This window comes from Maylandia zebra, linkage group LG2 (assembly GCF_041146795.1).
Source record: "Maylandia zebra isolate NMK-2024a linkage group LG2, Mzebra_GT3a, whole genome shotgun sequence".
Taxonomy (NCBI): Eukaryota; Metazoa; Chordata; class Actinopteri; order Cichliformes; family Cichlidae; genus Maylandia; species Maylandia zebra.
Window position 1 is genome coordinate 37,485,819 of NC_135168.1, and position 72,089 is coordinate 37,557,907.

General features: G+C 41.6%; 3 protein-coding genes across 3 annotated transcripts; 1 reads left to right on the forward strand and 2 right to left on the reverse strand.

The window, feature by feature from the left end:
• Positions 1-288: 288 nt before the first annotated feature.
• On the reverse strand, positions 289-24,414 carry abcb7 (ATP-binding cassette, sub-family B (MDR/TAP), member 7). The gene is made up of 16 exons (XM_014412091.3): positions 24,265-24,414; positions 22,898-22,981; positions 22,732-22,809; positions 21,447-21,566; positions 17,660-17,792; positions 15,603-15,871; positions 14,909-14,997; positions 13,602-13,689; positions 11,319-11,493; positions 10,623-10,780; positions 8,392-8,555; positions 8,089-8,218; positions 7,453-7,624; positions 3,923-4,026; positions 3,110-3,217; positions 289-1,793 (listed from the first exon to the last, which is right to left on the reverse strand). Exons 1-16 carry the CDS (start codon positions 24,412-24,414, stop codon positions 1,575-1,577), a joined length of 2,241 nt encoding a protein of 746 aa, XP_014267577.1. The 3' UTR covers positions 289-1,574.
• A 328-nt stretch (positions 24,415-24,742) lies between these two features.
• uprt (uracil phosphoribosyltransferase (FUR1) homolog (S. cerevisiae)) lies at positions 24,743-33,693 on the forward strand. The gene is made up of 7 exons (XM_014412092.4): positions 24,743-24,969; positions 29,022-29,064; positions 29,147-29,216; positions 29,410-29,472; positions 30,389-30,550; positions 31,248-31,346; positions 33,306-33,693. Exons 1-7 carry the CDS (start codon positions 24,743-24,745, stop codon positions 33,410-33,412), a joined length of 771 nt encoding a protein of 256 aa, XP_014267578.1. The 3' UTR covers positions 33,413-33,693.
• zdhhc15b (zDHHC palmitoyltransferase 15b) lies at positions 33,616-39,793 on the reverse strand. Its single transcript, XM_004540961.5, has 11 exons — positions 39,636-39,793; positions 39,205-39,231; positions 38,996-39,090; positions 38,790-38,910; positions 38,379-38,448; positions 38,066-38,098; positions 37,857-37,977; positions 37,568-37,700; positions 37,294-37,420; positions 36,613-36,731; positions 33,616-35,597 (listed from the first exon to the last, which is right to left on the reverse strand). The coding sequence occupies exons 1-11, from the start codon at positions 39,751-39,753 to the stop codon at positions 35,554-35,556; spliced, it is 1,008 nt and encodes a 335-aa protein (XP_004541018.3). The 5' UTR covers positions 39,754-39,793; the 3' UTR covers positions 33,616-35,553.
• Positions 39,794-72,089: the final 32,296 nt, after the last annotated feature.

Here is a 72,089-nt window from a genome sequence, read left to right on the forward strand (position 1 = left end):
TTTTGTACTAATTAGACAAGACATGCTAATTTGCTGTAGCTTTAAACCACATATGATTTTAAACGTCTCTTCTAAACCTTTTGGGAAACAGGCACATTTCACAACTATTCCTTTAAAAAAGTAAAAATCAATGACTAAGAAATGTGCACTGCTCTGAGTGTCATCTTGTGATCGCTCTTAGACGTGTCAACCCCGATACCATGATAGAAAAAATAAATGCCTATAATCTTGTTTTATACATCGTCATAGCTCTGAAATTAAAAACAGAACAAGCATATGGAGCCGACATCATTGTTATTTAGAGAAAAGCCAACATTTATTAATCTGAATTGTACCAACACACCAACATAGTCCAAAGCACTATGAAGCAGAGTGTGAAAGACACCCAGTGATAAATTTCTTCATTTTTAGATAAATTATAGCAATGGTCCAAACAAAAAAATGCTTCGTAACTAAAGCAACCCTCAGAAAGAGAGGGTGTGTGTGCACTGTCCGTCTTTCCAAATCTACACGTAACCTTCACACGGAAAGAGTCTTTACTTTGGTCATACACTCAAAAAATATCAATCTTCCCAAATAACTGCATCAGAAGAGGCTTGTCAACCAAGGCTAAGGGATATGATGGTTAAAAAAATGCTTTTAAGATGTTACCTGTAAATGAAGCTCAAATTGTAGTGAGACCCGTCCATGATTTATTAGAGTTCCTTCCTCTTAGTCTCAGTGTTATGCTTACATGAAAGTGACCGTGACATACGAGCAGTTCACGGGGGAGCTGTTCAGTGTTTTTTTGAGTGCCGCCATCTAAATGATGTACAAAGGCCTTGACGTTCCACAAGTCAGTTTTATCGTATAATTGTGTGAACAGGATAATGAACTTGTTTGCACAAAATAACTCGTGCAAACAAGATAAAAAATATACATATATCACCTTCTACTGGGATCAGATCATCTGCACATCTTCACATTTTCAGAATAAATGTCGAGAACAACGTGACGGGCAAACATACTGCAGCACAGCCTGCTGCACGTATACACCCTTTATATATAAAAACCAAACCTAAGTTTCATTCCTTTTGTAAAGAATTGTTTTTAAAAATCATATCAATACAAACTGCATCATTATCAAGGCATATGAAAGTCATTACATGTACGCTCATCTGTTTCCAGAGCAGAGGAAGATGTCAATAAACCTGATGTCAAAAAAAAAAAATGAGGAGGAGGGGGCAACCATGTTGACTAACAGATGTCTTGCACGCACGTATGTGATATACAAGGTCTCTTATGCTTTGCTTCAGCTGAGACAACTGGCATATAAGCTCTCTCTCTCTCTCTCTGGACATCAGCCAGTGCTAAACACTCTTGCTCCCTGTTCCTGCTCCTCCTCCTCCATTTTGGCGAGCGCTGGCCTTTATTTCCATGGAGAGGAGGAGAGATAGTCATAATAACAGGGTTTTGGCTGGAGTGGGTAGTGGGGTAGTGGGGGATGTACCCGCCTGCCCAATAGCACGCAGACCAGGGATTCCAGTGTAGGCCATCTGTGAGGGATGAACAAACATGGTGGGTGGCAGCTTCTCTCAACAGGAGCAGTTCCCACAGCCTTTCACACTGTTGAGGATCTCCTCCTGCAATTTCTTCCTCTCCTCCTCCTTCTGGGACAGCCGCTCGGCCCGCGGCTCGGCCGAGTTCTTGCTGCTGTTCAGGATTCTGCTGTTCTGAGCGTTCCAGAGGTTTCCGTATAGGCTGCCAGCGGTGCTGAGCAGAGCCTGGTGGGTGCCTCGCTCCGCCACTTTACCCTAAGCAGAGAAAAGGAAACCAAATTATATGGAAAAAATAAAGTCTAAATGGTGGGGTGGGGGGTTTCACAGGACAATAAAAAGGGCTGTTAACACAGAATCATAGCTAGCATCTCTTCACGGCCACTCTCTCTGCAGACACCCCCCCCCCCCTCCAATAAGAATCCCTGCCGCCTCCCCAACAACTGTTGCATTCCTCTTGCAAAACACGCAGACACGCATGCAAATCCACACACATGCCACACAGCCCTCCCACACAGTCACACACAAATGAAAGCACCCCCCTCCCCCCACCGCCCATGAGCATGCAGAGGTGTTGGCATCATCTTTAGTGCACCCAGGATGAACATGTGACTGCTTCCGCTCGTTATTTTAATGAGCACCCCAGGCAGTCCTCTGCTGGTGACACTAGCAAACGCCGTGGCGACATCACACGCAAACATGCCTCCTCGCCACGACCCTCTGATCCCCGCCATCTGACTCGGGAAACACGAACGGCACAGGCTCAACTCGCCGCAGTTCAAAGAGAGCCTCTTCTCATTTTATCCCATCTGACTCGAGCGCTGGCGGAAAATGTCACTTCACCTGTGTTACATTTTATTTGAACTCTTTCTTTCCAGATAATAACTGACTTCACTGTGTTGTGCTCTGCAACGTCTCCGAGCCCAAGCAGCTGGGACAGCTCTGTAATGCAGCACACAATAGCAAAGCACACCAAGTATCGCTGCTCACCTCCACCCTGACTTAAACGCATCTGACCGAAAAACCGCATAAAGCCATTTGTATGGCGAGCGCCGCGGAAAGACATGTTTAGTCGTGGATAGGGCCTCATCAGTGTCTGGGAAGCTGGCCCATACATTATTAGTCACCGAGACAAACAAGACACGCCATCTGACCAAAACACCCAGTTGAGTCTGACTGGTTTAATGAGCCCTTATGGAGAAAATAATACATTCACTTCTACCAACAGTGTCCTGTTGTTGTTGAAATTAATGAGAGAAGCTAAACAAAGCATGTTTTTATCACGTACATTCAAGAAAGGTAAATAAATGAGTGCCAAAAAAAAAAAAAGAAAAAGGAGAGAGACAGACGACTTGCTAACTTATTTCTAGTTGCTGGCACAAGCGGTGCACTGGGGGTCACGCAGTGCGGGTCATCATCCTTCAATGTAAAATCGTCTAATTGGACTGGCAATTAACACACTGTGTGTTTATACTTGGGCACACTCAGCAGTCGTATGAAATTGCATTACACCTGAAGATGTTAATCAGGGCAGAATGAGATCAAGTAAAAAAAATAAATGGCTGAGTTCTCACCTCATTGAGCACTATAATCTCATCTGCGTCTACGATGGTGGAAAGCCTGTGGGCGATAAACACAGACGTCCTGTCCTTCACCATCTCCTTCATTGAAGTCAGGATGTTCTGGATGCACACAAGGACAAATAACATTACTACACTGTTAAGCTTTACAAGAGTACCCCCGTAATCCAAAGGAAAATATTTCCAAGTTTGCAATAACAAAGGTCTGAAAAGAAAGGGAGGAGGGGGGGAAAAAGAGAGCATGAATGACAGGAAATATATGAAATGTACTCGCAAACTTTGATTTGAAAGAGAAGCTAAGTCAACACAATGTTGCTCAGCAACATCCACCTCCATATGCTTTTTTCTTTGCAGTGTTTACATATGATAATTTAAAAACACCATCATGACGAGAAGCAAGAGAGAGAGGAAATAAAAAACTCAATTAACAACCACGTCTACTGCCCCACTCTTTTCCCTGAAGTTCAGTGAGGGCGTGCTGAACTTTCTCATTAAATGTAACATTTACAAAGACTGTGTGGTTTAAGCTGAGCTGGAGATTAAGTAGGAGAAAACAGTGGCAGGTGGCAAGGGAGAACATGGGGGTGGTATGCGTGCGTGTGTGTGTGTGTGTGCAGCGGGTGTATGTCGCAGCAGGTATGTGACGCAGGAATGAGCTGAATTATTGTGTACCTACAGCAGGTGACTGAGTGGGTGTTTGTTCTGTTAAATGTGTATGCAGACATGCTAATGTGTGCGTGCAGCCGGGAGCGGGCATTTGTGGGTATATTAGAAATTGGTGCTAGTGTCTGTCACTGTCAGACTGACCTCTTCAGTGATGGAGTCCAGGGAGGAGGTTGCTTCGTCATACAGGAGGATGGGCGGATTCTTTAGTATCGCCCGTGCGATTGCGACCCGTTGCTTCTCCCCTCCTGGAACAAACCAGACGTCATAAATAGCAAGGCGAATGCCAAAACCTTTGAAATACGCGTTACTGCAAGTCTCTGTCTGACCCTTCTCGCTAGATAATTACCTCAAACTGAGGGCCAACACCTAGACTATACCAATGCTACACGTTTCAGTCTGGTAAGAAAAGGAAGAAGAAAAAAAAAAAGAAAGGAAAAAAAACCAGACCTGATTTAATTGTGAAGAAAAATCAGCAGGACGCAAAGATTTCTCCCGCTGTGCCTGACTTTGCCTTTATTACATATGAGCCGTGTGCGGCCACTTGAAAGCGAGCGGTGTTCGGGGAGAGTAAATACTGCTGGCAGTGGAGAACAGAAATGAAGAAAGTTAGGAGTCTGAGAGCCCAGACTGCCTCCTTCCTCGTCCCCCCACCCCACCCCCACCCCCCACTCCCTTCCTCCTCTCGCAAACTCACAGGCAGCTGTCACGTACAGCCGCAGTGAAATTAATGAGAAGTTAGTCACGTCTTTATTTTGTCCATTCTCTCACTCACTCTGTCACTCCACATAAAGAAATCTGTGCTGCCAGTAATTGCATCTTGAATGCTGAGTGAAAATGCTCACACTATGTGTGTTTACGTGGGCTAAATGAGTTGCACAGTGATGCTAGGAACCTAATACTACACAGTCATGTGTAGATCAAATGAGGGTGACTAACTGTAAGGCAACATGCCATTAAACAAGTTCAGACTCTAAATTGAAGAAAATGTTGAAGTAATGACAGTACAGCGAGAGATTAATCACAGTTAAAACTATTTCAAAAAGCCATGCTCAGAGGCGACATGTCAGGAAAGTCAGCTCAGCAGCTATATGATACAATGCTCCTGGTTCATTCATGGTACTTTCATATAAACATACTATGCTGAAACTAATGTTTCTAACAATGTGCTCATTTCATTGAATTTGATAACAAAGACAACAGAATTTATTTGAAAGAAAAGCTACAACATGTGCAACTCTTAAATAACAATGAGAACTTATTGCTTCATCTCTTTATTCTGCCCTACTTCACGGTCAAGATGACCTGCTGAAGTTCAAACTGAGCAGCCGTTACAGTGAACGTGGCATGGCTGTTGGTGTCAAATGGGCTGGTCACAAATTGCTGATATATTGAGAATTTTCCCACATAACCATCTGTACGGTTTATAGAGAATGATCTTAAAAAAGAAAGAGCGAGAGAGAATATCCTGTGTTCTCTGGATGAAAATGTTGATGCCAGAGATAAGAGGGGAATAGTCAGACTGCTCTGAGTTGATAGGAAGGCAACGAAGAGAAGAGCAGCACAATCCTGACTCGTATCAACAGTTCAGGCTAGTGATGGGGTGAAATGGTGGCAGATTTTGGGCCTGCTAATACCAACACAGCATGGTTTAAAGCCACCAGTCTACCTGAGTACTGTTGCTGACTAGGGATGGGTACCGGTATCCGGTGCCATCTGACATAAACGGTAACCAGACCGAAAAGCAGCGCACATTTCGGTGCTTTATTTCGGTGCTTTTTTTTCCTGAGCTGTGATACACTTTAGATTCTAGCCAATCATTTTACGTTTCTGAGGCTAGTAGGCGGGGCCAGGTACGTACGTTCTTTTAGAGCAGAGCTACAGATTAAAAATGACCACGGCAAAGCGGTCAAAAGTCTGGCTGTACTTCACAGCAAAATATGCAAACTCAGCAGCCTGTAACAAGTGCTTTAAGCTGATACTATGATACTGTCAAAGGAGGTAACACCTCGAATCCGATGAAACACCTGGCGACGCATAGCGTTTTTTTTAAAAGCCGAGAAATGCGCCGTATTTGATAGCTTGCTGTGAGACCTCACACCGAGCTGCGGGTGTGGTGCCTGTTATCGGACCCGGAGTTAGCAACATCCCCCAAAAACACGAAGAGGAGAGTCCTGGCCCCTAGCCCTGCCAGTGTAGCAGAAATGATGACAGATGATGATGGCAGCAGCAGCAGCCGTTCTTCTCTGCGTGAGTAGCTTAATGTTGTTCGTGTGTAATTTACGTTGAGTAGGCTAACCACGTTATTACATTAATGCATGTAAGGTGAACTAGCAAACATCATCATAGCTACATGCGGCTGTCTTCTTGTTTGATGGCAGATACTCCCTTCACCCTGGCCAAAAAGGCTAAAATGACCAAAGAAAAAGTGGAAAACAGTTAAACATGAGCGGTTTTTGGATAAAGTTTGCGTTTTTTCCATTGTTTAAGCACTGCTTCCAGCCAAGAGTGATACCATATATGCCCCATAGCTGCAGAAAAGGCTAACATTGTTATCTTTTTACAAAAAAACAGCTGAACATGAGAGGTTTTTGGACCGATTTTGTGCTCTCCATTCTTTAAGCACCGGTTTAAGCACCATTTAAGCACCGGCACCGTTTCAAAAGTACCGGTTTGGCACCGGTATTGGATAAAACCTAAACGATACCCATCCCTATTGTATCCGTATTGTATCCATCCTATGATGGCTGCTTGCAGCAGGATAACATGTGCCATGTCACAAAGCTCAAATCATCCCAGACTGGTTTCTTGAACGCGACAGTGATTCCACTGCACTTAAACAGCCTTCGCAGTCACCAGATCTCAATGCAACAGAGCACCATTGAGATGTGGTAGAGCGAGAGATTCCAATCATGAATGCACAGCTGAAAAATCTTTAGCAGCTGTGAGATCTTTTCATGTCAATATGGACCAAAATAATGTTTCCAGCATGTTTCTGAATCCATCCCATGAAGAAATGAGGCAGTTCTGAGACCAAAAAAAGAGGTCAAAGCTAGTACTAGCAAGGCGTGCCTAATGATGTGGCTTCTAAGTGTATATAGTCAGTTAAACTGTGTTACGTTTATATTTTCATCTTAGAAAAAAAATCTATTTTTCGCTATTAATTAAACATTTATAAAGTTATACAATTTACAATCCAGTGAAATAACATAAACAAAAAGTAGTTGATAACTGATTAAGCAAAATAGGGCTCAAAACATGTATTGTTATAACATTTTCCAACAAATGGTTTCAACAATGGTTTTGATTTTGGACTTTTAGCTGTTTGAACATAAATAACTAAATAAGAAGCCCATTTTTTTTCTTCTTAGAAAATTCCATTTGTCATGAATCATTCTTTTTTTGTGTGATTTTAAAATAAATGAATGGAACCAGTGGATACTCCTCAGTGAAAATAATAAAAAGCAAACAAACAAGAGAAACAGCCAGTCTTAGATTTCTGTATAACTACTATATTATAATGTGGAACTATTAGCGCGCAAATTATTAAGAGAATGGGTGTGATTTTCTTTTTTCCAGTGTAGTATACCATCCAGAAAAAAGCAAAACAAGGCTTTTCCGTGGCTTGCATGGAAAGAGCGTACTTAAACAGCAGGCATAATGATGCAGCTAACCTGACAGCTTGAGGCCCCGCTCCCCAACCTGGGTGTCATAGCCATTGGGCATCCTGAGGATAGCGTCATGGAGGCCTGCTAGACGAGCTACTTGATAGACCTCCTCTGGCGTGGCGTTGATTTTCCCATAATGCAGGTTGTAGAAGATGGTGTTGTGGAACAGAACGGCATCCTGACAGAAACACAGTTAAGAAAAAAATAAGGCTTCAGAGATTATTTTTTTTGGTTTTTTTTAATTGCAGCAGTGAAAGAAACAGAAGACTGCAGTTACAAAGAAGGAGAACGTGAAGGAAGCAAATGACAAAAATATGTGCATGTACCATCTGTTCAGATCAGCCTCTGAGCTCACTGCAGTGAAAACCAAACTGAATTCAGCTCATTTCTGAATGCTATTGTTAATGGTTAATGTTACATTGTTCTTTGCTGCCCCCTTGTTGTGCTTAATCACTAACAATATATTATTACCTTTACCACTTAGAGACAAAAGGTCCATGTGCTTCTTCTGAGGAGGAGAAGGTTCAGACCCCACCACCCCACCCCCGCCAAAAACACAAAATAAAATAAATAAAAATCTCTGTGTGGCTGATAAAAACACTTTTTCATTTCTGTTTATTTCTGTGATGGATTTTCTCATACCTGAGGAACAACCCCCAAAAGCTTCCTCAGGCTGTCAAGGCTGACGTCTCGGATATTCTGCCCCGCTATGTAGATGTTCCCCCGCTGGGGCTCGTAGAAGCGGAACAAAAGCCGCACAATGGTGCTCTTCCTGCAACCAGACATGGAACCAATCGTCAGCATCCTTCTGTCTGTGAGCTGGGGGAGCTACACCCCCCACTCTACTGATGATATGTGATAAGACTGTCTAAGACATGCAAATAAGATGACACGGGCTGGGTTAAAGGTTTAACGTACAGCGCAGATCTCGGAAAGGTTACCTACCCCGACCCGCTGCCGCCAACTATAGCCACCTTCTTCCCAGCAGGTACTTCGAAGGACACTCCGTTTAGGACTTTCTGGCCCTCCAGGTATTCAAAATAGACATCCTCAAAGCGGATGGTGGCCTCCTGTGGTGTGATGGTTAATGGTGGGGCGAGATCCTTCTCCTAGAGCGCACCATCAGAGGGTTAAGACAGGCAAAATGGAAAAAGAAGGAAGGATCCAGAACAGCCACTGGCAGAGAAGGCTTAACATGATGCAACATTACTCCAACACCTTGTAAAGAGGCATACTGCTGGAGCACGGACCCTACATGGACTGCATAAAGCGAGACATTCACAGCAAATTTGAGAGGTCGTTTCAAAAAGGCCGTATGAATCTTCACACGCTGCCCTTCACAGTGATTGAAGGATCAATAGGCGTGAAAACTTTCGGTACATACTGAGCTCAGTCACAGTGCGGCGATGCAGCCAAGGTCAGCAGTGAATAAAACGCTGTCCTTAGCTTCAGAGTAAAAGCATGTTCTGCTCAATGTCTATACCACCTAATAGCAACATAATCACACACTATCCACCTCAGTCAATTAATACAAATAACTCTCAGTCCATTAGTATAAACAGATGATAATTTCACACCCTGCGACATGGGAAAAAAGCCAAAATAATTTGTCTTTTATTTAGTGTTGCAGCTTCAAGAGAGGGAGACTTTTAAATTTTTTTTACATCTACATAATTGGCCAGTGTGTTACCAAAAAAAGACCCCAACAAAACCCCCACATACTCAGACAGTAATGGCCTGCTGGGCAGCGCCATTCCACTGGGAATTACAATGGAGAGGAATATTACTGATGAGAGAAAAGTAACTGGACAGATTCATTTCTCTGACTGTAATTACAGGCTGCAGATGAGAATGGCCTTTGTATTGTTAGGAAGGAGGTGCCCATTTGCACTTAAGTGCACTCTTCTGATGCAACATAGGCTGTCTAAAACAAAGAAAGGAAAACGATCCATACAATGAAACATCCCATGAAATAAGAAAATCAAATAAATATGAGGTTTGCAGATTAGAAATTGTACAAATGTTGGGCATTTTATAATTTAAAGAGCAGGATCTGTCTAAACGTTCCTAATTTCTATAGGATGAAATTGTGCACTGGTGGTAGATTAATCCCACAATTATTTCATTATTTTAGTCATTTTTCAGGAAGTACTGATAGAATTGTTATTTGCACCCTCAGCTGGCAGGGGAACAATAAAGGAGACACTGAGAAAGCTGCACTGCAGGCAGAAGTGGCTTTTGTTAACAACAAAAAAAACATTAACAAGGCAAAAAATTTACTTTAAGAGGCTGCTAGCTTCTTCAACCTCTCCTGTAACCACAGGATGAGACAGACCAATACCGTGCTTTGAAAGCGCACTCAGTAATCACTAATGACCAAAATTATATGAGTGTAGCAATTTTAACAGAAAGCCATTCACTTAAGTGCAGTTTGACCTTTCATTTCTCCCCACTGACACTCCTTTGTTTCTGTCTGTTTTGCTACCACTAGTCATAATCAATAATTGCGCTGGAACACAACACAAATATTAGGCAAGTTAACAAGTTTATCATTTGTATAGTCCAACAGATAATTGCAACACAACAAATTAACTGAAACACTGGAGTGAAATTAACTATAAAAACAAGGCAAACAAGGCCTAGTTTTTTTGGAGGGGGTTTAAAGAAAGCTTTTAATATACTACAAAACTCAGACTAAATTATGGATGCTCTAATTAAAAAAAACACTGAATAAATCACTAAGTAAGCAGCCGATAGATCCACAAGAAATTCCCATGATATCCCCAAACTGATCGCATTAATGCAGCGAGCAATGTCATGCACTACAAGTGGCAATAGACGAGGAAGCACCTGAGTCACATGAAGCACGTAATTACTATGTTTGACTGCAACCTATCATTTTTTTTACAACACGTGCATAGGTTAGTCATGCAGCAATAAGAGAAACTCAGTCTGCTGTTAAAATCTTTTACCGCTCGCTTCTTTTTTAAAAATCTGCTGGAGAAAATGGATGGGTAACAGGCTTCATCACATTTTGGACTTGCCTTTATCTTCAATTTTTAAGATTCAACTCTGTGGAGATTCATTTATTCTGCTCTGATTCACCTATTCCGTTCTCTACCGTCAGGAGGAGAAAAAATAAATGTGAAGAAGCGCGTGACAGGCCGATAAGTTACCTTTATCTTGGTGTCGACGTTGAGCAGAGTGAAAAGAGTGTTCATGTCTATAAGGGCCTGTCTGGTCTCTCTGTACACTGTACCCAGGAAGTTTAAAGGGAGGGAGAGCTGAAAGAGCAGCCCGTTCACCATGACCAGGTCTCCCACCGTCATCGTACCTATAGAAAAGCAACAGAACAGCTTACAGCGATGCACATGCTCTCGCTCTACTGTATCATGTATGCGTCTTTGGATGCAAGATCCAAAAAAATAAATAACAGCCAAACCTTTTTTTCCTCCTTCTCTTTCTTTCAAGCTGAGAAAGTAGACAAACCATCTCCACCCCCTGTGATTTCAATTTCTGCATCAAAGCTATTTTATATCCTATTCATGCCACTTTTTCATGCTTGCTGTGTTTTGTTCTCATTTAGTTTCTATTATGCAGTTCAGGCAGAGTTTACTTTTCTTTTCCAGTTTCATCGGTCCATTTGATTTTGTTTTGAGATGTTTAAACTTATTTATGTCTAAACCCTATTTCCATTGTGTTCTTACCACAAATCATTGGCATGAAGAGTTATATTCAGCTCAAGTCAGTCTAGCAAGTTTTTTGGGTTTTTTTTTACCTTTACACATGGATCCAATTCAATTTATGGCTCAAAAGAAATCGGAAGCCCACAACAGACATTTACGTATCACCTTTCCAAGCTCCACACTCACCTGCTGCAATGCCCTTGCTAGCGAGCAGCATGATGGCGGTGAGGCCGACGCTGAAGATGGCACTCTGACCAAAGTTGAGCATGGCGAGTGTGGACGTGGTTTTTAAAGAGGATGACTCATAGATCTTCAGGAATCCATCATACCTTTCAGCTTCGTACTTTTCATTATTGAAATACTGCAGCAGAGATGAGAAGTATTAAGACACAGAGCACAGGCCACGGAGACAATGAGAACATTCACAAAAGGAATGAAAGAGTAAGTCGAGAGTGAAAGAGGGAGAGACTCAAATATGGTAATGGTTAAAGGTTAAGGAAGCATGGAGAGCCGTGTCGGCCAGATAGACACTTTTGCGCAGCCTGCCTCGAGGCTGCATTTGTTCTCTGTGACCGCTCTGGGCATAGTCTGGGTCTCAGTTGGCCTCTAAAGCACTTTTTCATGTCTCTGTCTCTTAATCTGCTCCCGTTAGATTTTAAAGGATGTGGAAAGCAATACAGCTGCCTTATCTTTGCATGGTGAAGATTTGGCAGTAAAACAGTAATAGCAGAATCACAACAAATGTTACAACTATTCGACAACTGGAACAAGAAAAAAAAGAGAGAGAAAAGCCTAAACATCCCGTGCAAGTTAAACAAGAATTGCTGCAGATTTTTCATCACCGACATTGTCATCATCCTCTGTGTTTACATCTGTAGCAGCTTACACAGACACCTAGATTACTAACGGAGTGCACATAGCTCTTTTAAGTGTTACACCACACAAGCAGCACTAATTCTGATTAAGACATACAGCTATCGTTTAAAGGGGGGGGAAAAAGAAAGCGCCTCAGCCACCAGCACTCTCCTGCACATCTCTTAAATTCGGCACATAAAACAACAATATAATCATAACAATCCTCCTCAACTCTGCTGCCAATTACCTAATATTGTTGCTGCACGGCTGTTTGTTTAGCTTGCATCATTGTTTCTCTGCTCTGGTTAAGTGGGCGATTTGCTTCTCTAGCTAACGGCAGTGGTGCTGTGCGGACACAGACCTGCCACTGATTTGCATATAAGGAAATGCACCAAATAAGCGAGACTAGAAAGTAGCGCATGGAGGACAAACCGAAGCAGTGCAAGGAGCCGTATTCAGGTTCTCATCCAGCCCTTTGTGAAAGTGGAACGGATTTCTGAGTGGGCGGAGATCTAATTACATATGCACACTCACAGCTCAGAGTGATGCTAAATCCGGCCGCATTGACACAGATGACACAAAATAACACAGAACAAAACGTTAAGAAAAACAGGACGCAAAATAATACGGCAAAGAAAATAACATGGTATCCAAAATATATCTGCAACAGCCAACGAAGCAATGAAACGCGACACTGATTATGTTTGTGTTTGTGCTGTGTACTAAAAGATTGCCTAAAAAGAGATTTAAAACTGAACGAGATAGAGTTTTAAGGTAATGTGACCTTGAGAAAAGTTTACAGTAATCTTTACTGATCACATCAGGCAGGTGAGACTCTTTCTCACTCATAAACCACCCAGGACTTCAGATGACATTTCTATTATATTTTTAAAGCCCCCAGTGGCAGATACCTTTCAGTCCAAAACTATAATTGGGACACAATTTGGGCCATTGACTAAACCGTGAAAATAGTCCTGAGTGTCCGGTGATAAATGTCTCATTGTTTGTAGCTACTGAAGTGACATTTACAGAAATGGTGGACAATTTCATACTGAGAAGAAGAGTGCCGCAGAGAATTAAGAGGAAGAAATGAAGACAAAGAAATATGAGAAAAGTAAAAACACAGGAAATTATGCTTTTATAATGTGTTAGAGCTGAAAAGAAAATAGCTGATCGAATAACCAACAGAGAATTAATCAAATATTTTGATATATTCAAGTAGAAATGCAAAAGAATTCCAAGTCTATGAATTGGGATAATTTGAGGTTTTTGTGACAGATAAAAATGATTCTGAAATAATTAATCCATGTTTTACAAACATTCTGACCTTATACATATATACAAAAGCATGCTTTAAATCATTTTCCTGAAATTTCGTCTAACATAATAACAACCATTCTCCAAGCCAAGGTTTGAGTGCTTTTGCAGCGTTTTTCTTATTGCTGGTGTTTGGCCTCTCAGGGCCACTGTATTATAGACCTCAAATAGATAATATAAATATTTAGATGGTGACATACACATTTGTTAATATCGATGTGCCTGGTCAAAGTCACCTCAAGGAGCAGATTTGGTAGGTGTGTACAGGTGCGTGTGTGTGGGGCATTTAAAACTCACCTTAACAGTCTCGTAGTTGAGCAGCGAGTCAATAGCTGCATTGCCTGCTTCGTTGTCTGCTTTGTTCATTTCTATTCTGAAACGAGTCCTGTGTGCACAGACACATGAACAACATGGCAGTCACTTGCATCAGTACAAAAACCCGGGTCATGGGCCTTTCCGGACTGTGACACTGGCAGTTGGAGCTCCATTGAAGTAAATATTTGAAATTTATTTGGTTAAGTAATTTACATGCAACAGTATCAATTAAATGTTCACAGGAGTTCTTTCTTAATAGAGTAGAGTCTTGCTGACTCTCTTCCCTGGGAGAAATCTTCCTACTTTGAAATAATAGCTTCAGTGTGACTGGTAATTCCAGTCCTTAATGTGAGTAATGCACAGCTTGTAAATTTGGTCTACTCATTATTGCCACGATGAAGTTGCTTTTGAAAATGAAATGCTATTACATGCATTTCATTATCGACAAACTGAAAATCAAAACAGTGACTGGATTTTTTTTTTTCCTATCAAAAATGATAGAAAACGGGAGTTTGGTGCAAATTCTGGCGAATCCTTATGTGTAATGGGTTGGTGTTGCCACAGATCAGGCTTGTTTTAATACATCTTATGAGCATTCGAACAGACTGGGCTCTGAGAAGTTTTAAAAAGAGGCTCTTTGTCATGTTCTAGCAGTTAATGAGCAGTTTATCCAACATGGGTGGACAATGTGAGGCCGTTACTATCAGACAGAGGTGCTGACAAGGAGGCTGTACTTGGCTGGTGGCAAAATTTAGGCAATTTGGGAAACCATCGACTATCGTTTGATGGCTTAGCCTCTTGGAGCAAAGAGCTAATATTTCATAGCTTTCAGTGTAGCCACAAAATATTCCAGTTGTGTGCTCTGGTCTTTGATTACCACTTTGTAGTCAGAGTCCTTTTAACCAACTGAATTTGTGCAGACTTTGTTTGCAAATAGATAAACATTGTCTGACAAACTGGTTGTAATTGGAAATCAAAAAGTTTCTGGTACCAAGAAACATTTTTTAACATATTCATCCAATTTCAAAAACATTCTGTAAGTGGTTGAGACTTTTCTAAGAAACAACCACATCGATGCTAGGACCCAAGGTCTCACAGCAGAACACTGCATTGTAATCAATCTTATGTAATTTGTCGATGGCTTTAATCGTGGCTGATTTGTGGATTTCAAAGTGAGCATTTTTACAATGCAGAGAGCCACAGAAATGTTAACCGAATCTCTTTGAAGCGATTACAAATCTGAACAACAGGCAGACACAGAAAAAAAGCAGAAAAAACATCAATCCTACCTCCACTGTGTGACGAGAATTGTGAAAATGGTATACGCTGATAAGGTACCCAAGGCCACTGCTGCAAACTGTCCGCCACACTTGTAATACTGCAGAGGAGAAAAGCACAGGCAGGAAGAAGCATCTTTTACATGCTGTAATTCAACAGCACTGTGATAAAAGTCAAGAGACCACATCAGACCAATCTATTAGCGTCACACGGTACTTTCAGAGGGTATTGTTTTTGATCATTCCACTGTGAAAGCAATGGTTACAAATGAATAGGAAAAGACAAGAAGTACTCATGATGACGCTTTAGCTATTTGGCCAGTGGAGTCTGCACTTGTTACAGGCAATCTGATCATCCACAGTGGAGTAATAGCACGAACTAAAAGATGAGCCCATCTTTCAGTGGAAGAAGGGGCATCTGTTTAGGGCACACTCCACAGGAGGACATTAAGATGCAAGAAAGCTTTAGGTTTCATCATTAGCACTAATGGGCCCACCAAAAGTTCACAGGGATTCATATTCCATTTAAAATGTAAATGAGATAGTATCTGTGAAATTAATTTCCGGGAAATCGGCTATGAGGAGTGGCAAGGTGATGTTAACATCAATCACTGAAACAGCAACACCAATAAGAAGTAAAAGCTGAAAAAGAATGCATAAGCACGCTGTGTGGTAGTTTGTGTCTTCATTTACACCTATAACTCACCAAAATGGCACTGACGAGGGCCATCTCAAAGACCGTGGGACCGAGATTGAAGACAAGTGCGCTCAAGACAAAAGAGATCCCCCGCGTGCCGCGGTCGATGGCCTTGGACAGCGCCCCTGTCTGTCGGCTGAGATGGAAACCCAGATCCAGATTGTGCAAGTGCAGGAAGACGTTCTTTGCTATGCGTCGGATGGAGCTCTGGGCCACCTTGCCGAACACGGTGTTCCTCAGCTCGTTGAAGAAGGCTGCACAAGCCCGTGAGGCACCATCTGGGATAGCGGAGGAGATGGAGAGTTTAGGACACCTGCTGTGAAAAGCAGGGAGGTTTAAACTGCAGAAAGTGAGAAACTATTGCCATCCTGAGCACGGGAGACTGTTAAAAGGCAGCAAAACAAGAATATGACCCACACTTGTCTTGTCCTATTAAACAGAACGCAGCACATTGAGGCACTTAAGACTAGACAGGTTTTAGGCTCATTGACTACTCTGAGGAGACGGATCGTATGAGGTGGCAAGACAAGTCTTTCGCATCATCTCTGGTCTGCAAGCCCTGCAATGCTACAGCAGCAGTCTCCCCTCTGTAATTACAAAGCAGAATGCTGTCTGAAGCCTCACTACTATAGCGGGCCAGCTCACTGCAGACTGAAGGGAGGGAGGGTATCCGAGTGTTCAGCAAGGCATTGAGCGTGTATACCGACAGAACAGAGCAACAGAGACAAGGTTTTATAAGAATGAAATGTTAAGGTGTGATCAAGTTGTCAATAAACAGGCTTAATTTGAATGCAGCGTCTAGACTTTCAGTGAAGGAGAGAAGTGGAAGCAAGCATGTCTTTATGTTAAAGAAATTATCCAATAATAAGATTTTTTTTTTCAAAGGATCATTAATATACAGCAAGAAAACTGAGCTGTTCAGTCCGATAGCAACTCCAATTAAATACTAAAAAGAAAAGTCAGTTCATCTGAGCTCTCACACTGCTCATAAATTGTTTTACAAGCAGATGGCTAGCATGACTGTCACAAATTGATATTAGTCTGTGTTTGAATGACATGTGGTCTTCCTGTGGTGATTTCACTGAGTTGTGTGAATACATGGCACATCTGCTGAGACCAAAGTCAGGGCAATAATCGCTCTGTCTGCCGCTCTTCGTGGGGCTGTAATGTGGCGTTAAATAGAAATGCTCATCTAATGAACAATGTGTCCACATCTGACAAGGTAGGATGAGCACGATGCACCCTTTTCAGCCAAATTACACCAGACACTGCAACCTACAAGCACTGTGTCCTCTGTGTCACAAAGAAGAATCTTAAAAAAATGAAATCTCCCTTTTGTAACAGCATCCTCATTTTCTTTCCTCATTCATTTTTCTTTGTCACCCCAATTCATCTCATCTTGAGCCCCCGTCATGTGCTTCAACTGTAGTATTAGTGTATAAGACCTAAGTGGGCTTATTAGAACAAGTGGCTACAGGGCTAGCATACAGAGCTTACAAGCTGATCTTAGTGAAGGCCACAGTGACTTACAGTGGTTGTTAGTATTGTCATGTTTATTCATTTTATACTGCTTTCCAGCAGCAGTTCCCAGAAATCCTACGCTAATCAGGAAGGCACGTCACATTCACATCTCACTCCTGACTTTTTTCTTGTACTCACAGAAGCATTTAGACAAAGAGAAGAAAAAGGTGACCCCAAAAAAAGAAGTGAAAGAAGCAACCCTGGCCTCGCCACAGCACGAAAAAAATAACTACCTAACCACTTTCAAAGGACATTGCAATTTCTTCTCCACTGCTTTATAAATCTATTCACCTCTGTTTGCCTTGAGAGCTCACAGGTATCATACATGATCGTCCTCAGCACTCACGAGAGGGTCGTGAGGATTAAAAGGAACTCAAGACACAGAACGAAGCTCATAATGTAAATAATGTGAGCGAGTAGCAGAGGTTGTGCCGTGGCATTGATATGAATGTGATGAGAAAGGTCAGCCTGTAGATAATAGGCAGTCCCACAGTCCCATCTGATGAGCGCGGCACCTGCCAGTGCAATACAAGTCTGGGACTTACAGCCAATCAGCACGGCCGTTGCCATGGTAGCCACAGTGCTTGGCGCGTCATTTAGGTTCAGCATGTGTCCCGACATCTGGTTAAGCTCGTCCACTGCATACTTAAACATGAAGGGCACCATCACATTGGTGATCTGGGAAGGGAGAGAGAGAGGGACAAAACACTCAGAGGAGGAAACAGTTTCAAATAGCCTATTAAACTGACATATGTGTCCAGAGTCTTCTTTTTCTGGCTTTCTGTGGTGTCTCTGTGTGTGCAAACCTCACAGGTCTAGAAAGTAAAACTCCACTGTTACAAAGTAAAAACCAAGATTACCATTCAGGTGCATTCAGTTATGTGTATGCATGGTATGGTATGCTGGGTAGTGTGCATGCATGCATATGTTTTCATTGTGACTGGCTGTGCTGGAGAGGAGGCTGGTGCTTCCTGCTAATGGAATTGAAATGGTTATTAGGGCTAATTAAAAGCACAGGGACAGCTGTGTGACTCAGGCTGGGCGGTCCGCTGCGCATTAGGACAGACAGAAAACACGGCATCACAGAGCAAAGCATTTTCATTTTTAAAAACCATTTCATTTGAACATCTCAACCTCTAACACGGGGGTTACTTTATGTTCCTTTACCCCATCGAATTCTGTGGGGTATAAATTTAATAAAATATGACCAGCATATGTGAAATAAACCTGTGCCACCTCTGATGTATGAAGGACACCTAATAATGGCCCATTTAAAGTGCAAAAGCTACATCTCTAGGGTTCCTGCTTAATACTCTTGGGTATTATGCTCAGACAATAGAAGTCCTCTGAGTCCCTCAAGGAAAAACAATATCTGCCACTTTGCTACCAAGACAACAGAACATGACACAAAAATAGCCTGAGCCTATTATCACAGGGCCAAAACATGTCCTCAATTTTACCACTAATACATGATAAGGTTGGATGCGCTCTTCAAATCCATTAACGAGCAATGCTGGAGATTAAATTGACACTATGTCAATCTGTACCTCGCAGTATGTCATCCCATAATAGAGATGCTGTGTCAAGTAGCGGAGAAAGGCTTCGGGCTACAAAGAATTAGCTTAAGCTTATAGCAAGGCATGCAGACAGAGAAGGCTTTCTTTGAGGGCAACAAAAACAAGAGCTAGTATATAATCATTTATTTGAAATGAAAATGTCACCGATAATGTCCCTTGCAGAGGTGTGATGCACTTTAACCGCATAATTATTCTGCTGATTTAAAAATTGCATCCACACTGCTGGTGCTTTTAGTTCAAACAGACATACTGCAGAAATCAAGGTTAACTCCAGCCAAGCAGGAAAAAGGGAGGAGAAGATTGGATTGCATGTATGAGCTCTCTCCTCTTTAGCACACACTAGAGGGAGCCATGCTGAGTGGCAGCAGGACACGGTTATTGAGGAGCTGTGAATTTCTGATTGTTTTCCAGGGTGTAAATTAGAGACCATCAACAAATGAAGAGGGAATGCATCACGCGATGATTGGTGCATGCCATTAATTATTTCATAAGACGCTGTTTTAAATGCATGACTGTTTTAGTTTCACATGGGATCTTTACCAAAAGGTGATCACCCATCGTGAGTACTCATGATGTTTAAACACAGGGTGGTCAGAGCTGAGAGGTTAATTGATTAAGCAAGAACATTTTTTTTTCTTAAAATAAATAAATATATATATGTCAAAAAGATTAGCGTTTTAATATGCTTAATTTGTGTTTCAGTAGCGCTACCTGCTGTGGCGACCCCTTGTGAGTAGCTGAAAGTAGCTTTTAGTACACAACTACAGAGTCACTTGTATCTCGTAACACAGCATCACTGTAGTAAATTCTCAAAAAGTTAAGAAAACAAGCTGATCAAAGCAAAACTTCATCCTAAAAAACTACCAGTACAGCTGTTTGTGTGCCAAAAATGATACAATTTTTTTGAAATCCTAACACTCATTAATTGAATTGCTTCCTGGATGACAGAAAACCAAAAGCAATAAGATATATAAACAGTGACGATACATCAAATTTACACAAAAAAGCATAATTTCCTGCAATAAACTGAGGACCTGTTCAGTGTGTACCCTGCCCCTTGTCGCACGACATCTGCGATAGGCTGTACAGGCTCGACCCGATGACCCTGAACTGGATAAGCAGTTAAGCAAATGAATGGATGTGCAAAATCACTGTATACAAAAGTGAAGCTACAGGTCAACTTTCTGCAAAGTAATGACATGCTGGTATAATTAATGACTAATTGACGCCACCCTTGCAAGAATTACATGTTGTAAATGTTTATTTGTTGGGGTTTGTTTTCATTAAAAATGAATGAAGCAGGTCCTGAATGCAATACTGAACGCCCCAATTTCATCTGTTGGGCTTCAGAGCACTTCACATCCACATTATCAGGCTTTTCACTTCAGTCTCATCCTACAACAACAGTGCCAAAAAAAAAAAGCTGGTGGCAAATAATAAAACCAAGCATTTCCTAACACAGAGTTTGTTAGACCTATTCAAATGACTTGGCTTGACACTGGCATTTTTTCATGACACTTGCTTCACAGATCTTACATTTTTGCACGTACTGAATTTCAAAAATTCAATTTTTCTGGAAATCTGTGAACGTTTTTTAGTTTAATGACAGCATAACTTTTCAAAAAGAAAGTGTGGATATGGCACGTTTACCCTTGTGCCCTCTCTTAAGCCTGAAATCAGCAGGAAATCTACAGTGTAACTGGTAACCCCTCTTAACCTGATGCCATAACGCTCCAGGCCAATCAGAATGTTCAAGCATTGCTGTAACACCAATAACATTGGTTTAAAAACAAAGGGCTTTTCAACACTGGTTTTGCACACAGATTTCCCCAGGTTCTGTTAATATTTTAATATCAAATATTTTGGATTTTATATATTGAGAAAAAACATTTTTTTTTAAACTTCTTGCTTGAACTGCTGTCAAAAAGCCAAATTAGTATTTGTGTGAATTATTTTTAGCATTCATTCAAGTTTTTGCCCATGTTTTTATACATTATATTGAAAAAAGACACATGCATGCATAACAAAACAAACACAATTTCTCACTTTTTAAAACTGATTTCTTGTCTTTAGCATTTTTAATTAAACAGAGCTGAAATTATTTGCAAATTCGATTAATCTTTTTTTTTTTGGTAAAATATAATACACATTTTTATGATGACTGTTATAACTAATAATGGTGGATTTAACTGAAGCCAGTGGTAACCTTGGATTATAACCTCTCTTCGTCACTGTGTTTCACTGTGAAAAGCCACGTACATGATTTACCGAATTGTTTCTTAACATACTGATGATGTCCTTGCCTAAAACATCTACCAGGGGAGAAATTAATAATCCTCATTTCCAATTACCAATTCTCTAAAATGCATCTCTTTTGAAAACAGTAACAAATTAAAATGAGCAGCAACATGCAAGAATGACTCTGAAGCTGTGGGAATATATGATGAGTGAAGACTGCAGGGGTTTTGTGCTAGTTAACAACTCTGTCTACAATCAGCTGAATTTATTTTGTCAAAGTATCTTGCTTTCATCTAAGAATATCTGGCTCCTAATGTCACAAGGGAGGGCATTAGCTGTTAGCTAACCTTCTTCTTCAGGGTGGAACAAATCCACAAAGCATAAAGCAGAAGTAATGTGATAAAAATATCAGTTGTTGTTAGGTAAGTCCAAGTAATGTGGCTAATCACCAGTCAAACTAATTAAATTCTCTTTATATGATATGTATAAAAATAAATAAAAGAGAAATTAAGCTTACCTTGGATCCAGCGAGCAGGCCCAGAGAGAGTGCAACACGGGCTCGCAGGTCGGGTCTATCCTTCGGCCACACGTAAGACAGCATCGCAGACAGGATTTGAGCTGAATTCACCTCCTTCAGCTGTGTAAAAGACACAGCAGCAAACTTTATTTATTCAATAGAACACCTTGTAAAATATGTGGGATAACTGCTATGTTAACAGTCTAATGTGCCTCACTGGGCAATACTGGCAAACACCATACATTTAGCATTCAGTGTTGACAATCCCAGTAACCTAAAGATGGCTCTCTGGGCACGCACGTAGAACATCAAATGTCAACAGGAGTCCCCAAGGAGATATGGCAGCCACGATGACAGCAGAGTCTCCAGGTGGACTTGGGGATCCAGTCTGACACTACAAGTCCCACGAGATACCTGGGCTGTCATCCCAGCTGAGGCCGAGAGCCCACTGGTGCCAGCATAGCTGTTTACCCACGCTCCAACACACATCTGCCACAGGGACTCTCCACAGGCCGGAGAATATGCAGTAATTCCTCTAATCCACTCAATATGGTGGCACCATGTTACGACGCTGCTGTATGGCAGCACCTCCTAACAAATTACAGTGAAAGTGCGCCCAGCACCTGCTTTTAATCAAATACAATCAGCAATGTGTGACACTGCTGAGGGAGGATTAAAATGAACAGTTTAATGCACTACTGAAGTTTCTGTAAGGCCCAACTTCGTTACAGTTACTCGTTTTATCTGGAAATATTAAATGTAACTCAGCTTTCAGTTAAACTCTTCAATGTGGAGTTAATATTAATACCTAACCCAAGTTCTTGTAAAACGAATGTCTCTTTTATTCAAGTCACATAACATATGTGAAATTCTCAGGAGTCTTATTTTAGCGTTTCGCCCATTAGGCAATGAAGCCATTAAGAGTTTAAGAGTTCAGCCCCCTAACCCAATTTGACAGAGAAAACTCATTTGACCAGCAATAAGACAGTCTGTGTCAACGCAACATGCGGTTACATTTCCAGGTAGGTGTACATTAGATTACGGCATAAGGTTTCAGAGGGATTTGCAATTATGATGTAACTACAGCGTAGATTCAATGCAGCAGTTTAAATCAGCTTTAAGGCTGCGTAACACCAAACTGATTCACAGATATGACACTGTTTAGTTTTGTCATCTTAAGAATAACAATGGTCAGCATTTTCAAACAAAAAAAATTAAAGGTTTCATGTCATCCAAGCATGAAAAGTTTCACTAAGTAATCATTAAAACACGGTACCGTACTCACCACATTTTTTGGGTCTGCGCTTAGTCCCCCGCCTGCATTTCCGTGCCAACATGTCCGTTTGTCTGTCACCTGTAAGTGCTGTGGAAGGGGAATTCACTGTTACCCTATATTAATTAATTTGAATAACAGGACGCCAATATGTGATTATTTCTTAATACACACTTACTTTTGCAGCTTCCAAAATCTGACGACTTTTTTCGCTCCTGTTGGTGCTCCATGTTGCCGTTCGTAGGTGTGGAGGTGAACTTGACTGAAACACACAAGAGCACTGATTTTACCAATGTTCCTAAATGTTTCAATAATCATGTTTACCACACAGAGAGAAAGTGTAAAGCAGTAAATAAAAGCAAGTAAAATTTAATAACCCAAAATTCACATCATGTAAAACAAAGAGCAGCTGTGCATGTTTGATTTGTCACAGTTTTTACTCCGGATGCACTTCCCTTCTATATTCGATTCCTCCCAGAATCAAATGGAGGATTTTTTACCTCTTTAGGCAAATGGGTAAACCACTACGCTCACATCATTTAAACAAATAAGTACTAAATATTTAATTCATTGTGTGATTTCAGCAAATTTTTTAAGCATTCATAGTCGGAGTTCAAAGGTTATGCAAACCAAACAAACAGAAGAGAAGTTGCCTAAACTGGTTTTTAAATAAAGGTTTGGTAAACGTTTTGAAACACCGAGAACAGGATATACCACACTGAAGCACAGTAATGGATCAAGCAGGACCTGAGTGCTTAAAAACACAGCATCTGTATGGTTCATTTAAGATCAAACTGAGCGTAAACCTACCCTGTAATAAGACTCCAGTGACTATGAGTGAAATAGGTTAACATGTTTGATACTTTCATTTCCTATAAGACACAGCACGACTGTAAACATCCCTCTTATCTGTGTTGACCTGCCATGTGAAGATGACAGATGAACGGCATACTTAACATGAGGTGAGAGTGAACCGTTCTAGTGTCAGACACATTAAATGGGAATGTGACAACTTGGAAGAGTTGGAGCTAAGAATGAATAACTTCTAAAAACAGTAAATGTGCCAAATAATTTATGACAGCGCGTTTACGTGACATGACAGTTACCCTAGGTTTGACAGGGTGGGACGGTCTTATCTAAGTTTTCAGTAAAGACCAATAACACGTGACTGGGACCTTTGACAGGCGTCAGACTTTGCACGCGCACACACACACACATATTGAACTGTATTTTTAAGAAGCCTGTTTGACTTTGACGTGCTTTCCGTTCAGCTGACATACATTCAAAACTAATAACGACGTTATGACATAACATGAGTAACCTAAGTCGTTAAGTTAATGCAGGGTTAGCTACTTAGCCAGCTACTTAAAGCAAACCCAAACGGCTCTTTTAACAGATGACAACCGCCTGTTTCTCTAACAAACCAGAAAACAAATCATCTATCTAGGTATCATTCCTGAAAGTTACTTAGAAAGACTTTTTCTCTGCCCTTGCCTGGTGGCTAAAAGCACCGTGTCCTCTCTGACCAGCCCCGTCCTCACTCACCGGATATGTGCTTTGGCGTGCATGGCCAGCCCCCGGCTCATTACGACTTTTATTCCATACATGATACGAGCTCGTCTGCCGAATGAGAAGCGCTAGTTTTCGTTTTTGAAAGTGAATGCCGCATTTCAGCGGTGCCAACATCAGCGCCATGTTGTATGAGGAAGGAGGGCAGTTAGTTAACACGCCGGGTACGTCATATCCGGCCTTCTTTAACGTCGTGTCAAAGCTAGCAGGCAAGCAGGTTTTCTAATCGCTGCGTTTTGGCAAGAAATTGTTTTTAACACGACCTGTTTCGGTGTCTGTACATCTGCGAGTGAAGTCCTAACGCGGGTGTCTGTGCAGTAGCTACTCGAAGTTTAAGAGTTGAAGCTAACGGCAGAGCACGTTGTGTTCCTTGTGACACACCGTTAGTACGTGTGTGGCGCGGCGGAAAGAAGCTAGCTGACTTTAGCATAGATATCTCTTGCTTTTACTCAGGATGCCATGCCACAATCAGCAGCTGAACAATGTGAGCAGTGGCCAGGAGCACCCAATGAAGCAAGTTCGGTTTGCAAACAGTAACAGCAGCGTGCCTGCAGTAGTATCCAACTCCGAACCAAGTGATGCCACAACACAGCCTGACAGCCAGGACAACCTGGGACCCCAGCTTAAGCTGCTTCCTCTGAATGACCAGATCCGTGAATTACAGACAATAATCAGAGACAAGTGAGTCCCCCGCTCTTGTTTACTGACACACAGGCCATATGCATAGTGGTTGTGGTACAAAAGCAAGTAACGAGCCTTATATAAAATATAGACTTGTGTTTATGGTCTCTGTAGAAAACTATAATTAGTAAATGGAAAAACGTAGCTGTTCTTCATTTCACTGAACTGGAACTATAATAGAAAACCAGGAAGGTATGCCAAAAAAGGCAGCTTACCAAAAATTTTATGGAATGTAAATTTCCAGGGGAAGTCAAAGAGTTTGCAGTGATATTAGATAGGTCAGGCAAACGTATAGCACATCTCAGATCTTGATGTAATATTAGAAAAACAAAGCGTGAGGTTTAAATAACTCACTCTTTAAACATATGTCAAATGACCAAATGGTAAATGGCCTGTATTTATACAGCGCTTTACTAGTCCCTAAGGACCCAAAAGCGCTTTACATATCCAGTCATCCACCCATTCACACACACATTCACACACTGGTGATGGCAGCTACATTGTAGCCACAGCCACCCTGGGGCGCACAGAGAAATGCTTTCAGCCTGACCATCTCCAATTTCCTTTCAAATGTTAGAAGGGGGGGGGGGCACGCTTCTTATTAAAGAAACTGCAACATTTTACCTCTATATTGTTATAAGTTTACTCATAAAGTAGATATTTTTTCATATAAATATTTTTTATTTTTTAAATGTGTGTATATATATATATATATATAGATAGATAGATAGATAGATAGATATATATAGATATATATATTTATATATATAGATAGATAGATAGATAGATAGATATTTTGTGTCTATCTATCTAAGTTGGGGGCATTTTCAACCAGCTATATCTACAGAGCTACTTAAATTATGTAAATCATATTTTTTTGGCCAAATATCTCCGACCTTCACTTTATGTAGCAAATTTGAGTTCATGATCACCCTGGGAATTTTTCAGGCTGGGATTTTTTTCCAGATTTAGTCAGTTGATATGAAATGACCCATATAGCTTCAATGATGACTCAACATGGTGAAAGAAACTACAGTATGTGCAATATTGTCCATGCCTGTGACTAGGGCTGGGCCATATTATACCGTTCACGGTAATACCAGTATAATGTTAGGCAACGATAGGAAAATGAAATATCGCGATAGAATATGAGTAAAACGCGCATGCGCAGTGGCTTTGTTTTCATACGCACATGGCCGATTGTTGAGTGAAACAAATGAACCAGAATTGGTTTGTAAAAATGGTGCAACTTCAGTGATGTGGAACTGGTTTGGTGTTTGTCCGTCAGATACACGACAAAGCACATTTTTTTGCAGAACATGCAAGCGGCCGTCGTTATTGTCGGACTAAGATGCTCTTAAATCTGGGAGTAATCTGGGTCCTAAACTCCATAACCTTCAGGTCAAACGAACACTGCAGCATCACTGAGAGTTAAAAACTGTCTAAATTCTTTCATCTTTAATAAAACGATCAGCATTGCTGCTTTACCAGGTGTAACTATGAAGTTTAACTTCCAGGCATCCATGAAAACAAAATTTATTACATTTAACGGAGTTAGAAGTTAGCAGGAAGCTAGCGGAAGCTAGCTCGCTAGTTTCGCTAGCATGTTCTGACTGAGAGACTGAGAGATTTCTGAAAAAAATCAAACGTACAGCTCTGCTATCACTTCCAACATAAATGAAGACAGGAAACTAAACAGCAGTGACGTTTATAGGGTTACTGAAGTTGGGCTAGCTGGTATTTAATGATGTGCTACGTGATCGCTAGCAACACAGCTATGTTAGCATAATATAAACAGTGAAGCTGGAGGACAAACACTAACACTTTTCCACTTAAAAAAGTTAACGTTAAGGTTTCTGATAGTTAGAGACAAATGCAATCGCATGGCAGGATGCTGTAAACGGACCAAACTTCAGTCAGAAGAACAACTGAGATAATCCATCCACAATACGAGGTTAGTCATTAATATACTGCAACAACATGGGAACAGAGCAGCTGTGATAGAATACAGCATTAATGAATCAATGGTACAGAAGTGGAGGAAGCAAGAAGAATGAGTTTAATAAAGTTTGATTTATCTGACTGCTTTGTTTCGCTTAATGTGCCTTATAATCCCGTGCACCTTATGGTCCGAAAAATGCGTACTGCACACTGCAGTTTAATGTTGCAAAGCACCTCTTTTTAACTTCAGTGGATATTATACATGGTTATGCTCAGGATATGTCAGCCCATTTCTACTGGAAATGCCTTTTGGTTAAACTTTCAGCAAGGCATTTGCATTTGCACTGTTACATTTTTATAAAGCTTTAATGTACATAAAAACCAGCTTCTTGTTTAAGTGAAAATAAATGGAAGGTTGTCTTTTTGCGCTAGTAATGTTGTGGAGTTGTATTTTGTCTCGCATCAATTATATCGTCAGTTATATCGTTATCGCAAATTTTCAAATATATATCGTGATAAATATTTTTGGCCATATCGCCCTGCTCTACCTGTGACTAAAACAAGTGATGCTTCTTCAAGGAAACGTCATAGTAACTATCATAACAGGTTCAGCTACAACATTTTTTAAGCCTTTCAAGGAGAGAATAATTTATTGTATCAAAAGAACCAACATATCTTACAGTTGTTAAGATGTCTTGTGTAGTTATAACCTTGTATTACTTTACCTGATACAAACAGGAATAGTTGTCGTCTGTTCACACAAAAAGAGATGAAATTGAAGCAGTAATAAGATTATTTGAATCAGAGCAGTGCTGAGTATCAACCAGCTCAGAGACGCATGTATCTTAAAAAATAGATCATTAGGAACTATAAATGCAACAAAAATGATATTATTGTAATGAAAACGAAAAGTTAAAATACTAATTATGAATAGCCCACTTTAAAGTAGTCACATGTAGTAAAAGATTTGCATTTTTACTGTTATTGGTATTTTGATGGGCAAACATCCAAATAATAGTTGGTGCCTTCTTCATTAACACATGATAAGAATTAAAAAATGACATGCATACAGTCATGTAAAAAAGAGTTTCCACAGGACTATGCAGTGCTGATAGTTTGATCATCATCAACTGTCAGGATCTTTGTAAAAGCAGACATTTTGGCAATTTGCTGGTCTGGAGCATTCAGGTGTGTGTTAACAACCATGCAATGCTCAGATAATCTGTAAAAACTCCCAAGAGCTGCATCTCAGACTCTACAGGCCTCAGTTAGTATGATAAAACTCATGACAGTACAATCAGAAAAAGACTGAACAAGTCTGGTTTGCTTGGAAGGGTTGCCAGGAGAATACATCTTCTCTTTAAAAATAACCTAGCAGAGGGGGTTGTTTCAAAGTTGATCTGAACAAACCACAAAATGTTGGGCCAGGGTTCACATTTCCGAAAAACAAAACACAGCACATCAGCACAAATACCTCATACCAGCTGTAAAGCATGGTGGAGAAGGGGTGATGATTTAAGCTTATTTTGCAGCTATATACCTAAGCATATTGCAGTCACTTAGTCGACCATATGCCAAAGTATTTTACAGTGAAATGTCAGGCCATGGGCTAAAGCTTGATGTCACACAACAGGACAATGATCTCCAACAGAATGACTGAAAAAGAGAAGAATAAAGATGTTGCAGCAGTCCAGTCAAAGTCCAGACCTCAGCCTTAATTAAATTCTGTGGCAGGACCTTAAAAATATTGTGCATATATGAATGCCTGCAAACCTCAATGAACAAATAGCACTGTAAGTGCGCCACAAGTGAGCGACAATTCCTCCACAATGATGTGAGAGACTTAAAACGCCATACAGAAAACAATTACTGCTAAATAATAAACTATTGAATCATGGGGTATCCTTTAAGTTTTCAAAGAAGTACATATTGTCATGGGGAAACTTACTTTTTCACATGACTGTATAACAAATGGCTTAAATAAATAGCCATTGCAAATATCAGATGTTCTTTACAGGTTAAGAATTGCTTGAAAATGACCCTTTTCATAGTAAAAGTTTGCCAACCCCTGATCTAAAATGATCTAATCAAACTCATATTTACATTTTCAGGACAACCAGCAGAGGAGATTTTGTGTTTTGTGCAGACCGACTGGTAAGATCATGACTTTAATACAGTATGCTGTAAGAGTGTGAAGATTTTATAAATAAAGTCTGTTTGTGTTGTAAAAAACCAGATCAGGCTTGTAGTTGAAGAGGGCTTGAACCAGCTCCCCTACTCTGAGTGCACAGTGACCACACCGACAGGTGAGGAGGATCTCTCTGTAATAACAAAGTCGTTATTCAGGTGTAAAGACTAGGTTAGACAAAAATAGAGTTCTGAATTCTGACCAGTGGGCTCCAGTGTTTGAGTGTTTTAACTCCCAGCATTATATGACTGTGTGGGCTTTTTCTGAACAGCTACATTTTGTGACTGTTTCTGCTTCATTTTTTCCCTCAGGGTACAAGTATGAGGGTGTCAAGTTTGAAAGAGGCAACTGTGGAGTCAGCATTATGAGGAGTGGTAAGTTAAACCTTCTCTAGCACACCTATCAAAACAAATTTGTGTCTTTCCTAGGTACACATAAGTCTTCCATGAAACCGTGTACTCATACTGTGCATCTGTTTTGCTCTTGCTCGGTTATCGTTTGCGCTGGATCATAGACTAACTACTCTCTTGTTTGAATACTACGTTGTGTAAACGTTATGTTAGGCATTTGAGACAGCTATTTGTCTTTAGTTTTGTAGAGAGCACAGTCTCTGAAGGCTTCGCTGTCAGCAGACCACACAACCAGAAGTGACACTTGTTATCTATCCTTTTGGTTTAATGAGACTGTTACCATAGCTGTCTGCAAAGCCTGTTTTGCCTTTTTGACAGTCATGCTAGAATAAAACACAGGTAGTATAAAACTCAAACACTGTACCTTAAAGGTAACACATCAGCTAAGTCAAAACACCGGTTCTATTGTTTTCCATACCACAGTCATGTCTTGACATCCTCGTGGGTTGACTTTGAGCATGTCATGGTAGAGCGCTGTAATGTAATGAAGACTGAATGCTTTACAGTGTGACCAGTGTGTGAACTTTTCTATGTGGTTGTGGAGGAAAGCGGGCAATTCTGCATTTATATATAGCATTGTTTGTTTGCTTGTTTTTTAAATGGCACCAGCCATGTCTTTATATTTCTTTAATATTTTTAGGTGACTTTGGGTTTAGGAAAATCCGGAATGTATTTTTATGATTAGCGCTGCTGATAATTATTCTTGTAATTTCAAACAAACCGATATGGCGTGAGCGTGTCTTACTGGAGAAATGAGACGCAACACACATGTAGGTGCAGGTCTGCTGGAAATCCCCGCTGATGAAGACAAAACTAACCCTAAGCAACAAATATATTTCAACCTTTCAACCACAGTTGCATTTCACGTGCTTTCTCACAGGTGAGGCCATGGAGCAGGGTCTCCGTGATTGCTGCCGCTCTATCCGCATTGGCAAGATCCTCATACAGAGTGACGAAGAGACACAGAAAGCCAAGGTCTACTATGCCAAGTTCCCCCCAGATGTGTATAGAAGAAAAGTGCTGCTCATGTACCCTATTCTCAGTAAGTAACAAGATGGCTGAGCTCGTTTTTTCTTGCTGGTGACTCCAGTTTGTCACCTTCAGTAGCACGTAAATGTCAAGAGATGTTCAATTCTGTGCAAGTGTAAAAAGTAAAAAAGTTTTTTGTATTTATTCATTTTGGAAAATCTCCCTTGAGTTGACCTTCACCACCAAGTCTGCATTTCCACATCACGCCGGCCCATTCACACTGCTCTGATAATTATAGTTCTCATGGGGCTAATTATACATTGCCTGGGAGATAGCCACCAGGCTGCTGAATAACATAATGAGTGCCAACAAAAATAGTATCTTAATAGCCCCGGTTTCCCTGTGTCACAAAGCAGCATTTTTCTGTTCTCAGCTTTAAAAAAAAAAGTGACCAAGCTAGGCTCAAGGTATATTTTATAATGTCAGAATGATGGAACATATGGTTTCATTGATGCATGCTAACTGGATGTGAAATTAAAGCCTGTCAATTGTCCAGACTCATGGGCACATCAATCAGCACACAATCACTTTCCTTTCCTTTTAAGATGCTCATAATGCATGAGTTGGATATATTTGAATTGGGAAAAATGCAATTATCTAGTTTGTCTTGGGAATCTGTTACGACTTGTCACATATTCTTAAGATGAGTCAGCAAATTTGTCATTATAAGCAGGAATGTGAAGCAAACCTTATTTGTTCTGTGTCTGCAGGTACAGGGAACACCGTGATTGAGGCTGTGAGGGTGCTGAAAGAGCACAGGGTCCAACCCAAACATATTATCCTACTCAGCCTCTTCTCCACACCTCATGGTAAGCCAGACAGCTCAACACAAGTGCAGTCGCCACCAGCTCGGTTTTGTTTACCTCCCAGATCACACACTTTGTCCTCTATTGCTCCTCCACTCATGTTTCTGCTGCATCAGTGTCTATATAAAAAATACTGTTGCCAACAACAATGAGGTTCTGTGGCGCTGCTGATCTGAAGTCTTGCTCAGCAGTCATCAGTAAACTATGGTAACTTCTGCACGTTTATAGTTTTCTCTACTTTAGCTTGGGCCAGATTGTTTTGATGTTTAATGGATTTATTCCACTTAAATATATGAAACGTTGATATATTAAGCACATGTTGCCATTAAAATATAAAAAGCTATTTAATCCTCTGAAGGGGATGAAGCCTTTTTAAAGACATTTCCTTTTACCAGGTAATCAAACCCTGGTCTACACTATATACAGAAGTGGTCGCTTTATTAGGTACAGGTGCTCAACTCACAGGCACGAGTATGTAATCAGCTAATCACGTCACCAACCCAATGCATGTAGACATGTCAAGTTGGGCAAGAAAGGTGATGTAAGTGAACATTCCATGGTTGCTGGTGTCAAGGAGGTTGGTCTAAGTGTTTTAGAAATTGCTGATCTATTGGGATTTTCCACACGATCATCTCTAGAGTTTCAGAGAATGTTCTAAAAAGGTAATAAATCCAGTCAGCAGGCGTTCTATGGGTTAAAATGCCTTGTTGATGTCAAAAGTCAGACTGCTTTAAGCTGAGAGGAAGGAACCACCAACTCAAAAAAAAAGACATTTTAGAACCAAGGTATGCAGAAGAGCATCTTTGAATGTGCAACACATCAAAACTTGTAGCAGATAGGCTACAGCAGCAGAAGACCACACTGGGTGCCACTCCTGTCTGCTAAGGACAGAAAACAGAGGCTACAGTTCACACAAGTTCACAAAAAATGGATAATAGAAGTCTGAGAAAAACATCACCTGGTCTAATGTCTCTATTTTTGCAGCGACATTTGGATGGTAGTGTCAGCATTTTCCATCCATTTATAAGCGCAGTGTGCACATGTTCTGGTGGCTGCTTCCAGCAGGATAACACAGCAGGAGCTCAAAGCTCAAGTCATCTCAAGCTGGTTAGAGACAGTGATAGTGAGTTAGCTGTACTCCAATCTCTGATGAATTTTTCCAGCACCTTATGCAAAAGCGGCTCCAACTTAATACTAGCAAAATGTACCTAATAATAAAGTAGATGATTCAAGTGATTCCTGGACACCAATGTTGGTAATCTTATTGTCATGTGGAATGAGACCATTGTGTGTTACCATTACATTATTTTTAATAATCTATAATTAGTATTTTTTATACTAACAGTGTATCTGACAGTGCTAAAGGAGTTGTAATGAACTGACAGGATCCCCTGCAGCTCTGCTTAGTCAGTACTTTATAGTGAGTTTCAGTTCATTGTTTAGTGTTTGTTCATTCTCAATCCATTTGCAGCTACAGCAGACAACTGCCTTTAATAAAAAAGCACTTAAAAGCCACAGTAGGTAGCAAGTGGAGTAGCTGATGAACATAGTGGACTTAAAGGTAGATTATTCCCCTCGGGGGTTGGTAGAAACAAAAACAGTGCCAAATGCCAGATAAATAATAATTTTGTTTTGGAACAGGTGAACATGTAAATATGCATCTACTTTTTAATGTTTGCTGTATAAACCTAAAAAGTGAGAATATGTCAGTGTTGTTGCTTCTTAAGCTTTAGGCCCCTTTATCAGCTTACCTGAGCTGTGCTTAACCTCACCACAGTACAGCTGAAGATGGTGGGAAATAAGATGGTTGCTTTTTTCCATCCTGGTCATGAACTGGCATTGCATAGCAGTCTTACCTCAGAAAAGCTTCAGGTTTTGGCTGCTAGTTGCTTTTGTTTATTCAGCACATCAGTGGCTTAGATTTCAGACAGAAAGTGAACCAACTGTACATTTTTCTTCTAGGAGCAAAATCTATAATCCAGGAGTTCCCAGATATCACAATTCTGACCACAGAAGTCCACCCGGTGGCTCCAACACATTTCGGACAGAGGTACTTTGGCACCGACTAAATGGAGGACAACCCGAGGAACATGATCTGCAAATAGTTTTGGTTTTTAATATATTTTGCAATGTATTTGTCATGTTCTCCTCATTGTGCGAAGTACTGCTTCTCATTTACAAAGTTCAAAAACTGATATCAAATTAATCAAATGTATATATTATTCTATGCTGTGTATAGTCATACTATAAAAAGACTACACAGAACCATGTAAAGAGTTCAACTTGGATCATTTTATTCTGCATGTTACAACATCTGCTGGATCAATAAAGAATATTTGTTTACAAAGAACAGCAAATGAAACTATTGGTAGTTTTGACGTGATGGAAAAAGGGAAGCACCACAATCACATACTCCAAAGACGGGTTAAAGAGGGGACCACATGTGCTCTAGCAACATTGAACTCCTGCCTTCTCAAGTTGTAAATGTTCTGTTTGATTAAAGTATGTTACTTCAATAGTTCACTTACCGGTAATAGAACAAAATATACAGACACTGCCTGCAGCAGGTATGGTTCAAACTCGATACACGAGAGAAAAAAAAAGGCAGACTTTTATAACAATAAATAGACAAAAGACTAAATGATACACTCAACAGCCATATCCTTAATGTTTTCATACAAGCTTTCACATATCCCTGATAAATAACCTACAGTTTCAGTAGAATGAACAGAAGCCTTTCTCAGATATGAGCAGCATTTAGTTTAGGTCACTCAACTTGGGAAAAAACTGATCTGACCAAAAGTTTAAGCTTCAACATACAACTGTACACACATCTGGTGAAAACCCAACTTCTTATGCATGACTGAATAAATGGGTTTACTTTGTTAAAGAAGTGGTTTCCTGCCAGGTGCGCTGTCTAAATACACAAAAGCAGTCTGAATAAGATTAGCTTTCATTGGTATTAAAATACATAAACACAGGTAAAAAAAAAAAAAAATCAGAACATTATATTGCAGAAGATCACTGCCCTCTACCAACCTGTTGATGAGGATCAGTTAATATGTACAGTGTATTTATCTAAAAAGATCAAAAACAGACATAGAAGACCCTATGCCCTCTCATATGCATGTTTGTGTCTATAACAAAAGCAACTTTTAATCCCCTGCATCCAAAGTGTTATCTTCCCAGGGATAGCTAATGATAAAAAAAAGACTGATTAGATTTAAAAAAAAAAAAGTCTCAGTAAATCTCATGCTCAGACCCCAGACATAAATCTAACCAATCACTGCATCCTTCTTAATCAATGTAGCAAACAGCTTTTAAGCCATGATATACAGTCTATTCAGAATATGACTCCACTGATAGATAGACATATCAAGTTTGCCATAATACTCAGATGTAACATGTAATCAGGTCTAACTATGACCAAATTTATGCTTGTCTTATTGTTACAGTCACCATTGTGATTAGACACTGAGCTAATGACATTCGAACTGCAACAGGGAGGATAAAACACTCCATAATGGGGGAAGAAGTGCCCAAGATGTTGGTGCAAAGTACTCAAAAGGATGATGAGGAGCAGGAGGATACATTCCGAGGAGATACTGACTCCAAAAGCAGGAATACTTGTTAGTAAGGCTCAGGTTAAGTTAGCTTTTTAATAATATGTTTAAGTCAAATCTTATGTTTAAATGCTGTAAACCTCAAACTTGTAGACAACTCAGTCACTATGAGACTTCTGGAGCCTGACAAGTGCGAGTTCCCTTCCCGTCCCCCACCAAAGAAACCATAAGGTGCAACACTGTAAGCTTAACTCTCAAACAGAAACCTGTAAAATTGCACACTGCCAGACAGAAGCTGTAAAGGTTTAGTGCTCTGTCAAGAATAACAAATACAGGCAAAATATTTTCTCTGTAATTAAAAAAAAGAAATCAGTTGCTTTTCTGTAAAACAGGAAACACTTGACTTGCCCCGAAAATAAAATTTTATGATGACATGAGAGGCGATGCTTCCACTGGTCATCCAATGAGTTCCTTTTTTCATCAGTATGTGAAGCATCGGGGTAGAGTTGGCAACGACAGTCCAAACGCAGGTCTTAATCCTCTTGTTTGGGCCCCTTCGGTGTGTCTGAACGTCCTTGTGATTTGGAATGATTTACCTCTCAATACACAGTGTGTGCGATACAAGTCCAGGTCTCCACCAGTGTAAATTATTCCTCCATCTCTATGGTAACAGAGGGGTCCACATCCTCTGCTGGAATGATTAAAAATAAAAAATAAAAAAAAAATCAGCATGTAAAGTAATTTTTTCTGTGGTTTTGTTGTAAACGATGCATCTGGTAGTGAACAGTGTGGTTCATGTGACCAGCAGGTGGTAGCAAAATATAAACACAGCAGCAGTTTATAGTGAAGCCTTCAGGTCATTTCAACTGAACAAATATTGAACTAATCTGCCGTTGCATGGTGTCGTTACTGTGTCCCATCCCCTCCGCCGTTAGCCCAAGGTTACAAACCTTGCCCATCTTATTGCTCCTACTGTGTGACCTCCAACAACGTTTGTTTTTGGATGTTTCAGTGCAGGGATTCCATATTTGGAAAGTCAAGTTACGGAAAAGTCGGGGTCTCTGAATGGATATTTTCTCTGTCACTACACTCGAGCAATAAATATGACTTTCATAGGAATAAAAAACATAAATAAGAGACAGGCACAAATAACTTATAAAGCACAAGTAGTCACTGGACACTATTACTTGTTTTTGTAAGACCTGAAGGTGATAGAGTAGGTAAAATATTTGTTTAGAAAATACAGTAAAAGTCACCGGATGCCTGCAAGCATTTGCCTGTGACTCGCATGACTCACCCTTTATTTTTGTTTTTAAATTTCACAGTGCAAAGCAACTACAAAGGTCAAAATGACACAAAGGATAACTGTAATTAGATACTAACAGATTCTGGAAAAAACTCAAGCATTAAGTCTCTTAAGAGGTTTTTAATGGATTAAAAAAATGCAAAAGTATTAGAGCCAATTATTTTTGGAAGGAAGCTACTTGTGTCTTTAGCACCAGCAATCTCATCTAGAGTAAATAGAAGCCAAGAGCCATATATTTCATGGATCAGGTGCTACTGTGAAGATATGTTGACCAGCAGGTCATGACAGCTGTCCTGGATGATATAAGTTGAATAGGATATACAGTATATTGGGCATTAATGAGAAAAAGGCGTTTTCAGCTCTGTGTATTTTAAATATGACAGAATTTAAATAAACTCACCCAAGCTTCCCTCCTCAGACCCATCATCAGACTCTTCCCACATGTCCTCGTTAGCTAATAAGGGGTTCTGGGATTCAGAGCTCCGGTTCTTCAAAGCAAAGTAGTGGCCATTCCCTTGGCTGACATATAAGAGGTACAGAAACAGATGGAAGCTTGTTAAAGATCCAGTTAACTATTAAATAAGTTCCAACCATTGATCAAATTCTTCACTATGCATGTTATTCATTAGCTCCACTGCAGCTTGATGTAACTACTCTGTATTCTGAAGTCAATGTCATATTGTTCCCCATCAATTATTCATATCCCTTATACTTCAAATATTCAGTCTACTACTTAAATCATTATACTGATCTCTAACTCTTCCTCCACCATGGCAGTAAGCTGAGGTACAGACACTTGCTCAGCCTCTTTGTCCACAACATTATGCAAGAACTAACAGGCCAAATTCCATGAACCTGGTGGAGAAGTGGTGGTGAACAGAGGAAGTATCCATTAGCTTTTGGTGAGGATCCAGATCATGTTCTGTGAGTACTGGCTTTGGCACACGTTGCACTCTGAATTAATTCTGTGTATTTCAACACTCTGTTGCAAACTATAGGGCCAAGACTTCAGTGTAAAGATGCCAAAATGCCATCACCTCATTATAGAAATCAACGAGTTGCCTCCTGACAACAAACTCACCTCGTAAAGACGGGGATGAACCACAATCTCAGATTCTCTCCAAATACCTGCTCCAGATTTCTGCGCGTGCCGACGTTAAAGCCGTTTTTGTCTGGTCCGTTGGCAAAAACCGGAGCTGAGAAGGCCTCTAAAAAACAGATATGAAACTAGTTAGGTTTCCCCTGTCAACCTTTCAATTCTCCATACCATATTTAATGTGTGCTTAATGTATTAAATAAATGAGATCAATTTCTTAAGGAGGAGGGTTTAATCAGTAAATGCGTCAAATTCTCACCTAATGTGGATCTGTTCTTGGCCACAAGCCAACAGTGGTAGCCAAAGAGGAACATGAGACTGACAAAGAACATGAGAGCCACAAACATGAGGAAGAGGACGTGGAACTTTGCAGGCCCGTTTGGCAAGACCCCCTGGGAAAGAGAGAAATGAGAGTGCTAGAAACCTGAGAATAAACTATGACAGAATGCTTGAATCTTGCGGAAATACAATACTGCTGACTATAAGGACTTCAAAATGACATTATGACAACTTGTGAATATGAGTCATAAAGCAAGAATGACACTCACTTCCCAGAATTTGAGGAAATACTGAAAGACTGTTGCCGCAATGAATATACAGTACATCATAGAGTAGGCAAGGAAAAGGAGAAAAAACTTGTAGTTGGAAAAACCAACACAGTTGTTCACCCTTAAAAGGAAAAAGACATTCTGGTTTTAGAACAAAACATTTATTTCACCATTTAAACACTGACGAAGAGGAAGAGATTACAACTTACCAGGGACAGTGATGGTCCATCTTTAAGACACACCTTAAAAGCAAGACAAGGTTTCTATATCATTTTAATGGCATTTGTTTCATGTTAGGCAAGCTTTTCTTACAGCTTTCTTTAACATGTACACTGGCAGCTATCGGCTCGTTCCCTTTGCTAAACTTCTGCACTGATTGATCTTTGGAATAATGTCTTCAAGACATGACATGGCAAACAAAAGCAACATCCTCTAATTATCACAACAGTCCCTGGCCAACAAATATCTAATTGCCTCTCTCCATCTCCAGATGAAGAGATTGGGGAGGAAAGGGTGTCTTACATTTCACAGACGGAGCAGTGGTGACAGCGGTCAGGCTTCAGCACCTGGCAGCGGTCGCAGAACCTGATAGCTGGAGACAAGAGGATGGCGAGTTGAATGGACGACATTTGAGCTGAGCTTGCCCTTCAAATACTTCCTGCAGCCCAGAACTTAAGTCTTACCAATCAGCATTAATGAAAGAGATATACTGGCTGATTACTCTGGATGAAGATGCTCCGGAGTGCACACAAAGCTAATTGCCCTCACCCATTTCCTTTCACCAAACACAGATTATGTGTGAGATGATGGATTGCGGCTAATATACCTGTATTGTTAGTGCTGCCCCCCACAACTCTATATCAAATAAGGTGGACAAAGAAAATTAGAAGAAAAAAAACATTTCACATGATTTCACATGCTTTCACTGCTTACCTCCAGATTGGGCTCGAGTGAAAATAGGCAGCTTCTTTGCAATCTCAACCAGGATTTGCTTCTGAGCATCTGGTCTGTCCTCCATTTCGTACCTTTGCTTGTCTGAGTATGACAGCTGAAACTAAAGCAGACAGACAGATATTTGCATACAACATATTCAGCATAGGCCACAGTTAATTGGTGATATTCAGGTTAGCTCTCCAGACCTTTTTGCATGGAGACGCAGGAGGGGTGAATATTGACTTCCAGTAGGTCCAGGAGAACATCACAAAGCAAACATGAAATAAAAGCAAATAGGCCACTGCAAGCACAAGAAATAATCACCATAATACATAATATATCAGAAACAAGCCCGGTGTTATTCTAGTTCATGGTTCAACAGTGCACATTACACTGAGACGAGAGGGTAGCTTACCTTTTTCCAGTGTATTGGTGATTGTAACTGTTAAAACAAGAACATGATTTCAGAAATACACCCAAGTTGGCTGACTGACAACAGTCTAGCTAACTGTTTTGGCTAACACTAGTTTGTTTATTGTTTACTGAAACAGCATTTACCGGCTAACACGACTAGCCAGACTGTCAGGTTGTACTTAGCTAAGAGGAATAACAGCACAACAGTTTTGGTATAAAACCAGGAATTACCACTGAGCTTGTAGGGGAAGATGGGAAATTAGTTTAGGTTTAAGGAGAATCTGATTGTATATTAAGTAAATGAACGCACACACCCGAAGCCACTTCCTGCTCTTTCTATAACGTTATGTCAACACCGCTGTGCGGCAGTCTGCGGTGTCTGTAACTAAACGATCAAAGTCGCGGGAAACCAACACAGTTTGCCATACTTACAAAGACATAGTTCAAAGACATAGGCGTAATACGACCACAAGACAACGGCGGTGATAATAAGAACAGGTATCCACGAGAAAACCCTCTGACAGCATCTCAAACCTCTGGAGAGAGCCATATTCCATCTGAGCTCCGCTCTCTTCCGCGTTCGACTACTATTCCTGGGATTTATCCATCAGTTGCATCGGGGAGCGATTCACTGCACTGAAGTTACCGTTTGGCTAGTGTTCCTTCTTTCTTTTTCTTTTTTTAAGATAAATATTACTTTTACTGTTGTAGAGTTACTCAAATATGCTTGATGGGCACATTAACATGTTTTTTGTTTTGTTTTGTTTTTTAGGAAGGAACAGCTGTTGTACATGGTGAATTCCAGTCAACTCAGGGTTAGGTTTGGTTTATTGGCACTGTTTTACAATAATTAAAGAACATAAAGCCTATTATAAGAAGCCGCATTAAAAAGCAAAAATACAAAAGAGCACACATTTTAATGGATACCCTCGGAAAAAAAACCCGGCCCAGCTGAAAACAGTAAAAAATAATGATGAAACAATTGTGTCTTGTTGTCTCGGTTCCAGGGCCCTTTTGTTGTTAATGTTATCAGTAACATCTGGACTTTTACTTCTGTCACAGGTCAGAGTGTCTGGAAAGGTCTAAATTTTCTGCAAGCAAGCAAAGAACTAAGCTCAAAATAGCACACTTCAGAAAACCTGGGAAAAATACATAACCATGTATTTTCCTTATGTATCCTGTCAAAGTACCCTCAGGTACAGTCTTGGTAAGAAGACAGCTATGTCAATTCTAAGGTTTCACATTAATAATAAAAAAAATAACAATAAAAAAAAAAACATCTGTAGCTTAACCGGGTCTTAAAATGAGATAAATGGAACCTGAGCTGGACAACAACATGTGACGTGACACTGTACCATTTTGTTTAAAATTAAACAAAGTTGTGGAAAACTCAGTAAACCCAATGACTCAGTAGCTCATAGAATCACTTTTAGCAGCACTTACTTAAATTAATCATTTTCTGTATGGCTTCATCGATGTCTCACTTTGTTTTGGAAAAGATGTTCCCGCACTCCTTTACACCATTGTTTCAGCCCATTGAGGTTTGTGGACATTTGTTTGAGCACAGGTTTCTTAAGCTCCCACCACAGCATTTCACTCAGGTTGCTGCCTGGACGTTGACTGTACTATTGCAGTACATTGATTCTCTTCTTTTTTGTTCATATCCTGCACCTGCAAAACAAATCCAAATCATCACCACCGTGCTTCACAGCTGGTGTCAGCTATTTGTGCTAATATGCTGTGGTTGTTTTTCACCAAATGTGGTGCTTTGTGTCATACGGACATATCTCCACTTTGGTCCACGAGGGACATTATCACAGAAGTCTTGGGATTTGTTTAGATATGGTTTGCGAACCTAAGCCATGACGCTGTGTCCTCATAACCCTTCCCAGACTATTGGGTTGGAAAAGTTGCCTCATTAAGATCAGTCCTGGTGTCTTTCCTCTTTGGCATTTTTTAACACACGCCTTAATGCTCCAGATCAGACTAGAGTTTCTTACACTTGCTGATAATCAATTACGTTAGATTAGCAACACCTTCTTACATTCTTAATTCATATGGAAGCAGCAAGGGTGAGTTTTTCACCCACTGCTTTGGCTTAAATAATGTTGGCTTAATTTAAATAAATAACAACATGCTGTAATATGTCACATTTTGTAGTTCATCTGAGGCTTTCTTTACATCAGATGACTTAGGACCTCATGTCCTGATATGAAAACCTTAAAAATGAAAGCCAGTATGCTTTTAACCTTTATTTATTTAACCTTTGTCTTCATCAGAAAATCAGTTTATTAATACTACTCAGAAAACACCTCCAGGATGTAGGATGATTTTACACTTTTCTTTTCCCCCTGATTTGAAATTAGGTCATAGAAGCTGATGTAGAAATGAAGGGAGTGAAGTGTGCGATGACACACACCACAGGTCCCCAGCTGGACCTCACCTTAGGAATGACTTAACATTAACGGAGCACTTTCTTCCAATTTAGCCCCCTTGTTACTCCGAAGTGTTTCAATTATAGGGTGTAGAACAGCTGTATCTTTGTCAGAATAACTGCAGGCCGCACACATGCTTACACGAAATTACTTAGGCTAATTGTTTTGACCTGCCAAGGCCGAGTCAGCCTGCATTGTTTGAAGGTAAGACCTGACTGCTGCTGCAATTCATTAGCTTTTAACATAAAGAATAATGTTCGCCTTCTCTGCTAAACAAGGCTCAGTGAATGACTCCTTCTCCTGCTGTTTCTTATTAATGTGTTGCTTAAAGTGTTAACTTTCACATAAAATAAAGCTGAAAGTCGTGTCGTGTATTTTTGGAAATCATCCGAGGAGTATTCCAGTAAATACGAGCCCGCTGATCTCCCCCTGGTTGCCTCGGTGTGCGGCCATTAAGTCATAATTTAGTTTCCTGTTACACAATCAAGGTACGAGGTGGAAGTTGTAAGGGTTTACTGCGTTGGCTTCTCACAGAGGAGGTTAAAAAGGATTGTCTCCAGGGGTTTCAGGTTTAGCCCTGTAAGAGCCAGCCTTTCCACTGCTTTGTTTATCCCACTGGTCTCTCTTTACTGGTGCAGTTGATGGGCACAGGCTGCTGTTTTATAGTTTTATTAGCTGGACAGGAGTGTGGCATCTCCAGCTTTCTCGAGGTGTTGACAGATGTCCGGTGTTTTTTCTGTTTTGGAATTAAGTACTTACAGCTTCTTCATCACATTCTTGCAGTGAAACCAAAATAAAAGATAATGCAGTGTATTGGAGGCAGAAACTTGCTGCACCTCATCTGTTTGGGCTTTTATTTATTAGCATTGTATCTGTGATTGGTTGTTGCAACACTCTGAAATATATGCAAGACACAGAAAATAAAGGTGAGGTTTTCAATTCAAATGGGACAAAAGCACCAAACACCACATGCACTTTGCAGGAGTGCCCAATAGGAGGCACTGCACGACTACTTTAAAACTGCAGACATAACATGTGTGTTTTACTACACTACAACTTTTAGTGATTGCTCTATTTACAAGCTCAAATTTGCATGTAGTCAAATGTTGGTTTAATGGGAGCTCATTAGTCGTGTTCATCGACTGCAGGTCTTGGCATCAAAGGGCACTAAAGCTTTATAATGAATGACTGTGGGTGAACATCAAGGAATCCAATTATACCAGGAATTAAACTTGTTTGAACATAGATTTGTGTTTTTAGGCTCATCGTTGTGAGATATGAAAATAAGAAAGAAAGTTCTGCAGAAACTGATGTCTGTTTATGAGTGTGCGAGTCTCATCTACTCCTCTTCATCCACCCCATCACAGAGATGCTGCTTCAGCCCTTTACGCCTTTTCGCCTCAGGTTTTATGGCATGCCGTCATCTTCTGACGTGTCAGATCAGCACAATGCGTAATTGTCTCCCCATTTTCACCATGTTATGGGACCCCCAGATGACTGGAGCATTTAACTGTGGACCAAAAGCCACAGCAGGACTGCGTAGACAGTACCACCTGCTTTCCCCCCTTTTACGTAATGCAGACTCCCTCTCTGCAGTGCCTTCTGGGATTGGGGTGTGAGGTGAGCTGCACCCAATACTGACCTCTTCTGTTCCATCCCACATGATCTTCCCCCTCTCTCTTTTTCAAGGCCTACATCTTCTCCTTCCCCTAAATTTCTTCGCACATCGTCCTTAGCCGGCTCTCCATCTAACTCCTGCTCTCTTTGCCCCCCCCCACACACTACCCCGCCCTCCTCTCAGTTCAAGCAACAGCGTCGGCAGCCCGGTGATGACAGCTCCTCTCTGATTCAACCGCTCACTGGAGGCAGGGAGCGGCCATCCATCCGTCAGCACGGCAGCAAACCCCTCCACTACAAAGTCATTGTGACTAGCAAAATAGTAACGACCTTTTAATCAAAACATTTACCCCTGTGTAAAAGTTACAACAAAAAAACCCCCCAGCTCATATCAGCAAGTCGAAGCAGACTCCTCATCTAAGGATGTGTGCGAGCAGATCGTATTGGAAGTGCATTCCTTGCCGCCCTGGTGGTAGTCTACATAAACAGTAGGGGCTGGAGAAGAGCCCATTTGGGGAGAAGTCATGCATGGCTGGAGAAAAGTGCTAAAGGACCACGCTTCACAATGAGCCACCATGCAGGCTTATTAAGTGGCGAGAGGAGCACAATGGCTGACACAATCCAGCGTTATTCGAGTTCGCTCTTGAGCCGCTGCTCACTGTTATGCCTTGAAGATGAAGTGGCACTTAGAGTGTGCATTTCATTTGACCCCTGAGACTCTCATGTCATGCAGTTGTGCTCTGCAGTCACGGCTGATTCAGGGAATGCTGATGATGCTAAGCACTTGGGAGGGTGATTCATTTGGGAGGTGTGTGTTTCCATGTGTATGTGAGGGAGCAACAGAGCTTGCATATATGCGTGTGTGTGGAAGAGCGAGAAAGAGGAATGGTGGTATTATTAGTTTTGTGTGTTTGCAGGCTTCATGTCTGTCTCGGTTTTTAAAACGCGACGAGATGATGCAGTATTGAGTTTGATTTCCATTTCATTCCCTGCATGCTTCAGCGTCTGGACGGGGAGTTCATCATGTGTGCATCCGCACACTGGAAAGTCTGCATTCATCTTGACATATTGTCATTAGTGTGCGTCCAGGTGATTGAAGAGTTGTTGGTTTGAGTTGCCCACATTCAGACAAAAGGTATGTGTGCAAAAGTCAGCCATGAGCACAGGAGTAATTAGGGAGACAGACCAGTACAAGAAAACACAGCTATGACTTCACAGAACATGGTCATGCACGTCATCTGCAATTTAGTTTAACACAACCCAGAAAAGGACTTAATCCAGTCCACTATTAGCCTATTAACACCAAAGCACTGCAGTGAAGAATGTCTAGAAACTTGTTCTGATGCATTATGCATGTATGAATAAGCCAGGTTGGAATCGGGGAGAATAATGCACGCCGTTTCTGCATTTTGACATCAGACTCAGAGGACAACTGCACAGCCTCAAGGTCTCGTTCTCACCCCACCGATGGCTCAGACGTCTGGAAAGCTGTTGAGTTGGTGTGACATCAGCAAACGGCACTCAGCGGAGCAGGAGAAGCCCTCAAAACAGGGCTATACTTCTGCCTGGCCTCTGCTCATATTCACACTTAACAGCAGAACAAACAATGACAGGGCAGGGAGGAATTGCAGACACCTCACCCAGCATGTGTGAAAATAAATCTGCTCAAGGGTGGAGACCTCTGTGTCTTTAACAATCATGGAAATTTCAGTGGCCACGCCACAAAGGAGGACCGCATGCGTTTTAATAAAGGCATTTCATTACACACCGTGTGCCTTGAAGTCGTCTGTGGAGCTCTTTTCATTGCCTTGATGCTGGCAGGATTTAAACAAAGACTGTTTTTCACCATTATCATTGTTCGTGATCTCCGTGCCTGTCATCAAACCAATTAATTGAATTTCATCAAGTGATAAAATAACACAGCGTGTTTAACCACACGGTAATATTGGCTGGGGAAATCAAAGGGGCACTGAAGCGGCTCTGTCACTTTGAAGTGCCCTTTTTTTTGGAAGCAGTCAGTGTAAATGTAAACACCTCTACGCCACTGAAAGTGGAAAGTCTGATGGGGTCCTCTTAGATAGTGAGAACAAAAGGCAAGCCTCTTATATCTAAGCTCATTTTCATCACCTAAGGTTAACTTTCCATAATGACAATAGATTGTATCAATATGTTTTATTTGACTGAGTGAAAGGGAAGCGGTTGTTAAGTGCCACCAGTGAGATACAAACAGAGAAAACAAAGTACTGCACTGGACACCGAGGCCAGCTGGAAAGTCTATCATCTCTCAGGGTTAGAAGCTGTTTGCTCTGCATTGTATGCCCACCTTTCCATGCGGCGCACAGTCACAACATACATAATACAAGGAAAAATGTACTCATTAATACGTTCCCCTTTTGGATGTTTTGTATCCGCTTGTTTCAGATTCCGGGCGTGCGGTGAGAACGCATGAGAGCAATAGCAAGAACATCTCCCGCCCCCCTCAGAAAACAGATTACTCACTAATGGTGCAGCAGGGAATAGTTTGAGGTAGACAGTGGAAGGCCTCATTGGGTTCTGATGATCCAGTCCTACTGATGCAACTACGTCAGGTTCACATGGGACTGAATCAGTCTTCTTCCACCATTGGTGTCTGTCACTCATCCTAATGAATAAACACTGCTCTGCCCATATATACACAGACAGAGGGAGAGAGTGACTACTCTCTGAATTAATGATATGGAACTATTCATAAGCTTTACAGACTCCTTGCCTACTGTATAAAAGGCAGCAATGAAAAATCCAGGTGGCACTTGGCAACAATGAAGAAAATCTGATTTATCATCTCTCTGACAAGCTAGTCGCTGTCTGTGCTCACCTAAGAGTCTGCTTGGAAGGTCATCTTAAGTGTCTCAAGCAGTCTGGTACCAGATGTGCTCAGATCCATCCGAGCCAGATCCTGCAAGGAACGGATCTCAGGCAGAGCAGTAATGTGGCATAAAAAGAAAATCTGGGTGACAACAGCTCATCTGTCTCCTCTGTAGAAGTAATTTATGAGTACCCCCATTTGAACCCTTCACAAATGAATTCTATCCAAAATTATATGCTCGTAAATATTCCGATGAACGTCGCGAGTAAAGAGGTGACACCGTCTAAATTTTCAGCAATTTACATTTCAAAATAGTCAAGGAAAGTCTCAAACTGGAGACTCGAATTTGAGTTCGGGCTGACTGTTTTTCCCAGCTCTGCATGGAAAGGGTCTGGAGTTATCATCGTGTAGGAGATTCCAGAGTAGGTACTTAAGGGAATCTGTTTCCATGCTCCAATTTAACACACGGGGACAGAGAGGCAGACTGTGAGAGTGGAATAAATAGAACAGACAGGGATGAATGTGGGAGAGAGATGAAAAAAGGACAAGATGGCTGAGGAGCAACGAGAGCGCGGAGCAGACAGGAGGGTAAACAAAGCATAGGTGAAAGAGATTTAGAAGATACATGAGCGTCGGGGCGCTGACAAAGAAAGATCCAGGTACAAGGAGCAAATCGAAAGCATATGGGAGTGGAAAGGGGCTTATTGATTTAGTAATGCAGTCAGAGCTCCCAGCTCAGCAAGAGAAGGCAGCCAAAGGTGGTACAGTTACTGAGTTGTAAATGGCATTAAGTAATCCCAACCTTTTGCATTTAAAGCCTCCCGATGTAGGCACTAATGTGTTTCATGCTACGGGTTACCAAAACAGACTCGGTGACCGTGTTTTGTTCTGTTTCGCAAGGAATGTAACAGATGCAGTCTGGAGCCGCAGGGGGCTGGTTAGCAGTCATAGCACATGTTGTTGACCTTGTCTGCACCCCCAAGAAACCTGGACCGGTCGCTCTATCTGATACATACATGCCTTTGAAGTGGAGACAGACAGAAAGACAGGCAGGCAGGCGCAGAAAATGGACCCGTGTGCCATTTCAAATCACTGCCTGTGCCAGCAGGAACACTTCATTAGCTGACATTGCTTTTAAAAATAGAACATAATACATAAGCCATGTGTCTTGGAAGTTACTCATATTGCTAAGAAATTTCCTCTCAGTTTGTACAATGCAGCTTCATGCCTGAGGGTTCACACTGTTGTAATCAGCTGTAGCCACCACCAACAAAAATCTGCATGATGCCAACAGCAGCTAAATTTTTCATTAGTCGAGTTTATTTGTGTAATAGCTTTAAAAACAGCAGATGTAGACCAAAGGGCTGTGGAGCCGGTAGAATCAAAAAACACAAAAATATGTCGATTTTTTTAAAAATAGAGACATACAGTGAGAAAACACGAATAAAATAAAAACAGAGTCTGGTTTAAAAACCAAAGAATAAAAATGGGGTTTCGAATGGGTTTTTAAAGTGTCTGATGTTGGAGAGGACCTGATGTGGAGGTGCAGTTTGTTCCACAGATTAGGAGCAGCTACTGCCAAGGCGTTGGGACAGCTAGGAGCATTTGCTCTGCAGACCTCTCTTGTCTAGAGGGAGTGTGCAAAGTTAAAAGATCAGAGAGGTAGGGAGGCGCCAACCCATGCAATGCCCTACGAGCAAACAATAAAATCACTCCTGACTAGCAGCCAGTATAAGGATGCCAGTATGGGGGATATGTGGTCTTGAGTGCATGTGCCAGCCATGCTGTAGACTTTTGGACCGGCTGCACTCGACTAAGCAACGGCAGACTAACACCTGCATTTTTGACGTTTAGGTGTATGTGCAACTAATATTTAATAACTAATAATTTCCTCTGGGATTAATAAAGTGTTCTGATTCTGATTGATTCTGATACCTGTCAGCCAAAAGTTTAGGTTTAAGGGTTTAAGATTGGTTGAACATTCAGCTTTGGACAGTTTTTTATTCCGTGTTTGGATCTGTTATTACAGAGGGGACATGGAAAAAAAAGTTTGGTTATGCTGTTTAAATAATGTTTAGTTGGTGCTAAGGGGTTCAAAGTGTGCCAAGAAAATTTCCCCCACACCATTACACCACGACCAGCAGCCTGAACCATGGATCCAAGACAGGATAGGTCCTTTCTTTCTGAATATCACAGCAGAAATCAAATCAATTTTGGTGAGCCTGTTTTTATCTGACAGATGAGACATCCGGCGTGGTCTTCTGCTGCTGCAGTCCGTCTATTTATGCGATCAGAGACGCTCTTCTGCACACCTTGGTTGTAACAAATGGTTGTTGAGTTACCGTTGCCTTCCTATTACCTCAAAGCAGTCTGACCATTCTCCTCTGACCTCTGACATCAGCAAGGCATTTTCACACAGAGAACTGTCACTCACTAGATGTTTTCTCTTTTTCAGAGAACAACCTGTGCAGGTAAATTCCAGTAGTTTCTGAAATACTCAGACAAGCCCGTCTGGCACCAACAAACCAACGCCACATTTAAGATCCCTTAAACAACCTCTTTCCCCCCATTCTGATGCTCAGTTTGAACTTTACCACGTCAGCTTGACCCTCTGATCATCCCTAAATGTGATTGGCTGATGAAATATTTTCATTAGTGAGCAGTTGGACACATATAGTAGCCTGTGAGTGTAAATATAGCTGGAAAAAGAATGCTTGCATTTTACTGCAATCATTTCAATAGCTGTTGAGATATTTCAGGCTGGGCTAAATTAATAGACAAAGGAGTTAATCAAAGCATGGCAATTATATTATTTTATTAATTAATCTATTTTATAAATACCACTTGTCTCGCCTCTAATTTTGCCTAGCATTGCCACAGGAAAGCCATTAATCAATGAGAAATTTATAGCGATGTTTTATTGCAAAGTGCCAAGAGCTTGTTTTGTTTGCAGGTTTTTTCAGCACCTTTTATCAGTAGGGAAAGCTGGTTTTACTGCTGGTCTTTCCACTGATGTATTTTATTTTAAATGCTCCATCTTTCCATTGGCAGTGTCATGTAAACCCTGGCAGCTGCAAATGTCTCCCCTGTACTGGATCCAGTGTTACAGTCCCACTGCTGTCAGGAGCCACCGGCCAGACCGACAGCTGCCTGGAGAGAGATTCTCGCGGGTCCAAACAGAACCTTTGTTGGGATCCTCCGAGTCTCGGCATGGTTGTAAATCCTCATCTAGTTGGTGAAGTCCAAAATATTCCCGTTGCTCATAGATGCACACATTGCAGACTATACCTACTGTAACCCTAATGCCGCCTATGGCATGCCATTCCGAAACGCTATTATAAATTTGACAACATAAGTAATTACTGTCAAAAGAGTGCAAACACAAATTCCTCGTAATGTGTGTGTGATTCATTGATGGAAAACAGTAACTCAGCGGGTAGAAACATGTTTCTCTTGGATCATCTTGTAAGCCTAATATTCTGAGCAACTGTTGTACGTCTGGCTTGGATTGAATTCAGGCTACCAAGAGTGGCACGACTGCTGTTTTCCTTAACTTATCTCCACTTTGCGTTTGTCAGTTATTGTTTTAGCGATAAGCTCCTGATGTGAAGCATTTGTGCAAAATTCAAGCCGTGAGTCTTGCGTGTAAAGTCCCACCAGGCTTTGCTGTCCTGTGGCCAGAGATATGCGTTGTATATACTCCAGTGTTTCTGTCTCCAGGACAACAAATTCAACTTGCTCACATGTCATCAGGTGGCTGATAATGAACGTGTCTTGGAGTGATGATGTCACTACCTCCATACAAAGGACAGCTCTAGCATTAGTTAGAGTGTGGAAGAGACTTCTCATTCGCAAAAGAGCTCTGTGTTAAGTTAGGGATTAGGGGGGGAAATTAGAGTGCCAGTGTCACCTTCAAATAGTTCCTCCATCTTTTAAAGTCACATAAAAGCTAAATCTATGCACTTGGGCAGCGGCGAGAACTTTGTTACATTGGATTTTCCATTTGGATTCAATAGCCAAGAAAAATATGGCACAACCAGCAGTGCTACATCAAAGTCGGAGACTGCAAACAGGGGGGAGGAAAGAGAAAGCGACACAGAAAGGAGGGGTATGGTTCATGCTGCTCCTGTGTACCCTCAATCCCTCTCCCCACCCTCTGGCAAGTAGCAAGCATCCAGTGCAACAGTGCAACAGGACTGAGTCCAGGAGCTGGGACAGCAGCCGAAATATTTAGATTTTTAGCCATACATCCATCACACTTGACACTTCTCCCTGCAGTCCCTCAACACATTTGCATAACAAACTTTCCACTTGAGGTAGTCCTTTTTTAGTAAAGCAGGGTGTGTGAAGAATGTCTGTTTTCTGATTAATGGCTGTATAGGACAGCAGTGATGATCAGAACTGTATGTGACACAGGAGGCCAGGCTGCCTTTGTGCTAATGAAGGCTATCATAAAAACAAAAAAAGCTCAGAGCAGCGATCTGTGGAGCTTTTTATGCTTTTCATTCTCGGTGCTGAGTAAATTGATTATTAAAGCTGCTTTAATAATCATTTGAATCCAAAGAAATTATGAACCTGAACTCACCTGAACTTCAGCTCTGTGGAGATTTTTAGCAAAAAAAAAAAGCCTGTTGCTGGATAAGGAAGCAGAACTTCGCATTTTTAATTTTTTGGTTGATTTTGGTTTTTTTGAGCATGGCTTTGTTTAGCTACAAGAGTATAATTTATAAAAGCTCCTGATTTCAGCTACAGCTTTGAGCCTTTTTGTATAGCTTGAAACTGAAACTGTGGAGTTTTCTTTCAGTATGCTGGCTTCCTCCCACAGCTGAACAACCTGCGTGGGGACTGGTTAAACTGACCTTAGGTGTGAATGGCTGTTTGTCTCTATATGTTAGTCCTGTGACAGCCTAATGACCCATCCAAGCTGTATCCTGTTTCTCACCCTATACTTAGGTGATGAAGATGAAACAGCACCAAACTTTGAGCCTTATTCCCATCAGTATCTACTGTACAGTCACCATCATGATGGGGCAAAATTTCTCCAAAGCTGTCTTCTGGGGAAATGTCATTTTTTTGCACTTTGGCATCATTTTGCAGAAAAAGTAATTAGATTACTGTTACTTTCCTGTAAGCACACTGCATTACCATGTTACTAAACCGTGATTTTGTTTGTGTGTCTCATGACACTCCACGGCAGCAACAGACGTGTGTAGGTCAACAATGGATAATATGGAGTGCGGGAGAGAGTACGACCATGCAGCGTTTAAAGCTTTGAGTTTGATTCTGTAAAAAGTGTCAAAAACATTAATGTCCGCTGTACTCTCTGTGTGGGAAGAAAACATCTTTCTAGAGCGAAAAATAAACCTCAAATTAGAGCAAGCATCAAGCGCGCTGCCACGGGAATGTGAACTTCATAGAGAATCCCCCGGATCCCCCCACTGACATGACCACTTCCTTGGAGAAGTAATCAGTAATTAGTAACTAATTACTATTTCCAAGTAACTTGACCAACACTGTTGGTTACAAACATGCTAAATCTTGTTTTGTATCTATCAGATGGAAACTGTTTGCTAAGGTAACGTCACAATTACGTCAGTGTTCATGTGTGCTTCCCCCAAGTAGTTATATTAGCAAACATAGGCTTAGTGAACTTTGTGTGGTGACCAAATGTCATACTCATAATGACCCCACTGACAAAAAGAAAAAAAAGGAAGTGGAAAAGTGCAGCACTCACAGCTGTCGAGACAGCCTTGTTCAAAGGAAGGATGATTACTCGTGTTTTAAATCAGATAGAGGCTTATATCATCACCCTTCAGAGTGAGCACTACTGTTGTGTCTAAAGCATTTAAAGAATGCCCAGGACATATCAAGCAGAGTAGAAACAGCATCCCTGCGTCACACCGAGCTCTCACAGACGCCCTCAGCTTTACAGTTGCACCTGTAGGTGCTCTGCTGCAACCTTGACAGACAGAGATGAGGCCGTGTTATTTTGTTCTTTTGGGTGACTGGTGACCGTGGTTTGTGTGAACTCTTCTGCATGCTCCGCTCTGAACCCGTGTGTTTGGTCGTGTTGAGGACAGCTGGGGTCATAACGCTGCTCAGATAATCCCCATCTTTGACGTCTGTGTTCGGCCTCTAATAGAAAACAGACACCATTAATAGCAGATTCCAGTCTGTGATTAATGATATTGCTTCAGTTTTCCAAGCCTGTGTTTTTCTTCTTCTCTCCGTCTGAAATATCTCATCAGTGTTGCCATGGCCAATTAGTCTGATTGCTCCGCACGGGCATCAAAGCCGGTCGAGAGAACGGGCCTGATAGGTCCTGGGCTGAGTGTTCGACATGCACCAGTACTGGAAAACAAGCCCGATGTCTCTTATTAGAACCTTTCTCACATAATCAAACAAGACATGTCAGCTATTTCAGCTATGCTTTGCTTCTGCTTACACAAACGGTTACAAGGACTAAAATCTACACTAAATAGCCTTCAGGGGGGTTGGTATAGGTAACTCAGAGAGACAAAGGAAGGGGATAAGAGGCCCGTCAACCTGTTCAAATCACCTTTTATTACGCAAATTCAAATGCACTGTTCATTGTGCAACACTATCACTGGGGAGATTAAAGTGGAAATCTTTTCATAATGAAATCCCTCATGAGGAAATGTCATTCAAAAAGAAAATGTCATTCAGCGGGGGATTTATGATGCATCACCACAAGGGCAAGTGGAAACAATCAGAAACCAGGAAAAGAATGACGACCAATAAACCACAAACACCTACAGCATTCTTCTGCTTTTAGCCTTCACATTAGGCTGAGACGCATGACTGGCCGCACCTTAGGCCACGTGATGCAGATACAAACCCTCTGTTCAGCGTACAATTTTCCTATTTCATTTAGCTTTAAATGCGTCATACTCACAAATGTTATTAAAACACGATACCCTGAGTTGAGGAAACATGACCACGGTAAATGATTTCATGGCCTTGCTCAATGCTCAGTGACCATTGCTCTGTTGTTTTTTCTAATTTGTCACACACTGTATGAAAGCATCATAACTAAATAAGGCAGGTGTTATGTATAGTTGTGATTAGAAGTTTTCTAATGTAATTTCGGGGCTTTTAGCAATTTCTTTGAATTGTTCTTTTTCCAGACTGGAACGATTGTACAGCATACATCTTTAAAGACTGAAGAATTGGGTGTAAAATGTGGATTTTAAGTATTCATACAGGCTCAAATATACAAAAACGCTCACTTGAATCTTTTAATAAGTGGTGCTGATGATGCTACAATATCTTTTAACTTGTCAAGGTCAAAGCCTACACTGGAAGGGAAAAAATTATATTATCCCCCACTGAATTTGGGAGTTTGCTCACTTACAAAGAAAAGAACAGCCTCTAATTTTATGGTAGTTTCGTTTTAATAGAGAGGCACAGAATCCAGAAAAAAACACAATGATTTACAAGCTATTCAGTGGATTAAGTATTTGATTCCCAAGCAAAACATGACTTAGTACTTGGTGGGGAACCAATCATCCTGATTGAGGTTGTCATAATTCATGCATGAAATGGTTAATAAGCTCCGCCAATATAGTTTTGGGATGATCCACCACCTTTCTCTAAATCATCCTCACCTCACACAAGCTCTTGCACAGAGCTCCAGACTGAAGGCGATTGATGATGATTTTATATTTATTTCATTTCCAAATAATTGCACCAGCTGTTATCGCCTCCTTACCAAGTTTCTTGCTCACGCTGGTGTTGCTCATTCCAACCATATGCAGGTCTACAATATTGTTCCTGGCATTTTTTGACAGCTCTTTGGTCTCATCCATGGTGGTGGAGTTGCTGTAGGGGAAGATGTGCCTGCTACACATAAGGAGTTGATATCAGGAGTGACTGTGATTCACCGATTGATTGTAATCTTTGTGTCACAATTTGTAGGAGTCAGATATCTGACTGGGTTGTAGGGGATCAAATACTTATTTCACTTAGTGACATGCAAATCAGTTTATAACTTTTACATATGTGTTGTTTGTTTGTTTTTTTATTCTGTGTCTTTCCATTAAAATGAAACTAGCATAAAAAATGAGACAGACTTTTGTTTTCTTTGTAAGTGAGCAAACTTACAAAGTTAGCAGAGGATGAAACAATTATTTGCCCCACTATATTTGAACCTGTTTGTATACGTTTGACCCTTTGTGGATAAGATAAAATCCTAAATAAATTCCAAATTATGCAACCAATTCTTGATTTTAAAGTTATCAAAGATGTACACTTTACACTCGTTCCAGCAAAGAAAAAGAACAGTTTAAAAAAATTACTAAAAGCTCAAAATTACTATGACATTAATTCCAGTGAGTGTCTGTAAACTTCTGACCACAGCTGACCCTGCAGCTGTCTTCAGAAGTTTTAGTATCTTTCAGTAAATTGTTCTGGTCTTACTTACGACAACTACTCGTAGTCAGTAGCTGAATGTACAAAAAATTTGATGCAATCACCAGACAGCCACCAATTTTTCCCAGTCACAGGGAGGTTGATGTTCTCTTTGTACTCTAGGTAACCAAGTTATTAAGAGGTCACCTGTGGAAAGGAAGTTGTTGGCACTTTTTCCCTGCCTACATTTTTCAACACCAGGGATTGCTGCTTTCTCTAAATGCTGATGCCAGCTTCCTTCTCAGCAGCCACAAGCTCCTATGAACATGCTGAGAGAAAGCTGACGGCTAACTGGTGAACACAGCAGAACACTTAGGTGCTAGATAATTCCTTTAGGAGCTGGATAGGGACAGAAATGATGGTGTGAAGAGACATTCTTGATATTCATAAACATGCTATTGTTGTTTTATGATTATGACAGTAAGAATAAACAGTGGTAGTGCATTATGGGGCAAATAATACTGTACTAATACTGGAGTTTTCCTAATTGTATTATCTTTAAGCACATATTAAGGTAACACATCCTTGCTTAAATATGCGATATATGATCAGAGGCGCTTCTGTGCAGATGCTGGCCTCGCAGTTCAGCTCATAAAGATCTTAACCAGAACACTGTTGCCAGAACGTTGCTATTTTAGACACACAGTGCAAATACAGGACACCAGCAATTCTCATTACTTAACATGACTTCACAGAAATTGTCATTAGAGATTTTGCTTCTGTAATGTGCGACCAGTTACACACTGAATTAGCCTAGCATATGCAGAGTATGGGTCTTGAGTTGTTTCCACTGAATTTGCTGAATGACTCTGGAAATATTCCTCAGAGATTTTGGTCCATATTGACTTGATAGCATCACAGCTGCTGTAGTTTTGTTGGCTGCACATCCTTGATGCTAATGTTCCACCGCATCCCAAAGGTGCTCTAATGGATTGAAATCTGGTGACTATGGAGGCTATTTAGATAGAGTGAACTTATTGTCATATTCAAGAAACCAGTTTCCTTTTACTGACAGGAGTGCCACCTGGTGTGATCTTCTGCTGTTCTGTTGTGCTTTCCGAGATGCTCTTCTGCATACTTTGGTTGTAACAAGTGGATATTTGAGTTGCTATTGCTTTCTGGTCAGTGTGGCCATTCTCCTTTGACCACTGACATCAATGAGCCATTTTCACCCAGAGAACCACCGGTCACTGGATGTTTTCCCTTTTTCACACAGTTCTCTATAAACCTTAGAGATGGAAAAATCCCAGCAGATCAACAGTTTCTCAGATACTCAGAGCAACCCAACATTACTTAAATCACCTTTTTTTCCTCATTTTGAGTGCTTGGTTTGAACTTCAGTAGGTCATCTTGACCATGTCCATGTTCCTAAATCCATTGAGACATTTGTATTAAACAGCAGCTGGACAGATTTACAGATTTACCTAATGCAGTGGCAAGTAAGTGTTTTTCTCTCATCGTTGATTTATTAAATAGTTCCAAAATACTGAAGATATCTAAATTTCCTCCTTCCTGCCAAAGTGATCCGTGCTTTATAGCCTACATGGCTCTAAATCAGAGGACTGTAAAAATTTGTGCAGCATTTGGTTCACATGTAACATGCCAGGACCAGGAGCGAGCATGCAGCAGAGAGGAAAACAGGCGTTTTCTGAAAGAAAAATGTCACATGATCGTGTTCCAGTGGCTCCTTCTCGACATATATCTTAACCGAGAGATGTGCATTTGTTGCACACCGTGCGTCCAAACATGCTAACGACGCTTTATCAATTCAGCAATGACATTCTCGTTCACTCCGTCTCCACGGGGTGCCCCACCCTAACTCAATCCAGATGAGCTCCATCATGTCATACTTGGAGGGGAACCAATCTTACATGACAGAAGTGGGTGGGTATTTCTGTACTTCTGATAAAAATGGGGGAGAGTAGGAAAAACATTTCTAAAGGGACACTCTATTAAAGAAAAGGCATGAGGCCTTTTCCACAGCTGTTTTGCACATTGGCCTGAGTCGAGCAGTACGGCTGGTAATGGAGTGATAGGCAGTGTGAAGGCTCGTTCCACTGAGGGCCATTTTATGGTTTTCAGGGTGTTGAAGAAGTACACTGGGAGGACCGCACACACTCACAACCTTTTATATTTGTTTCTCACACAAACCTACACATGCCAAGAGGCATGTCAAATAATAAAAAAATAAATAAAATAGTGTATGTATGAATAAAGAGAGCCAAACAGAGTGTAATCACAAAGTTCCACTATTATTCTCATACAAAGCAAAAACAAAAACCAAATATTGCCTGATTTAAATTTGGCTGATGTCCTTTCAAAGGTCCAGCGTCCAGATCCCACTGGGTTAGCGCTATTTTGATGGCATGAGAAGTTTCGAGGCAATAGTAGCCAGGTGGTTTTAATGTTGTGGCAAACCATGCATCAGCAATCTGGTCTGAGCAGCAGCAGCAGAACCTTGAACAATCCAGCTCACAAACACCTCAAACAGCCACTCACTTAGATGATCTCTGTCCACCAGTTCCCACAGTTTAACTGCCTGGCATGTAAGAAAAACTCATTACGTGAATGCACACTTCAAAGTTCATTTGGATTTGTGAGCATCACGCACACTGATTGCCTCACTTGTACATTAGAGTCAAGAGCAATACTAAAACAGGCTGTAAAATTACAATGGGACTGTAATGTTTAATGCAGTTTCTGATGTTTGCTGCATGCTGCAAGACTTAATGTTTCCTTTCCACACAGCCAAGCCTTATTTCAAAGCCTGCTCCAGTAATCGCTTTGCATTTTGGTCCAAAGGCAGGTTGCACATTGAGAATCATCTTTGTCACATATAATTATGTGAGCAGATGGAAAAAAATTATGTCAATTTTCCTCCATATGTTAAGAAATAAAGAATAACATGTGAAAACAGATCCAACGACATAAAAAAACTATCCAGGTAAAAGCAGCAAAGAGCTGTTGAATCTAAGTAACCGCAGTAAATACCAAAAGCTTTATGTCTTCTGTAATGCCCAAAGCCCATTGACTATAAAAGATGTAAGGGCATAACAGCTGTACTATGTCACCCACTGGTTTATGGACTACACATTTTGCTATCTTCCACTTTATGGCTGTTGATATCTTGATTTTCTGGAGCCAGAAATGACTATATTTAGATCAGAGGCTGGAGTGTTAACTCATCAGCTACTGCTGGTGTGACTGGTGTGTTTCTGCATTGTAGCTGACAAAGAAAGGTAAAAGAAAGAAAGACCTCCAAGTAAATAACTTGCTCGCTCCAGCTCCTCTCCCACAGGGGAATTGTAGAAAAGGGGCAAGGCCAAAGGGGTAAACTGTATTTATGTGGTTGCACCAAAGAAGAAGAAGAACAATGCTCTAACTGATAATGAATATAACTACAGGCTTGAAGTTCCTAACAGTCCGGTATAAAGAACACATTTTGTGTAATTATAACAATATGTAATTTATGGCCAGGTTACACTGGCAAGTTTAGTTTGAAAACTGAATCCAGGATACAATTTGAAAAAATTTAAAATGTAAAAAAAAACAGTGAGGGCTTTTTCAGGAATATAATTCAGGAACCAGAGAACTCTTATATACTCTGAAATGTGTTAGAGTAGGCTGTTTGTTACTGCTGTCAATATAAGATTTAGAGAATGACTATAAACTTTGACCAAACAAGTTTAGAACTTAAGCAGTTTAAAAACCAATATGTGAGGGGTTTTCACTTTCATACTTTCATGTTTTAAATATTGCAGAATTAAAGCCACTGCCTATTTATCTCTATTTAGCAAGCTGTGAAACATGCAAGGTCACTTAGTTGAAACATCTCTAAAAATATGACACTATGCATCTTTTTCATTTGTCTTTTATTTAGCTAGCAATAGTTTTCATGCTGAAACAGCAATGACTGATGGCATAATGTAATGCTGGGAAAAGAATGGGATCCAGATCATTACCTTCTGCGCTGTGTCGTCTCTACTGATGCGAGATTACGAGTGCTGAAAGTGAAAGTCCATCAACCCATCATAGAAATCAGAGGGAGGTATAAGATTTTATGCCCATTCCAGTTCAGTAAAAACAAAAAGAGTACAGCTGTGCTTTTTAAAGTCATGTGAAAGGACGAATGCAGGAAGAGGATCCTCCAACTTGGCAAACTAAAGGTTCTTGTTAGAAATTTCTAAAAGGTTACAAGATAATTTATTAACCATCTATATAAACATGAGTTAACTCGTAGTAGTAACTTCTTAGAAGGCGCCAATTTTATTTTATTATTTTATTTGTCGATAATTGATTGGGTTTGACAAAAGTGATTCACTGGTTTTTAACCATTTTTATACATAATCCCCATTTTTAAAGTCTCAAAAGTAAAAATTTTACTGGCAAAAAGTTTCATGACCTCGTGATCTTTCTTCATCATGACAAATGAACAGAGGAGGGGAAAGTACAGACTTTCTTTACTTAAGTAGAAGTACAGATACTTGGGTTAAAATGTACTCCAGTAAAAGCTGAAGTAATGAGCCAACTTTTTTACTCAAGTAAAGTGAAAAAGCTTCATCGGGTGAGGGCCTCCAGCTCGCACTGGAACGGTTCGCAGCAGAGTGTGAAGCAGCGGGAATGAGGATCAGCACCTCCAAATCTGAGGCCATGGTTCTCAGCCGGAAAAGGGTGGAGTGCCCACTCTGGGTCGGGGATGAGTTCCTGCCCCAAGTGGAGGAGTTCAAGTATCTCGGGGTCTTGTTCGCGAGTGATGGGAGAAGGGAGCCGGAGATCGACAGACGGATTGGGGCTGCAGCTGCAGTAATGCGGACGCTGCACCGGTCCGTCGTGGTGAAGAGGGAGCTGAGTGTAAAAGCGAAGCTCTCAATTTACCGGTCGATCTACGTCCCTACCCTCACCTATGGCCACGAGCTGTGGGTAGTGACCGAAAGAACGAGATCACGGATACAAGCGGCAGAAATGAGCTTCCTCGGAAGGGTGGCTGGCCTCTCCCTTAGAGATAGGGTGAGAAGTTCGGCCATCCGGTAGGGGCTCAGAGTAGAGCAGCTGCTGCTCCACATCGAAAGGAGCCAGCTGAGGTGGTTTGGGCATCTGACAAGGATGCCCCCTGGGCGCCTCCTGGGTGAGGTGTTCCAGGCATGTCCCACCGGGAGGAGGCCCCGGGGCAGACCCAGGACACGCTGGAGAGATTATATCTCTCGGCTGGCCTGGGAACGCCTTGGTATTCCCCCGGATAAGCTGGAGGAGGTGGCTGGGGAGAGGGAGGTCTGGGCCTCTTTGCTTAGGCTGCTGCCCCCGCGACCCGGCCTCGGATAAAGCGGATGAAGATGGATGGATGGATGGATGGATGGATGGATGGATGGATGGAAGTGAAAAAGTACAAGCTCTGAAATGTACTCAAAGTAAGAAAGTAAAAAGTAACTCCTAAAGGACAATTCTAAACATTACTTTTTACAAAGGTAACTGAACCTTATGCTATGTTAATATAATGTTACACTCAACAACCAGAAGGCCAGATTAGACTTTGCCAGAAAACATCCAAAAAAACCAAAACCCTACGCTCTTTTAGTATAAATCTTTGGACAAACTTGTACCAGAATGGTAGTAAGAGAAAAGCACGGAGAAAGAGACAAACAGCTCATGATCTAAAAAATACCACATATCTCTCAATCATGGTGAAGGTATTGTTATGTCATAGGCTTGATCGGCTGTCAGTGGACCCAGGTCACTACTGCTTATTGATGATGTGACCGCTAATAGAAGTAGTCGATGAATTTTGAAGTTTACAGAGCCATGCTCTCTTTTCAGATTCAGCCATATGCTGCAAATGTAGTTAGAAATCTTTTTACAATGCAAATAAATAATGACCAAATCGTCCTACACAGAGTTTCACAAACAAGCAGCAACTGAAGGTGGCTGCAGTTAAGACAGAACGTCTCAAGAAAGGAAGTTGTATGTGAACAAAGAGAAAAAGAATCAGCCGTGAAAGTGTCAGTGTGGAGTTTGTGACGCATTGTCGATTCAGGGTTTGCCTTCTCATGCAAATGGGTCTCAGGGGCTCTTTATTTTTTAAGCTTGACTGCAATTTGGATAAGCGAGCCAGTGGTCCCAGGGAAAGAGACGCCAACCCTGACAAGCTGCTGGAGGAGCCGTCCACAGGGTCACAGAGGCAACCCCATCTCCTACGACACTAGAAGACACCTTATGCACGTGCACACACTCGCTCGGCACACATGGTGCACACACACTACATGTCCTCGTGAGCAGGGGAGCTCATCAGTGTGTGGTTGTTTACTGTGTATTATTTCCACTACACTTATTTCTGTCTTATTCACTCCTCCACCATAACAAAAACCCCATCTTAAGCCATGGAAAGCAGCTGCAAGACAACTTCAAACGAATGATTTTCCAACTATTATCCCGTTCAAGTGTATTCACAGAGACACAAAAATTGTTTCCCTCATACTGGACAATGCATGGACTAATTGTCAGGCTGGTACTTCATGTAATGTAATGAGGGCAGCGAATGTTTTGATCAGGAAATTCCATTATAACTGCAAAGGTTAAGCCTCCAAAGTCTGGCTGCAGACTGGTTGATGGGATTAGAGAATACATAATTATTTGCCAGTCACATGTGTCATAAAAAGACATGCCAAACCCTTTGTAATGAGGATTATGTGTCTTTTCCATGGATTCATTTCTCCACTCCGTGACATTATTGTGTGAGCTGTGGGGGCCTGTATCTCTCCCATCCTAACTGTCTTTCTCTGAATGCACACGCGGGCCAACTACCTTGACTTTCCACTGTGCACTCTGTTTTTTACTGGTCAATGCAGATAAAGAGCACCACTGGCCAAAACCTGTAAAACTAGCACAAGCATGTTTCATAGCACTACAAGGTGTGAACTAAGAGAGTCTTTGAGTTTGGCAGCAGAGAAACCTTGAAGCGAATCCTTGGACCTTGACTAATAATTGTCTGTTATTTAGCTTTTACTCAGGAAAAGTCACGATGGTTTATGACGAAGGACACTGGAGGAATTTTCTGTTAAATACACGTGTGAAGCTGTTTATTGCTCGGTATATTAATTGACTGTAAGTGCTCCCACAGGCGCCATAAAGTCAAATTAAATAGCCACAGTTGTATAAATTCTCCATCAGAAGGTGAATACAAAAACAAAAAGAAACCTCAAATAATCAAACAGACAGAGAGATGGGAGGAGATGGTAAGAGAAGCAGACATGGATATGAATAGGAATGGATTATTTAATGTTAAATGGTGTAAAGATGAAGAAATGAAAGCTCAGTTCACTCAAAAATAACTCACTGTGGACACACTAACATCATTTTAAATGTAAGGATTGGTTTTTAATACTTGGATGAAAACCCTGCTCTGCCTGGCTGTTGCTTCAGCCGTCTTCAGTTGCTGCTTGTTTGTGGACTTTCTGCCTTCAGTTTGGTTTCAGTAACTGAGAAGCTTGCTCTTGTGAGTTTAGATCAGGTTGACTGACTTGTCTTTGAAGAATATCCCATTTATTTGCCTTGAGAAACTCTTGGTTGCTCTTGCAGATTGCTTTGGGTCTTAATCGATTTGCACCATGAAGCGTTGACCAATCACATCATCAATAAACACTATTGGCCCATTTCCACTGGTAGCCATACAATAACACTGCCTCTACTATGTCTGCAGATAGTGTCATATGCTTTTTATCATAAGTTGTTTCTCTGATTATCCATAGTTTTCACTTCCTATCCTCCATCTTGGTTTCATCTGTCCAACGCATGTTTTCTTGGGGTTTTTTTAGAACTACGCAAGTGCTTTTATATGTTTTCTGGCAAAGTCTGGCTTCTTGGCTTTCTTGTTACCGAGTGTAACCAGTGGTTTGCACCCTGTTGTCTTGTTTCCACTCGAGAAGAAGTCCGTGTTTTGACTTGGTTAGATAAGTTGTTTTTCTTAACCATGAAAAAAGTTCCATCATCATCCGCTTTAGTTCCCATCTGTTGTCTTTCAGGACTTTTGGTGTTGGCCAGCGTATTCCATCTTTTCAAGAATGAACCAGATTGCCGATTTGGCTGTTCCTAGCGTTTTTCCTGTCTCTCTGGTGGGTTTATTTTGATTTTTCAGCCTAACGATGACCTCGCTTACATCAACATCTCTTTTGCCTCATATCGAAAGTTCCAGTGAAGAGCAATGAAATTCAAGTTCAATCAACTCCAGATCTTTTTGTAACAAGGGACCAGGCCTGAACTAGCTGTGAAACTTCTTGTCGGTCAATTGTCAAATTATCTTTAAACCTCTGAAGATGAGGAACTGCGCATAAAAATTCAACAAGCAGCGAATGAAAGCTTAAAGTCTTCACTCCAATTACATGTTTATTGATTGATTTAAAACCCAGTATGGTAGTATAGAGAGGCAAAATACAAAATAAATGTATGAATATGGACTGAACTGCACTTGTCTGCTTTGACCTTTTGAGAATTTTCACAATTGTATCCTGTCCCCCCTCCCTGTTTCTGTTTTTTTCTCCCACTTCTCTGCCCATTATAGCCTACTCCTTTTTTCTCCTCACAGTCTGTTGTGTTGTTTTTCTGTTTCTCACTCCTGATTTCTATGGTGACACTGCACTTCCCAGGAATAATGGAGGCTGGGGGATTGGAAGGCGTGAAGGCGGATGGATGGCTTTCTCATAAAAAAGGTAAAGAAACTCCAGGAGCTAGATGGATGGGATCAGCAGATGTGTGACATGAGCTCAGGCTTCTAATTGGAGACTTTTCCTCCACTCTGAGGCACAGGAAACCAGGAAACATTTTCACAGGAGAAAGACAGACACCTACCTTCATGACATCTTGTCTAAACTAAGAGGCCACTCTGTAACACCACTTTATCCCTGTCATAACCAAACACGAGCAATACACACACCGAATGCGCATGTACACATCCCCATGTGCTCCAGCAGGTAATGACATCATCAGATGCCACTTGCAGGTTTCATCACAGGGAGGCTGCGTGCTGACAGGATCCCATCCAGCACTGTTCCAAATGTTATACGAACCGCGCACACACACTCACACTGCAAAAACCTCAAGTCAAAACACATCAAATAACTCTCTCACACACACAGAGGCAGCAGGCAGGACAGGAGGCTGAACAGAAAAAAAAACTGGGCATGTTTAAAATCCAATTTGACTTTTCGGTGTGAGGAATTCGGGCTATTGGAGAATTTGTATGGATGTTTCACTGCACTGTGCAATAAATCTTACACAGTGTGAAAAAAAGGAGTTGAATTTGTGGTTATGTCAAAGGAAATGCCAACTTCTGTGGTGTAACACTACTGGCCTTTAGAAAGTGAGAGGCAGAGACAGTGTAGCTGCTGTGTGTGTGTTACTTAGAGAAGGTTTGTGTGCTTGAGAGCCTAAAACATCCAGTGGCTGCTGTGCTCCATATTTGCCTGACCGCGGTAACCACAGGCGAGCCACAGCTAAGCCTCCAAAGCCAGTTAAAATGTTATGAAGTGCAGTTCGCTTTATTTATTTATTTATTCCTCCTGGCGGTGGAAACAGCCAGACAGTTATTGTAGCTACACAAAACTGGCTGTGAGCATCAGATCTCCACCTCCTCCCGCCGCCTGTGGGAAACCTGCGAGTGGAGGTCCCTCTGAGGTCTGGCTGGACACACCAAACCTCCAGAATTTTTGAACAGGCCGTCAGACAGAGTTACAGCAGAGAGGGGAAGGCGTGTGGAACTGGTTGCCGTGAAGCAGACATCAGACAGAGGCCACAGGAAAGGCCTTCTCGCTGCTCTGAGACTTGCCTGCTCTCTGCATACCGAACATATTGCGCAGTGACGCATGTGGCATTGACCAGTAACCCTGCGCCATCAGAACTAAAGCCTGTAAGCACCTGTGTGTGTGTGTGTTTGAACATTAAAGGAAGAGATCGCCTCCCTTACAAAAACATCCTGCAGGTCCAGCTGAACCCATAGAAGGGTCCCCAGCAGCTCACAGCTCCACACACCGCACTGCGCTGGCAAACACACACACCCCCCAACCCTCGTCTCCAACTCGCCCAAGGGAACCTCAACCACACTTTTCCCAGGCTGTGCTCACTTTGTGTGTCACAGGTGTTTGAGTGCAGAAACAGCGGCGAAGCCTCAAAAATAGTCCCGCCGCACACGCCGTCGCAGGCGTGAGAGAACATGCTTGATATTGCCTTGGCAACATCTTTATTTCTTTGCTGTTTTACCTTCGCCCCGACAAAATGCTTCTCACCTAAGTCCATGTACAACACCAACACCCTGCAGATGACAAGGCATCACCTGAAGTAATACCCAAGTCCTGATGTAATCCACCTGGCCTCGCTCTGCAGCACAAGTATGCCTCTTCTGCTTGTGTGTGTGTGTGTGTGTGTGTGTGTGTGTGTGTGTGTGTGTGTGTGTGTGTGTGTGTGTAGGTGTGGAAATGAAGAGCTCTTATTTCTCTCTTTCTCTCTCTGAGTTTGACAGTGTGTCTGTGTGTGATAGGCACCACAATCAGAGGGATTACACCTGATTGTGTCCACTATCTTGCTCACTGTGAACTCCTTTATCTCCTTGTTCCCTGTCTCTCTCCCTCTGTCATTCACACACACACACACACACACACACACACACACACACACACACACACACACACACACACACACACACACACACACACACACAGAATCCCTCAGGGCTCCTCCACCTCCTGATTGAGGAATGTTTTTCTCGCTCAGCCATCAACATAGGGGGGAAATTGTTTGTGCATGCGCCCATGTGCACAGGCTCAAGAGAGACAGCTCGTAGAATGCCTAAGTATTAGCAGCAAGACAGTGTCTCATGTCTTTGCAGGTCGAGGAGACAAAGTAAACAGCAAGCAAGCACAGTGGGAACATGACATACTGTGCCTCGATCAGGCGGAAAGTTCCACTGCGCACGCATTGTTTTCCGTCCGTAATTGTGCTATCAGAATAGATCACATTTGACTCATTATCGTTCCGTTTGATATGTAAGATGCATAGCATGAGAAAATCAGCTGCAAACCAAATTACAGAATGGAAAAACCTTCTTTTTTCTTCTTCTTCTCCGTATAATGGCTGAGAAGACATCTTTCATCTTTTAAATCACATGTCAAATTGTTTTTTCTAGTAACCACTTGAGGCTGTCATTCGCTCGGAAGGACAATTTGTCAAAACAAAATACAAACGCCCAGTGGATGAGGTTATGAGAAGGATGCTCTGAAAGGAATGAAGGAATTCAGATTGCATGTTCTGAAAGAGAAAGAGATCCAGCTCTGTCCGTCGCTTGGATGAAGAATGATGATGTTAATGGTGCTCTTGTGGGATGATGAATGTGTAAAGACTTGTGTTTCTCCAGCGCCCGAGAGGTGTGCTTCCTCACTTTCCGAAACCTTTGATATCACGACTTCCCTGCAGCGTGTCCGACCCTGGCAGGAACACCAACACTTATCCTCCCCTCTGGAAGGAGTGGGAATATTTGTATTTGTCAAAATGGTAGGAAAAAAAACTTTGCAAGCCAGAGAAAGACTTTTCCCACAGATCTGAGGTGCAACCTGGAAGCAGCCCTGCAGCAGCTAAAACTGGACACAATGGTGCATGTGTAATTGTGTGTCAATAAAGATATAACAGATGAAAACCAGTTAGCGTCTGTGGAAAAGTCAAAACAAATCCTGACGACTGTAAAAGTGTCTGAAAAAGAAGGGAGTTCCTTGGGCTTTGGGAGAAATTCTAAGATTCCCAAGTCCTCCAAAAACAGCTAAGTGTATGATCCAGGAAATACCACAAAGACATAAAGTTGTGTGAGGAGTTGAGAGGCTTCATGTGTAATTAGCTCTGCCTGTCCACGCTCCACTTTTGAGTTCAAGTTCTTGTCTGTATGCACCAATTCTCAAACAAGAGGTAAATATTTCAGTGTGACCGTAGAACCAAACCTTACATCTGACTTATTTCACATAAATAAAGATACTCAAGCAAACGAGATCGATCAGATCTCCGTTTTTCACATTTATCAAAGCTGGTTGAACGCAAGTTGGATTCATATCTAGAAACGTCTTTGATTCGCTTTTAGTAAAAGAAAACATTTTTTCCCTTTTCTTTAAAAACAAACAGTGGCATTCTTTCCAATCGAGTCTACCGTATGTGCAGGCGCATATTTCTTTCCCCTTTCTCTCCCCTCCCCCCACCAATTCCAATCAATTCCTGATGGAATTACAGCATTATTCCATGGAAACTGCCTAACATGAGCAGGTGTTTCAGACTCTCGAGCTGATTGCCAGGCAGAGCAGGCCGGGGTGCAGCTGACTGTTAGCGCTAATGTGAAGTGACAGGGCCTCTGAAGCTGGGAATGGATTCATTGTGCTTTCCAGAGCCGCTCTTAGAGTTATCAGGTTAACCACAGGTTAAATCGGAGAAAACACTTAGATCCAACGTTGGTGTTTTTTTCTGCCTGACAAGCCAAACTGCAGTTGATTAAACATCAGTGTATTTCATTGCTAAATGCACTTTAAACACTTGATGCTGTGCTAAATCATAAAGAGATGAAAGTAAAGAAGTCTTGGTCAGGACTGCCAGAATAAAGCAAAAGGATTTATTAATGATATATTCATCTTAGGAGTGTATTCAAGTGAATCATTTTTCACGATAATACTTTTCGTTGCATACAAATTAATGATGGATGCTGTTTCTACTTCAATTATAACGCAGCATCTATGACACACATTTGTCTGTTTTATGAGGATTAAAAAATACCCATAAATCACACGCTGAACAAAAGCAGTTTTTCTTTCCGCATGTCTTTCCATCCCCTTTTTAATTTTTTTTGCGTCTGGCTTTCTTCTGTACGGCAACGCCAAAGACACGAGAGTATCAACTTTGATTTGACATCCGCAGCAGGTGATTTGAAAGCACAGACACACTCCATAAATCCAATGAAGAACATGTTCACAGGCAAACAAAATGTCATCAATTCGACCAACCACCAGGTTTTCGATCGAAAACAGAAACCAGCAAGAATCTTGCTCACATCTGTTTCTTGTGACGCCAGTCCGACAACAGACATGAAATCACTCGCTAGAGAGGCGGAGTGGGTTGGAGGGAGAAAGAGAAAGTCAAGGTGGTTCTAATAAGAGAGCTATAGATAAACCTTCATTTATCTGAGACTAGGCCTCAAAGAATGTTAAATTCACACCACTGGTGAAAAGAGTCTTCTTTAATAATGAAAGCTGATACGTCTATCAGTCCTGGGCATCATCATCAGCTGTAGGCTGTTTTTAGCCAGCCATGCAGACAGCATTAAGGGTAAACACATGCAAAGCCTGAACCTGCACTCCCTGCACTGAACCCCTGAAAGGGAATAACTGAACAACTGCCATGGCAGCCTGGACGAGGAACAGAGACAGGACCACATCTGTTAGGCTCATGACTGCACCGACTGCAGCCTGTGCCCCTGCGCAGAGAGAACAAAGTTTAAAAGCGAAAAGTCACATCCACCTTCAGACTTCTTCCACTTCGCCCCCTCATCGAAGCCCATCCAGCTCAAATAAACCCGCAGTTCATCCCCCAAAACATGATATCCCCAATAAAGACCATGCTGTTTTGAAATCCGACTGTCGGGACAATAGTATACTGCAAAGATGACAGCACCTCTCAGTTTAAACTTCTTGTCAGCATTTAATATCGCAAGGCAGAGGGCGTATGACTGAAACCTTATGGGCCAGGTGCATCCGCAGGACAGTGTCACAGTCTGATTGAGGCACAGGCAGAGGAGGCAGACAAAAAAATGGGCTTTTGTGAGGACAATGAAAAAGCCATGTGTCTGTGGGTAGCTGCAGATCCCAAGGGTCAGAGATGTAAAATTTCATAATGTGGAGATCACTCTGCAAAACCTAAACAAGGCAGATTTTAACCTTAGTGCTCTCCTCTGGAAAATGCTTCATGTCTGGACCTCTGGAATGTGTTTATGGAGGGCTGTCCACCTGACAAAACCATCGCCAGATATATGAACTACTGTCACAACTCACTTCAAAGGTTATGCTTATATCTTCCGAAGAAGCTACCGCTGTGTGTGTTCTGTCTCCATCATCCTAACATTAAAGTCGACAGAAGGAAATGTACTTATCACCACAAATAGAAACCACCAGGCCATTGTCTCTGTTTCCCACAGCCTGGTAAAGTCATCACTGTTTATTAGTATTTTAGGATAACTAGTAAAGTTACTTAGCATCACTGCTAACAATAAGGGGCACATCATTGACCAACATTATGTTTGGGTTACAGGCTATGTGTGGGTAAAAAAAAAAATGTGATCACGACTACACTGCTAGATATTTATTGGCAGACTAGCTCTGTCCTGATCTTTAGTGAATTTTGGAAAATTTTACACTCCAGGTTATCATTATTATTATTATTATTATGTAACTTGTAAACCCTTTATAAACCGGAACACGTAGTAATACTAACTGCAAGGATTACCTACAGTGGAATATACAATCACTTTATAAGGTACTGCTGTTCAGCTGTTCATTAACACAAACATCTAGTCAGTCAATCACAAGTGGCACTCACTCAAGTCAGATGAGAATGGATCAGAATCAGAATCAGAATCAGAAAGGGGTTTATTGCCAAATGTTGAGCAGGTTTACAACATTAGGAAATTGCTGCGGTGCTTCAGTGCAAACATAGTGTCATAAATAGCACTTAAATAGACATGAAAAAATAAAAGTAGGGATAAGAATTAAAAGTGCTACGTAGAAAGATATGTGCATGAGATATACATGAGATATATACATGAGAATAAGAATTAAGAGTGCTACGTTGAAAGATATATACATGAGTGCAGGTGGTGATCAGTGCCAAACATGGAATGATGCAGTGATAGACTTTTAGAAATGATAGGAAGACAATGGTAATCATTCATTGCAACCAAGGTATGCAGAAGAGCATCTTTGAACACAAAAACAAATTGAATCTCGAAGCAAATGGGCTACAGCAGCAGAAGACAACACTGGGTACCACTTCTGTCCGCAGGAATGATGGAAAAGGAGGCTACAGTTTACACCAGCTCACCAAAACTGGACAATAGACGTTGCCAGGTCTAATAAGTCTCAATTTCTGCTGCAAGATTCAGATGGTAGAGTCTCACTTTGGTATAAACAACAGGAAAGCATCGATCCATCCCACCAAAAGTATCAGACCACGTAATAGCACCTATTTAAGTAACTGGATAGTGTACATGGAGAAGCTGTCTCTTTGTTTTAATGTTACATTGTTTTCACTGCTAAATGTTAGTGTATTGCACCAATGGGTATTGATAGTGTATTGCTTCCCATTCAAGTCCATAATTTGAGCTACAGTGGGTACCATAGGGCAAATATGTTTTAGTCAGCAAAGAAAGATCAAAAACATTAAATTTAGACACACTCTTTTATCCTATATCTGTGAAAAACTGTCAGTCCACTGTTTACCTCAGCTGTCAATGCCAGGTAAGAAATGTCACCTTTATTTACTCTTGTTTACTCTTTACTCTTATTTATTCTTGAGGAGGCTGTACTTCGTGAAAGGAAACAGAGATGCTCACTTCTAAACAATGACACACTTTTTTTTTTTTTTTTTTTTTTTTTTTGGCCTGTCCCGTTTGGCTCTTTTGCCATCAGAATTGTTGTCTAAAGGCAAAGAAAGATGCCCAACGGATTTACTTTACCAAACTGACCATCCCAGCCTTGCCGTAATGGTCCATTTGATTCACCTTTTATTGTTTATTTTATTTTCACTTACTGAATACGGGACAGACTTGACTGGGGGAAAGAAGGGGAGAAAGAAAGAGGGAAAGAGAAACAGCTGAGAAGAGGGACGGGGGAGAAGGGCAAAAGACAAAAACCAACAGAACGGGCAGAGAAAAAAAATGCATATATCAATCACCTGGATCACCTGCTGAGAAAGAAAAAAGAAAGCAAGCAGAAGAGAACAAGAGTAATAGAATAAACAACATCACAATGATATATGGGAATATGACAGTAAATACTAAATGTTAAACATTATTGTGCAGCACATAAGATCAACAGAACACAGTGTGCTTTGAGGTAGGAGCCAAAAAGGGTGTAGTTTGTGGGTGTGATCACCCGTGTGTACACCTGTGAGCATGGACGCGCTTGTTTTTTGTTTTTTTAAAAGGTTCCTTCATGTAATAATCTGCTAGAGGGTGTGGGGGGGCCACAGCCCCGTCCTCCAGGGCGTGAAGCAGGTGTGGAGGAGATCAAAACTCCAGACATCCAGAGGCCCCCAGAACACAAGAGACCAAGGAAGACCAACAGAGGGGCAGCTGCGCCACTGTCCCGGAAAGAGCTGAGGAGAGTCCCAGATGAGGGCTCACTCAGCAGCCGCGGAGCAGAAGCCAGGGGGAGTTGCAGTGACGCGCCCGTGAGCTCCGCCAGCAGCCAGCTGCGCCTGAGTGACCGAGCCCCAGGCCGAGAGGCCGGGGGCACCCCACCTCCGAAGTGGCCCGAGCGAGCCCCAGGCTCCAGGCCCCGATAAGCGGCCGCCAAGGAGTGAGCCGGTGTGTACCTGGACGCCCATCCCCGGACACAAAGAACCACCAACGCACCGATGTCTGAGGGGGTCCGCCACTGGCAGGGGAAGTGGTGGTGGGGGGGAGATAGGCCTCCAAACCTTGGAGGGCCTGAGATGTCCCCAGAGAGGTGGCGCCTGACACCCAACCTGACATATAGACACAGACATACAGGCACACACAGATACAAACATCCATTCCCACCCTCATGCTCTCATATGCACTTACTCCACACTCAACCAACGTGGAGACAGACATAAAGAGACGTTGTACACACGATCACACTCCCCAAGCGTACTCTACAAACCGGGTCTAGGTGCCCCCGCCCCTGGAGGGGGGAACTGCACCCAGACCCAGGTGGTGTTTCCCTTTTCCCTGCGGTGGGGGGAGGCAGACCGCCCCGACTCCGCAGCAGCAGGAAGGCTCCACACTCCAGACCGCAGTCGGACGGCCAACTCCTCCTCCTAGTCCTAGCCCCCCTGCTCCAGCAGGTCGCAGAGAACGGGGGTGAGAGAAGACTCCGAACCTCCCTCCACCCGCTCATTGTAATGTTGATGCATGTGTGTTCTAAGGTGCATTTAAAACCCAGGAGGGCTTGGAGCTACCTGCCAGAGAGCAGCAGGTAAGCGCATGGTCCCTCCTGCTAGCCCTCAATGTCTACGTGTATTTAAATTGAGAGGTGGGCAACGATGCCAGGGGTGGGGTGTACACCCTGATGGTACTTTGGACTCCGTGTATCGTGCCCACCCCCAAGATCCTATATGTATGTGTAATGAGAGTGTGAGTAATGTGAATGTCTAAGTTGTGGGATAAAATTGAGGCAGAGGCAGCCAGAAGGGGACAGAGGGGGGGGTAGCCTCCTCTGCACCCTGGTGACATACCCCTACTCCAAGGCCCTGCATGTGTGGGTGGTTGTGGTGGAGCGGGAAGAGGGAGGCAGCTGGAGATGGGGAGGGAAGGAA

Excerpts from the sequence above, each read along its gene's own strand:
- abcb7 (XM_014412091.3), bottom strand. The coding sequence starts at position 24,414 with ATGGCGCTGATGTTGGCACCGCTGAAATGCGGCATTCACTTTCAAAAA. Across the intron at positions 15,872-17,659 it reads AACGGCCGTGCTGATTGGCT|ATGGTGCCTCACGGGCTTGT; the intron begins GTAAGTCCCAGA and ends CCGCTATCCCAG. Across the intron at positions 1,794-3,109 it reads AGATTATAGTGCTCAATGAG|GGTAAAGTGGCGGAGCGAGG; the intron begins GTGAGAACTCAG and ends TTCTCTGCTTAG.
- uprt (XM_014412092.4), top strand. The coding sequence starts at position 24,743 with ATGCCATGCCACAATCAGCAGCTGAACAATGTGAGCAGTGGCCAGGAG. Across the intron at positions 29,065-29,146 it reads TGTTTTGTGCAGACCGACTG|ATCAGGCTTGTAGTTGAAGA; the intron begins GTAAGATCATGA and ends GTAAAAAACCAG. Across the intron at positions 29,217-29,409 it reads CACAGTGACCACACCGACAG|GGTACAAGTATGAGGGTGTC; the intron begins GTGAGGAGGATC and ends TTTTTCCCTCAG.
- zdhhc15b (XM_004540961.5), bottom strand. The coding sequence starts at position 39,753 with ATGGCTCTCTCCAGAGGTTTGAGATGCTGTCAGAGGGTTTTCTCGTGG. Across the intron at positions 38,099-38,378 it reads CACTGCTCCGTCTGTGAAAT|GTGTGTCTTAAAGATGGACC; the intron begins GTAAGACACCCT and ends CTTGCTTTTAAG. Across the intron at positions 37,978-38,065 it reads ATGGACCATCACTGTCCCTG|GGTGAACAACTGTGTTGGTT; the intron begins GTAAGTTGTAAT and ends TTTCCTTTTAAG.